At 36.6% G+C, this 72,089-nt stretch overlaps 1 protein-coding gene and 1 pseudogene across 6 annotated transcripts; one reads left to right on the forward strand and one right to left on the reverse strand.

The window, feature by feature from the left end:
* Nucleotides 1–5,482: 5,482 nt before the first annotated feature.
* On the reverse strand, nucleotides 5,483–6,123 carry LOC110211146 (small ribosomal subunit protein eS1 pseudogene; annotated as a pseudogene).
* Nucleotides 6,124–9,864: 3,741 nt separating this feature from the next.
* CPSF6 (cleavage and polyadenylation specific factor 6) lies at nucleotides 9,865–51,702 on the forward strand. Of its 6 annotated transcripts, XR_002325268.2 has the most exons (12): nucleotides 9,865–9,977; nucleotides 18,977–19,186; nucleotides 25,371–25,474; nucleotides 30,470–30,615; nucleotides 31,551–31,724; nucleotides 31,853–31,963; nucleotides 32,390–32,894; nucleotides 34,679–34,794; nucleotides 35,089–35,242; nucleotides 38,872–39,067; nucleotides 39,152–39,229; nucleotides 39,339–51,702. XR_002325268.2 is itself a non-coding variant. In XM_020990229.2 (11 exons), the coding sequence occupies exons 1-10, from the start codon at nucleotides 9,918–9,920 to the stop codon at nucleotides 39,059–39,061; spliced, it is 1,770 nt and encodes a 589-aa protein (XP_020845888.1). In that variant the 5' UTR covers nucleotides 9,865–9,917; the 3' UTR covers nucleotides 39,062–39,067; nucleotides 39,339–51,702. The 6 variants fall into 6 exon arrangements, 5 of the variants coding, with proteins under 5 accessions (XP_020845888.1, XP_020845886.1, XP_020845889.1 ...); XM_020990229.2 differs by lacking the exon at nucleotides 39,152–39,229; XM_020990227.2 differs by lacking the exon at nucleotides 39,152–39,229 and having other exon boundaries at nucleotides 46,738–51,702.
* The last annotated feature ends 20,387 nt before the right edge of the window (nucleotides 51,703–72,089 follow it).

Raw genomic sequence — 72,089 nt, forward strand, 5'->3', positions numbered from 1 at the left:
AGAAAATTAAATGGGAAAAGAAAGCAGTACATCTTTTTTTTTCTCAACTGCACTTGGCACCTTCACAGAAACTGACCGTGTATTGAGGCATAAAATCTTCACAAACTATTGCAGAAAAGCATCTTTTTTTCACCATAAAACAATAAAAATTATGTTGAATAAACAGCCTTGGAAGCATGGATTAAAAATTAATTAGGAACTAAATAATCTAGCCTAAAGAATAAGTGAATCAAAGAACAAATCATAGAAACAATCAATAATTTCATTAAAGATAATGACAACAATGTGACAACATTCCAAAATCTGTGAGATTCAATTGAAGTATTACTTAGGAGAAAATTTATATTGCTAAAAGCTTTTACCGAGTTAAAAAAAAAAGAGCAGATCAATGAATTAGGCATACAACTGAAAAAGAAACTAAAAAAAGAACGAATTTTAAAATCTCCAAGTAAACATCAAAATAAAAATCCTGAAAATCTAAAGAAGGAGTTTAAAAATTAAAAGTAAAAAACCCATTGGACTAATTAATAAAGCTAAGAGCTGGTTTTATGAAGGGGGGAACAATAAAATAAATTGACCATTGGTTAATTTCATTTAAAAAAGAAAACCCAATAACCAGTATCAAAATGAAAACGGTGAGTATACATCACCAATGAAAATGAAAGTAAAGCAATTATTAGGAGTTATTTTGCTCAATCATCTGCCAATTAAACTGACAATCTAAGTGAAAATGGGTGAATATCTACAAAAATAAAAATTGCCCAGACAGAAGAGGAGATAGAATACTTAAATAACCCTACCTTAGAAAAAGAAATTGAACAAGCCATGAATGAGCTCCCTAAGAAAAAAAACCCAGTACCAAATGGATTTACAACCAAATTCTACAAAACATTTAAAGAAGAATTAATTCAATACTATATACACTATTTGGAAAAAATAGATAAAGAAGTCCTACCAAATTCTTTCTATGACAAAATATGGTTTTGATATGTAAAGCATGGAGAGCAAAAACAGAGAGAGGAAACTATAGACCAATTTCCCTAATTGAATATTAATGCAAAATTTTTCAATAAAATATAAGCAAGATGATTACATTGATATGTCACTTTTGTGACAAAAACTGTGTTATACACTATGATTAGGTGGGACTTATACCATGAATACATGCTGGTTTAATATTTAAAAAACTATAAGCATAATTGAGCATATCAATAACAAAAGCAACAAAAATCAAAATTATATCAACAGATGCAGAAAAAACTTTTGACAAAATACAACACCCATTCCTATTAAAAACACTAGAAAGTACAGGCATAAATGGAGCTCAAAAAAAGATAAGTAGTAAATATCTAAAACCAAGAACAAGAATTATCTTTAATGGAGACAAACTAGAAACCTTCCCAATAAGATCAGGGGTGAAGCAAAGATATCCATTATCACCACTATTATTCAATAATGTTCTATACTGGACAAGAAAAAAAATTGAAGAAATAGGAATAGGCAGTGATAAAACAAAACTATTGCTCTTTGCAGATGATATGATGGCATAGTTAGAGGACCCTAGAGAATCAACTAAAAACCTAGCTGAAATAATCAACAACATCAGGAAAGTTGCAGGACATAAAATAAACCCACATGAACATTTGCATTTCTATATGTTACCAAACAACAACAACAACAACAACAACAACAAACAAAACAGCAGAAGAGATAGAAAGAGAAATTCCATTTAAAATAACTGCAGACAATTTAAAATACTTTGGAATCTACTTGCCGAGACACACATAGGAACTACATGAACACAATTCTGAAATACTCTTCACACAAATAAAGATATCTAGACAAAATGAGAAATGCTAATGGCTCATGGGACACCAAGCCAACATAATAAAAATAATAATTCTAACTAAATTAATTTACTTATTCAGTGACATTCCAATCACACTAACAAAGCATTATTTTATGAAGCTAGAAAAAAAATAACAAAATTCATCTGGAAAAACAAAAGGTCAAGAACATTAAGGAAATCATCGAAAAAAAATTGTAAAAGAAGGCAGCCAGCAGCACCATATTTCAAACTATGCTACAAAGTGGTAATCATCAAAACAATCTGGTACTGGCTAAGAAATAGAGTGGTAGACCAGTGGAATAGATTAGGTACACAATACATAGTAGTAAATGACCAAATGTAAATGACTCAAAGATCCAAGCTTTAGGGATGAGAACTCACTATTTGACAAAAATTGCTAGGAAAACTGGAAAGCATTTTGGCAGAAACTAGGCATAGACCAACATCTCACACTGTGCACCAAGTTAAGGTCAAAATGGATAAATTATTTAGACTTAAAGGGTGGTATCATAAGTAAATTAGAGGACCATGGAAAATTTTTCCTGTTAGATCTATGGATAAGGGAAGAGTTTATGATCAAACAAAGGATGGGGGGGATTGTGGGAAGTAAAATAGATAACTTTGATTACATGAAATTAAAAATCTTTTGCACAAACAAAACCAATGCAGCCCAAATGAGAAGGAAAGCAGGAAACTGGCGAAAAACATTTTACTTCAATTTTCTCAATAAAGGACTCATTTCTCAAACACATAGGTAACTGAGCCAAATTCATAAAAATAAAAGCCATTCCTCAATTTACTAATGGTCAAAGGATATAAACAGGCAATTTTCAGAAGAAGAAATCAAAGTTATCTATAGCCATATGAAAAAATGCTCTCAATCACTATTGATTAGAGAAATGCAAATTAAAGCAACTCTGAGGTATCACCTTACACCTTCACATTGGCTAATGTGACAGAAGAGAAAAATGACAAATGCTGAAATGGATACAGAAAAATTGGGAAACTAATGCACTGTGAACTGGTCTGAATATTTTGGAGAACAATTTGGAACCATGTCCAAAGGTCTATAAAACTGAGCACACCCTTTCACCTTGCAATATCCTTACTAAGTCTGTATCCCAAAGAGATCAAAGGAAAAGGAAAGGACCTATATGTACTTACAGCAGCTCTTTTTGTGGTGGCAAAGAATTGGAAGTTAAGTGAATGCCCATCAACTGGGGAATGACTGAACAAGATGAGGTATATGATTTTGATGGAATACTATTGTGCTATAAAGAAATGATGAGCAGTATGGCTTCTGAAAAACCTGGGAAGACTTATATGAACTAATGCAAAGTGAAGTGAGCAGAATCAGAACATTGTACACAGTAATAGCAATATCAGAAGGATGATCTACTGTAAAAAACTTAGCTATGCTGATCAATACAATGATCCAAGGCAATTCCAAAGGAGTCATGATGAATAAAGCTACCCTGAGAGAGAACTGATGAATTCTGAGTAAAAACTAAAGTATAATTTTTTCCATTTTCTTTATTTTTCCTGCTTCTCCTTCCCCCACAACATGGCTAATATTGAAAAGTTTTGCATGATTTCACATGTATAATTAATATCATACTGCTTGCCTTCTCAATGGGTGAGGGAAGGGCTGGAGCAAGGGAGAGAATTTGGAATGACTGTTAAAATTTTTTAAAAGCAAAAACTTACACATGTTATAGAGATTAGGCCGTAAAATAATAATAATGACAAATAACTAGTAGGAGGATTTTTTTTTTCAAATTTCAAATGCAAGCTCACATAGAGCAAGAAGAATGAGTGAAAATGGCAAAACATAGGAACAAGTGCTATAAAACTAAATGAAGTATGGCCTAGGGCAATTATAACGGCTTTCAAAACCACTTTTATTTTTAAATGAAGGGTGTGACCAATGAAAATTATAGGTCTCCCAATGCTATGCAAAAATCTTGAGTCCAAATATCTAGCTGCAATCTAGATTGGGATCTAGGTCTGGACTTTTCAATTATTCTGAAAGAGTGTAGTTTTCATTTTATATAAAAGCATTTATGTTCCTGATATGTCCTGATATATTTATTAGAATCTATGCCAGACTCTACAGATCCCAGGGCAGAGGATTTTCTCCTGTATTTAGACCTAATTGTGCCTTAAGGCAGTGGTTTCCATATTTAAACACTAGTCATTTCCCCTTTTTTACACCTTTCCCCCACCTCCTGATACTTTTAATAAAATGACCCAAGCAATAATTTTTAGTGTATATTTTACTAAAATAAAAGTAAGATTTTACTCCAACTTTATAACTAAAAAAAAAAACTTTAAACACTCAATAGAAATAATGTGACATATATACTTTTTTTTTTGGCAATTGGGGTTAAGTGACTTGCCCCGGGTCACACAGCTAGTAAGTGTCAAGTGTTTGGTTTGAGGTCGGATTTGAACTCCGGTGCTCCTGACTTCAGGGCCAGTGCTCTATCTACTGTGCCACCCAGCTGCCCCTGACATAGATACTTATTGTTAAATGCTTTACAATTTTCATGTTATATAAGACAAAAATGACAACTATTGTTAATGTGATATTTTTTCAGTGCCAAGATTCTGTAAACATGGAGCTTCTTCCATCAGTGGTGTTGTTACTTGTAATTCTTTTTCAATCAGTAATTGAGACTGATATATTGTTTTTGTAGCAGCTCTAGCAGAAAAATATTTCACACAAATAGATTAAAATGAATTTTAAAATTGTATTGTTCTGTTTGATAAACTAGAAAACTCACTATCACAAGACAAGTCTGCTAACTATTCACATTAAGATAAAATAATACCAAATGTATCATCTTTTCTCCTACGGCAAATAGATATTTAAAACCTTTCAGTTCAGCTGAAAATATTAAGAAGTAATATTTTCTCCAGCCTAAATTTTGATGAGAGCTCCCTCTTCTTCCCTCCACCTCATCTCCTATCACTCAGAAATATGCCTCCCCTAGATCTTCTTCACCCCCGATTTTCACGAAGATGTATCCCACTCCTGGCCAAAACAAGTCCCTCTATGTGCATCTCTGATCTGATTCCTTCCCTGCATTCTCCTGTAGATAGCCCCCTCAGTAAATTTCTGGTCTCTAATCTTCAGTCTCTATCTATTGAGTGCTTCTTTGCTGCCTACAAGCTTGCCCTTGTCTCCCCCATTTAAAAACAAAAACAAAAAACAAAAAACCCCAAACCCAACAATGAGCAACAAAATTGCTTGACTTCTCAAGAGGGGGGGAGAGGAGGGAGGAAGGAAGAGAATTTGAAACTCAAAGTATATCCTACTTTATCCTACCACCCCAGTTAGCTTTCATCCTATCTCCTCTATTTTTTGGCTAACAACCTTTAGAAAGCTATTTACAACTGGTGCCTCCACTTTCTCTTTTCTCCTTCTCTTGTTTTTTCTTTTTTCAATGATAAATTTTTATTTTTCAATCTTTAAAAGTTCTTAGATTCTTGAACTGGTGGTTCATAGACATCAGCCCTTTCCACTTTTGTGCCCATTTCATCTCCTGAAGGTTTTCCAGAGCCACCACCTTCACCATGCAGTTCCATTAGCTTTCCCAATTCAAATTTGGGCTTCTTGAGCATCTTGACTTTCAGACAAATACATCATGGAGAGGGTAAATGGACTGGCAAGCCTTTTCTATGTCTTTTCCAATGCTGTCTGGAATTAGTTTATTGACAGCTTCTTTCAAGTCATTTGTCTGCACCTCTTGGGTCATGATTTCCATCATTTTCTTACGAATTTGACGGACCTGTTGGTGCTGGACATAAGAGGTCTTACAGATCTGGCTGTTGCGCTTTTTGGTAAAACCAACACAAAAGAGGCGGAGCAAGTAACCATCGGGAGTTTTGACATCAACATAGGCTTCAATCATGGTCTGCCACTTTTTGACCATGGAGTATATCTTGTCCCGAGTAAGTTCTATTCCATGGAAATTAGTCAAACAATTTTTACCCTGAACATCTTCAGTAATTAACTTGAATTTACGAAAATCAACCTCATCATTCTGCAGATCGGCAAGACTCACTTCAAAGACTTGACCCTTGAGACCATCAGAGGCAATTTTTGTTCCTTGGGTCCTTGTAACCAGTGTCTTGCCAATATTTCGAATGTTGAACAGAGCTGGTGCTTTTACATCATACCAATCCTTCTTTGAAAATGGATCAATTACTTTCTTCTTGGCTCCTTTTTTGCCATCTTTGGCGAGGCGCCTGTTCTTGTCCACCACCATGATCCGGCTCTGAAAGCCAAAAGGCGGAAGATGCAGCTCGCACAGACTATAGGAAGCTGAGGCAGGGCTCGTCTTCGGCGTTTCCTCGGGCATGCCCACCACGCGTTTTTTTTTTCCTTCTCCCCGTCTAACCCTCTCTAGTCTTTTTTTTTTTCCTTCTCCCCGTCTAACCCTCTCTAGTCTAGCTTCCAACTTCATCATTCAACTGAAACGCCTCTCTCCCAAGTGATCAATGACTTCATAATTGCCAAATTTAATGGCCTTTTCTCAATAACCTCTCTGCAGCCTATGACACTACTAATCACCCTCCTGAATTTTTTCTCTTCTGAAGGTTTCTGAAGTGAAGACACCACTGTCTCTTTGTTCTTCTCCTACCTGGCAGTCAATAAACATTTATTAAACACCTATTATATGTACCAGAAACTGTGCTAGGTGCTGAAGACACAAATATAAATAAAAAGTTAGTTCCAGCCCTAAAGGAGCTTAAAATCTAATGGGAGAAGGCAACACACAAAAAGAATTTGAAAAACAGGACTTTGGGGGAAGGTACCTGACTCAAGGGCATGACGGAGAAGTCCAAAAGCAGTTTAGCTGGTGGGAAATGGAGAGAAGACTGGGCACCCTCTTTTTTTTTTTTTGGTGAGGCAATTGGGGTTAAGTGCCCAGGGTCACAAGTTAGTAAATGTCAAGTGTCTGAGGTCACATTTGAACTCAGGTCCTCCTAATTCCAAGGCCAGAGCTCTATCCACTCTGCCACCCAGCTGCCCCTAAGTACCCTCCTTAAATGGAGGTTTTGGAGCTCATGGGGTCTGCCCTACAGTCAGAGGGTCCAATCAGAGGGGCAAAGGGTATTGATGAGATGGGAGTGCCAAGGCTGATTCTGTCTTGCAAGATAATGAGAGTTCCCAACGATGAGTTTCCTGGGGCATGCATGCATGATGAAGTCCAAAAGTAGCATAGCTGGTAGGAGATGGGGTTTGGAAGTTCCTTCTCAGGCTCCTTTGCTGGTTCTTCATCCTGTTCATTAGTAAATCATGGGTGTCCCTTCCACAAGGATGTCTGGGGAACTCTTCTCCCTCCTATTTACCTGGTTGATCTCATCAGCTCCCATGTGTTCAGTAATTATCTTTATACAGATGAATTGTTGATCTATATATTTAGTTCTAGCTTTTCTCCTGACCTTCAGTCTCAAATTATCAGTTGCTTCTGACATCCCAACATTGATGTCCTAAAGGTATCTCCAAGTCAATACATCCAAAACTGAACTCATTATATTTCTCCTAAAACCCTCTTCTCTTCCCAACTTTTAAGAGCACCACCAACCTCTGCCCAGTCACCCACAGTCTCAACTTTGTGTCATCCTCAAATCCTCCCTTGTACTTACTTCACTGCTAAGTCTTGTCTTTTCTACCTTCAGGACATCTCTTTTATATGTCCCTTTCTCTTCATTCATACAACTTTTCATCAACTATACTTGGGGTCTTCTGGTTAGTCTTCCTGACTCCTCTCTCCCCACTCCATCCCATTTTCTACTCAGCAGTCAAACTGATCTTAAAGTATAGGTCTGACCATGCCACTTCCCTACCCACTATCTAATAAACTCTTAGTATCTCCCTATTGCCTCCAGGATCCAAAAAACAAAACAAAACAAAACCCTTCTGTTTAGCTGTTAAAACCTTTCACAACCTGGCCCCTTCCTACCTCTCCAGCCTTCTCATACTTTACTCCCCTCCATGTCTTCTGTGATCCAGTGACCCTGGCATTTTTGCTGTTCCTCGTACAGGTCTCCATGCCTGGAATGCTCTACTTCCATTTCATGTCCTCTTCCTCCTCACTGTCTACCTTGTTTTCCTTGCTCCCTTCAAGACTTAGCTCAAATTCCACTTTCTTTAAGAGGCCTTTTTTGGGTCCCCTGCCTAGTAGTAGTGGCTTTCCTATGGTTTCTGTATCTTGTATGTATATTGTAATGTGTCTTTTGCCTATTCCATCATAATGTGAGCTCCATGAGAATAAACAATTGTTGGTTGATTATATATGAAAATATTCTCTTTTTCTTTTTGGTGTTTGTTAAATTCTGAATAAAAAATTTTTTAAAGCATCTATTCATTTTTACATCCCAGAATTCTGTCCAGGACTGTCTCTTCTCCCTTTGCATGAGGATTCTTAGCCTGATAGCCACACATCCACAGACCCACAGACCCATAGCCCCATACACTGGCAAGGAGTTGGTTGATCAATTTCAGGGCATTTGTGATGTGGATGAGAAATAAAATTTACACCTTTATTTTCATTGACCTCTCATCCAAATTTACCATTTTCTTCTGTTATGGGTGTAAGGCAACAAACACTCTTCTGAGAAGGGGTCCATAGACTCCACCAGACAGTCTAAGGCAGGGGTGGGGAACCTGGGGCCTCAAGGCCCCACCTGGCCCTCTAGGTCCTCAAGTGCAGCCCTTTGACTGAGTCCAAACAAAAGGCAGCACTTGAGGACCCTATAATAGGTTAATCTCTAATATCCTTTCCTGGAATTCTTGTAGGATCCTACCAGTCCTTAACACACTCATACAGCTTTTTTTTTTCAATAGAGAGAATAAAATTTGGAGGAAGGCTAGATTAATTTCTTGTTTTAGGAAATGATGCATAGAATAGTATTATCATAAACATCAATCCTAAGGGTACAACTACATATTTTATTTCTTTCTCTTTCGCCACATTTCCAAGCCATATCGATTGTTTTCAAAATCTCACCCATCTTCAATTTTTCTTTCCCTTTCTTCTCTCAACCCTGGACTACCGAAATAGCAAATAATATAGGTCTTTCATAGTTTTTTTTCCAACCCAAATGAATTCCTAAACGGTTTTCCTCTCTTCCACTGTTTCCTGCAAGCTCTGCCAGATTTCACCTTCCTAGAGGAATAGTGCAGGGAAAGCAAGCCTATGAGGGAACATAATTAGAGACAGAAGAAAGAAGGTCCCTTGACACCAGGGTTTTTAGAAGATGTGGGCAGTACTCAAGGATTGGCAGACTTTTTTTTCTTTTAAACACTTTTACGTTAACATGTATTCGGGTTTTTTTTTCTTTCTTTTCTTTCCCCCTAGTGAAAATACAACATTCAATTGTTAGTGTAAATGAGGAGGAAGAATGAGGAGTAAAGGAAGGGGGTTGGGGAGGGGTCAAGCAATGAGGAAACCGTGGCAATGGTAAGACGTGGAGGATGCGAAGGCAAAAGCAGCATGCAAAACCAAATGCCGCATGCATGCAAATACTCGAACCACTTTCTTTTTCTTTAACTGCAGCGGGTGTGGGACTGGAAGGGAAATGGAGATACTTGGGTGTTAAGTAAAAGAGGCCTCAGATGCTACGAGATTCCCGAATTATAAACGTAAACATTTATCTTCTAATTGCAAATAAATAGGAAACGAAGGCGGTGCCACGTGTCGGACCTTCTTCCCTTTCACAGGCCTTCACGCAGACCCTAAGCTGTATCGCTGGCAGCAGGGCCGGAAACTCGAACCTTGGCGGAGGGGGGGAGAGATGATAACAGAGTCTCCCCTCCCCTTCCCCACACCTCCGACTCCGAGCAGCGGCAGGCCAGGCGCCCGCACAGCGCGCCTCCACAGCTGCAGCTCCCGCCGCCCACAGCGCCCACCCCTCCCGCCTCCCGCCTCGGAAGTGACGCAATGGATCCCCCCTCCCCCCTCCGCTAGATCCGCTGCTGCTAGTGCTGCTGCTGCTGCTGCGGACCGAGCTGCTGTAAGGTGGCCGCGGCGGCGGCGGCGGCAGCCGAGGGAAAATGGCGGACGGTGTGGATCACATAGATATTTACGCGGATGTGGGCGAGGAGTTCAACCAGGTACGTGCGGCCCACCCCCCCCCCCCCGGAGGCCCGCGCGGCCGAAGCGGGCTGCGCGCAGGCCGGCGGGGCCGGGGCCGGGGCCGGGCCCTCCCGCTGTGGGAGCTGCACCTTGGCCAGCTCTCGGGCCGCCCCGCTCCCGGCCTCCCTCTCCCGCTCTCTCCCCACCCTTCCCTTCCTTTCTCCCCGCGTCGCCCTCTAGGCTTGCTCGGCTCCGGCTCCTCCTTCTCCGCCTCCCCATTGTGGGTGACGCCCGGGTCCCGGGGCTTCCCGCCTCGGCGTAGGCCCCGAGCGGCGGCGGCGGCGGCGGCAGCGGGGCCGGGCCTCGTGTGCGCCGGGGGCGGGGGCAGCGGCAGGGGCAGGACGGCCGGGGCCCGCCCTCCTGCTTGGCCCGGCCCGGTTGGGCTCGGCTCGGCCCGGCCCGGCCCGGCCTTGCGGAGGGACCTTCTCGGCTCCCGCCCCGGCCCTCCCTCTTCTCCTATCCTCTCGCCTCATGGAAGCCTCCGTTTCGCGGCCCTTTGTGCCCCCTCGCGCCTCGCTCTTCCGGATCCTGCCTGCTGCTTGGGCCGCGGGTCCCTCTGCCAGCGCCGCTTCCCCGGGCGCGAGGCCCCGAAGCCTGGCCGCCGCCGTGCTGGGGCCTGGTCGGGGCGGGGGGGGAATGCCTTCTGCACACCTGAAGGACCGGGCGCGCCAATCGGACGCCGAGCGAGAACGGGCCTCAGCATCCCTTCCCAATATACAAATCCACTATCCGTGTCAATCCATACGCTGTAATTCGAAATTAAAATGTCCACCCCGACCTCCTCTGTTTGCATGCACCGCGTCCATTGACGCCGCTCGGTCCTGGAGGCTTTGTGGTCGCCAGTCCCCTCAAACCCCCCCCCCCCGCTTCGGAGCCCGGTTCTTCCAGCGTTTGAGTGGTGGGTTGGCGCCCACCCTGCAGGAGAGGGGTGCGGGAGCCCCGGGACAGGAAACATTTGTTAAAAAAATTTCATTTTCTTTTCTTTTCTTACGCATTTATTAAGCGCCTGCTCCGCTCCACAGGCTTTGTGGCTTAGCGCTTGGGGGAAATACAAAGAAAGGCCAAGGCCAAGGCGGGGGAAGGTTCCTGCCCTCGAGGAGTCTCCCAATCTCCCTGGTCCCGAGTCTCCTCTTCCGGAAGAACCTAGGTTCTGATTCTGAGGGATGGGCATTCTTTTGCAAAACGTCTGCCCTGCTGTTGGAACGGGGAGCCGGGAGGATGCCCCCGGGAAGGGAGCACCCACTTGGGAGGGCGGCCCGGGGTGGCTCGGGGTCTCTCTTCGCTTAGGCTGGGAGCTCCTGGGGGGAGGAGGGCGGTCTTTTGCTTCTAGGCCTGGCTTCATAAATGCTTATTGAAGGAAATACCCAAAAGGGGGCAAAAAAAAAAAAAGCAGCCCCTGCCCTCAAGGAGCTTCTATCTAAACGGGAGACAACTTGCAAACAAGATAAAGGATCACTGCGGGAAGGCTAGCTAGCTAGCTTGGAGGGGTCCCGGAAAACCTTGTAGGGGGGGGGCGGTGAGCGTTAGTTGAAACCTGAAATAAGCCTGGCGGTGGATATGGTATTTTACTCACTAACACATGTTTGGGATGGGGGGAAGTTTTTATTTTTTAAAAAAGGAAGGCTTCTTTTGGAAGGTGGGGTTTCAGTTGAAATTTGGAAGAAGCCAGGAGGTAGATACTGTGTTTTTGTTCATAACACATATTGGGGGAGGATTTTTGTTTTGTTTTGTTTCTTGTTTTTAAAGAAAGATTTTTTGGTGGAAGATGGGATTTTAATTGGAACTTGAAAGAAGTCGGGAGGTGGATTAATGTGTTTTGCTCATTTTGGGGGATGGTGGTGGGATTTTTTTGTTTGTTTTAACAGTTTTTTAAAGAAAGGCTTCTTTTGGAAAGTGGGATTTTAGTTGAAACTTGGAAGACAGGAGATGGTTGTGTTTTGTTCAATAGCGCATATTGGGGAAGGGGTTGTAGGGGCTTGGGTTTTTGAGGGGCAGGGGGATGGTTTTTTTTCCTTGGGTATTTTTAAAGGACTTCTTGTAGAACGTGGAGTTTAGTAGAAATTTGGAGGAAGCCAGGAGGCGGATAATTTTGCTCTGTAACATGTATTGGGGAGGGAGGTTATTGATGCTTGTTGTTTTTAATCCCAAACTCTACAGAAATTTAATACGTGATGAGTTTATTTTTCCTGTCTCTGGGAGAAAGGAACTTTACTTCCACACATCCCTGTTTGTTGATTTTTTAAAAAAATCCGGATAATTGTGTTAATTGATACAAATCAGATTTGTTTTTTCCTAAAGATTTGTTTACTTTTTGTGTACCTTGGGGTAGTGTTGTAGGAAAGACAAAATCACTACGTTTTCCTGTTCTTTTTAAACTTCAAAAAATGTTTTAAATTTTAAGCCGTAAATGGTTAAAGTGTCTTAAGATGAAAAATATTTTAGATATTTGTGGTCTGTATTTCAAGCCCATCAGGCTCAAAGTTTATATCAGTTAAGTGTCTTTAAGATATTAATAAGAATACAACTTTCTAGTATCACAAAAAATAGGATGCCAAAGCTTTTTTGGATCCTCTAATTCTTTTATATGCACACATACGTGTAATAATTTTTTAAAATACGTGTAATGTCAATATGGCAAGTTATCCTCAAAGGTAATGCCAATTAAATGTCTTTAAACTATTAATGAGAATACCATATTTGAGTAGCATAAAAAATAGGATAACCAAACTTTTTTAAAAAAATATTCTAGTTCAGGTGTTCTTAACCTTTTTGTGTCATAGACCCCAGTAATGTTTGTAGTGTTTCTATTGAAAGTTCATTGTACTTAAGGTTATGCCATATAAGTGTCTTTAAACTCTTAGTAAGCACACAACACTGAAGTACCACATAAAAATAGAATACCAAAGCTTATTTTAGGATCTTCTAGTTCTTTTTACATGCATATTTGCAGTGTTTATTACAAACCTATTCTGCTTAAACATTATGCCATTAAACTGTTAGTAAGAATACAACATCTTTGAAGTATCACACAAAAATAACACATCGAAGCTTTTTTTAGGATTTTTGATGCATAACTACAGCTAGCAGATAGTTTCTTCCAAAAGAAAGCAATGCTATGTATTTTCTGAGTCCTGGGTATGCTTTAGGACTGGAGGCCAGGATGAATATAATCTTTATTCACTTTTCCTTACAGGAGTTTCTGTCCTTGGCTTTGAGCTCCCTCCCCACAGAGGAGGCATACTTGGGGCATCATTTAGTGGCCAAGTCTTTTTTCAGTTTTCTTCACTTCTCAGAAATGCTTCAAGGCTGTTGCAGACTTGATCCTGGAGGGATGTTTCCTTTGTTTGTAATGCCATTTGGTACTGTAATTATGTTCATTATCTTCCTGCAGCCTGGGTGAGAGAAATTTTGTGGGTTTCATTTACTACTTTTACAATCAACTTTTTTTTTATTCAGAATTTTTCTTTAATGTCTACCAGGTAGCCTACATTCAAATGATTTTGCTAATGTCATTTGTAGACATTCAAATTGATGAAATCAGATAGTACTGTTTTTGTTTGTAGTTTGGTTAAATCATAGCTTTGATTTTATATTCTGGATATCACTGACCTCTGCTGTTTTTACACCCTCATCTTCGTGATCCTGTACTTTTAAAGTGTATGGTGTTTGAATGTACCGAGAGATAATTCTGTATTTACTATGTAATTATGTTCTGTTAAAATTTAAGTGAATTTTTATATGTATTTACAAAAGGAATAATCATGCATATATATGTATATATGATTTTTTTTTAAGAAGTCAAGCTAGACCATTTCTTATTAATGTAATGTGCTTTGAGGGTAGGATGAAGAGAATTCTTTCATTGACCAGATGAATTTGAGAGTGGTGAGGAAAGATGAGGGAGGGAAAAAAGCACAAGGGACTCTGCTGTTTTGTGTGGGGGTATTCTTGGTGTCTTTAGTTGGAGGTCCCTAGATTCCATCAAATTGGGAACAGTTACTCTTTTGAAGGCAGTCATTTGGGCTTTTCTTTTTGCAGTGCTACTTTCTACTTTCGTCCTCTTTCCCCCCCCCCTTCACCATACACATGCACTGTGTTTAGGTTTGGGAAGAGAACAGCATTAGAATCCTAGCTGCTAAAGCAGTTTCAGTCCATGCCAGGATTTATACTTATTTATTTTTTAATTTTATAATTAAGCGTCTTGACTCATTTCTTTTTTCTTTTTCCTCCACTACTTAAAAATCAACCCTGTTTGATGTGTCGAAAAGTAGACATCTTGATGTTAATTGTGAAGTATATAGTCACAGGTTCATAGACTGGGAAAAGACCTTGGAGACCAGAGTCCAGCACCCTCATTTTGCAGATGAGGAAACTAAAGTACAGAAAAGTAGAGACATACTAAGTGTCTGAAGTAAGATTTGAACCTGGATCTTCTGACTTTAATAGGCTCTAATGTGAAACTAGCTTTTTTTTGTTTGTTTACATGGGACTATGTGAGTTCTCTGATCTTAGGGACCCAATTTGCAGCCTTGAAAAGAAAATCATTATTTAGCTAGTAATTAGAAAAATTATCTTCCTCACTTTTATTTCATAGTGTGGGACTACTTTGCCTCTTTCATTTACCCAACAAGCGTCATGTTATTTTTTAGCTGATGGAAGTTAAGTTTTCCATCATGTATTTAACCATTATTGTTTTACAATTAAATTGCTTGTTCTTAATATTTTTATTGCATGAGATAGGTTTATTCTTGTTGGACTTATTGTTCCTAGAAGATAAAGTGAGAATTTCAGCTCAATTTGTAAGAACGACAATGTTACTTGGGCTAAGGTTTATGCATTGAAAGCTATGTAGGAGAGCTTGTGCACAAAAACTGTTACTAATTCTTTCTTGTTCATCTATTTTTTTCCCCCAAAGTACATCTGTGTTATCACTGACTTGTCTATTGTTTTGTGGTGAATTTTTAGTAACAAACTCATTACTTCTTACCTTTAAGTTGGTGTATTTGCAAGGATTGAAAGTGAATTTCAGTTTCTGTAGTCAGAGCATAGTTGGAAAGGTAAAAGTCATAATGTATTCCGAAGCTAAATACAAATCATTCTTTTACTGGATATTTTAAGTTATCCATGCTGTCATGCAAGCTTTATGGGGTAAAGGACAGTGTACTCATAATATAGTGGAAAAGCATTGTACCATGAAGAAAACCTGGGTTCAAGTTCAGCTTCACCATTTATTTAGAAGCATGTGACCTTGGGCAAGTTACTGAATCTCTTGTGAGCCTGGTTTTCCCATCTCTAACCAAACTCAGAGGATTGTTGTGATGATCAAATGACACCTGGGTAGAACTTGCTTTTAACTATGAAATGTCATATAAATGTAAGCTATTTTAAAAAAATGTATTCTCTCTAATGAGTGACTACATTAAATTCTTTTATTTTAGAATTCCCTGGTTTTTCTTTTCTTAATTAACTTAAATTTTTTTTTTTAGCTGCAGGCCAGTTGTTTCAAACAGTTTGTATGTCCTTGGGACAGTTGGTTTTATTTTGCCTTTATGGATGGTTGAATGAAAGATCAGAGGAAAATAGAAGAGTGAGCATTAACCAGAGTGGCAGGATCACCAAGAACAGTGTTGGATTATACTAGAAAGAGCCAGGAGTGACTTGAGAGCCCTTACTCCTTGGCTCTGTATGTGAATATGTAAAAATGAAATTATATTACTTTTTGCTGACTGTCAGGGATGAATTATCCTCAAAAACAATAGCTGCTAGAAACTTGTCTATGGTATTTTACATTTTGTTTTCTAAATTTCTCTAACTTTGCATTAGGTATAGATTTATCAATATAGGAACAAATCTTGTTAGATCTTGCACTGTGTACAAGTGTCTTGTCAGTGATTTGCACTGCTTTAATAAATTTTCTAGTCTTTAAACATTAGGATGATCGAGAATGGAAAAGCAATAAATAATAGCTTAAATTTATGGTTTGCTTCTGTGTCAGTTTCCATTTATACAAGGCATTTAAGATGGGCCAGCATTTTATTGTCTGAAACCTTTATTAGAGAATAGAAATGGTGATATTTGCTTGTTTTTGAATGCCACAAAATATTCTTAAAGGATAATAATTAGAAATAAGACCTTTTTGAGTAGTAGAGCTTGTCACATTTTTATTTGAAAAACTTTTGTGTGTTTTATTTTTTAAATTAAGTTTTAGGACTTATTCTGTGTCCATGAATAAGTTACAGTTTTTTGAGTGGGAATGTAAGCTTTTCTGAAACAGCATTCATCAAGATGGTAATAGAAGGTTGAATACTATAGATGTTTGGGTAGGTGGTATGGGCTGGCCTTAAGATTGACATAATTGACACTGTAGGAGGGCATGTGCTTTGAGTTCTTTTCCAGTAATGGTGATAAATTTGTTCAGATTCATCCATATTTTCTCACCGAATCCAAATGACATACATTTGTGAAATGGCTGGACATGGCTAGGAGTACAGTCTATGGCTTTGGAACAAAATGAAGCTCTAGCTACATGGAGATCAAACCCAGGACCATGGTCTCATTAGCATCATGCTTCAACCACTTGGAAGCAATACAACTACCAGACAAAATGGCTGATCCTAGTATTGGTAGAACCATATCAATATGGAAGGATGGGTTGGTGTCAACATAGAAATTCAAGAATGGACAAAAATAGTAAGTGGCTTGTAAAATACCAGATTAGTGTAGAATGTGGTTTTGTTTACAAATTGCTATTTATTCATTGTTACTATTTTCATACACAATGGTTACTTATGAAGAAGAAGTGGCTTGGCATGTTAATCTATTTTTTGTAAGTGAAAGTATTAACATAAATACCTTTATTTTTACCCCTGCTATTAACCATTGCATTCTTTTTTACTCTCCCTTAGACCCTATGTTGTGGTTATACTTTCTGCAGAGGAGGATGGGGACACAACTTCTTTTGAATAATAATAATTCTGCTTGCTGTTAAGAGCCGGATTGCAAGAGAGTTTAAAGTGCCCTCAACCCCTTATGATCTGAAAATGAAGATTCGAACTTGTGACCCCCTTTCCTGTTCCATGTGTGGAACCCTTGTGCTGCAACTACAAAATGGGAAGCTTCAGCTCATGCTGAAACTTCAAAACAAAATTCCCACAAATTTTGTTATTACTATAGATAAAATATGAGCATGTTATTTTGTTTATTTACAAATATCAGTATAGTAGAAATATAGATTTTAAGGGTTTTTTTTTTGTTATGCTACTGTACCAGCAAAATAAAATTGTGGCGTCAATCTGTGATTCAGGGTCTTAGTTTCTGCCATTTTATTCTCTGGATGCCATTGAGCTCAGAGGACCCTTATTAGGGATTTATAGGTATGCCCCACAAATATAGAAACTATACAAAATCCCCATTCCCGTCAGTTTACTGATTTGGTACGTTTTCATAAAGATTAACTTGAAATTTTGTTGTGCATATAAATATATTCTCCATTACAGATAAAATCCTGTTATAATGACGTTACAGTGACATTTCTGAATGACATTTCCATGTTTTGGGGACCCCTATTAGCAGTGTTTTGTTGATCTGGTTAACACTGTACCAGAATTTTTTCTCTGGGAGTTTTTCATGTAGCTGTGTATTCTAGAACTAGTAACTATACCTTTATGTGCTTTTCTCAGAGTAATTTTCACTGTAGGAGAATAGTGAGAAAGTTAGCTGTGTCTTCAGATTTTCACAGCTGTCTTGTTCAGCGTTTGTTTTAAATCTCCTCTAATTTCTTGTCATCTCAGATGCATCTGACTGCCACAAAAACAAAAATACATAGACTCTAGCATCTCAGAAGAAGGAAAGGGTTAGGAAAAATGGGTGTTTATGGTACTTTATTTCCCTTCAGTGAGGTAGATTACTTATAGTGAGTGCCAGTCCAGTGGTTAGCACTTTTACAGCAAGTCCCTTTCAGATACAGAATTACTGGTGGCATTTGTTCTTTATTTCCCCCCTTCATGAACATGTTCTCCCTTACACCATGATTTTCACTACTGAAAATTACTTTTTTCCTACGTTTCTTCACTTGAAAAACATGAGCAAGACTAGACTATGGTTTCTTCCAGTTCTGAATCTTTTTCCTATGTGTGGCAGATGAACCACAAGTACTCACAAAACTGGTTACATTGTGGCCTTAAACCACTACTGTAGTTTATGTTCACAACTCCTCTTTCACCACTTCAGAGAGAGAGAGAGAGATCAATTCCTTATTAACTGGGAATGAGATTTATAGCAGTACATTTATAACGTTATACTTCAGCATAACAATTTGTTCAGTCTGTGGCAGTTGTGACAGAATTTTACTTATACTTCATCTGTTGTTTTATTTTTCTCAGTTTTTTCATTAACTAGTACATTTTAAATCATTTCCTTTCCTGTTTTTCCACACCTCTTCCCTTTGGCCCAGATAGGTATGTTCATTTGTAAAAGCGAGCAACTTTCATAAAGAGTTAAGAGATTGAATTTGAGCAGCTAAAGGAATTATTTAGAACATTTGGGAGGGTTTGGAAAAAGCGGTGATTTCTGGATCTTAGTGATGTATGAGGTTGTAATTGTTGTATTGTTTCAAATGTTAAAATAGCTTATCTGCTTTGTATTCATGTGTTGCGACTTTTTAGACTATGATTGTACCAGAATTTTATTTTGTATTTTATTGTCTTCATGTTAAATTTTTCCAGAAGAACTTATCTCCAATTTTATACTAGAAGTCAATGGGAAAATAAGATTCAGTGTACAGAACTTTGCTTTACAGGCATCTTTCATGAATGCATCTATTCCATAACGTTGAGGTAACATTTGTATTGAGAAGTTTGGATCCTTGATTATCTTCTGTGAGATTAAAAAAAAAAGTACAATGTTCTTGTATTTCAACTTTCTTGAATAGTATTCTGAGTATTACTGTGTAATCTAGAGTGTTGTTTCTATATCTCAGGAAGCTGAATATGGTGGGCATGATCAAATAGATTTGTATGATGATGTCATCTCTCCATCTGCAAATAATGGAGATGCCCCAGAGGATCGCGATTACATGGATGCTCTCCCACCATCTGTTGGCGATGATGTAGGTAAAGGATCAGCACCAAATGTTGTCTATACCTATACTGGAAAAAGAATTGCATTGTACATTGGAAATCTTACATGGGTAAGTGCTTGCTACACCAGCTGTTTATTGCTTCTGTATTCATGTCATTCACATTTTCTTGCAATTTCTTAATTGTTTAAAAATACAAATGTGAGATTAGTTAAATTTTTTCCCCTGCTTTTTATTCGTGAATAGATTGGTGGGGGGGGGGAAGGAGTGGAGAGGTATTATTGCTGTACATGATAAAACCTTATAAATACAGACTCAGACTCCACTAATTTGTAATAAGTAAACCTGAGCCAGAGGAGACTTCAGCTAAGTGCAGGTCATTTATCATCAATGCAGGAGTTTTGAGTATGTGTGTTGGGTTTTGTTTTGTTTTGTTTTCCAATTAAAAGATTAAGCAATTACCTTTTTACTCCCCTCATATCTCCTTAATTTACCTCAAACACTGCATTCCTACTCTGAAAAATCCACCTCATTTCTTAAACTGCGATTTTGAGCTTTAGAGGAATGATAAGGGTATGATACTTATTTTGCTTTCTGATTTTGAAATATTTTTTGAAATCAGGCTGAGAGGCTTTCATTTCTAGTTCTTATTGACTGGAATATCGTCATTGTACGCTAGTGATAGAAGTTTTGCTGCCAGATTTGAATGTTTTCTGAGATTCTGATAAACACGTTTAAAGGGAGATGTGTTTAAATAATAAAACTACAGTTTATTTTCTTAAGTGCAGCTGGATGTCGTAGAAGAGGCTTAACTAAAGGCAGTCTTTTAGGATGTTTTAATTAGAAATATTTTATTGGAGTGTGTTTCTATAAAACTGCATTTCTTTTAAAAAATATTCCACGTAATTTTTATTAATTCAGATTCACCTTATTGTACTTTAAAGATAAAAAAGTTTCATAAAACATTTTCATTGATAAACCGAATTGTTTGGTGTGCCTTTTAAATAAGCTTTATATTTGCCAGGTCTGAAAATGTGTAATCATGAAACTTTATAACTGAAAGGGACTTAGGAGATAAAGTAGTCTAATCATCTCATTTAATTGATGAGGAAACAGGTCCAGACACTTTGAGTGTTTTGCCCAATATTAGTTAGTGGAAGTATCAGGATTAGAATACTGTTCTCTTCCCTCCTCCTTCCCCATATCTGATAACTATCATTTTAGAAATTCCATCTAGGTCCAAATAAGCTTTATAGCTGTAAATTTTTTTTTCCTTTTTAAAAGAAAAAATATAGATATGTATACTTCTGGTGAATAGCTTTATCTCATTGATGTGATTACTCCCTCCCTTGGTACAAATTGCAGCTCACCCTTGCTTTTTCATTTTGGGTGACTTCTGTCTGTGTCCTGTAAATCTACCATAGTGGTCCATCCAGTGCTCTGGAGATCTTCCCCTAGATGCTTTCTATTATGTGGGTACCATTGCCCCTACTGAGATTATCAGTCTGTATTTGTCTTTTATTATATGACTGGCCCAACTTTTTTGTCAGTTATAATTCTCTAATAACTTTATTCTACTTTGTGCACCTTATTTGTCATTGGTAATTTGCTCTTACCTATCTGTACCTGCTATAAATCTTTCAGTTGTCCTTTGGGTGACCTGCAGTTTTGCTTTGTCTGAGGTTGTAGCATTTATTCCATGATTCTTAACATTGCTGTAAAAATATTGGTGTTAAAAATTGTGAGATTAATATTTTGAGGAGAGATATAGGGTAATTGAAAGTGTTATTCAGTTTGGAGTTCGTTCCAGCCTGTGTTTTTCCTGTTCAGTTCTGGGCCCAGTTAATTGTCCATCTATGTTGCCTACCCAGAATATATGTTCATGGACCAATTCTGTGGCTGTCTGGAAAACAGGCATTCTTTATCCACCTTTCTTCCTATGTGGGTAGTTAGGACTATGGATCTCATTTAGGAGTCTCTGAAATGTCCTGGAGCTTCATGTAGTCTGTATGATGTCCTCTAACAGCACTTTGAGGATTCTCACTATCCAGAGGGAATCCTTCCAAATGGTTTCTTTGGTAGATAGGTTCCATGACACTGGTAAATGTCTCCATTTGATCCTGTGCTTTATATTTAGAATTAGATGATCATAACTCTGTTAGATCTTTTAAAAAAAATCTTATAAACTAAATGCTTTTTTAAAAAAGCAAACAGGAATCTTAGATTTTCTGTTCCCTTTTTCTCCTTTGAGTGATGGTAAAGATGCGGTCTGCTACAGAACATAATTTGCAAAAGCTTGCCTGTTCCTATCCAGTTATTCACACCTTTGATGTATGTTTGGATTCTCATAAAAAATATTTAAGATATGAATAAGGAATTATTGATATATCCTCAAGGTTACCTTTTTGTAGTGGTAGTAGTAATGTCTGATTTTTTTTCCCCCCAGCTATTCAGTCTTCCAATATTGGAGGTATATTCAGATTATACCTTTTTGTGATCATAATTGTGCCACTTTAGTTTATGCTTCCTCTGTGCATACTTCATCTGGTCCAGCTTCTTTTCCCATTTTACCCCCTTGAGTTCCATCTCTTTTTCCTTGAGGATTATAATGGAATCCAAATATATTTCCATTGTTATTGATGGAATAAAAATTTTCTTGTAGAAATTGTGAGAGATCTTTTTTTATTTTTACCATTTTGTGCCAATTTTATCCTTAACTGCTTTTGGAATGATTGATTTGGCTTATTTGGGTCTCAAATCAAACTTTCTGTAAAATTCTTTTTCTTTTGAGCACTTAGTGTTTTATGAAATGTTATTCCATTATCTTCCTTCAAAAGATTTTTACAAATGACTTTGTTCTAAATTGATGTTATCCTTGATGGCCATTCTCTTCTTGTCAAGGAGGTTATGTGTTAAACTTTCATTTATGCCTTTTTTGCTTTTGTGTTATATTCATTCCTGAATATAACCCCAAGCCATTGAGTCTTCCCTTGTAACAAAGATAAATGACTGAAAAAAACCCCAATTCAATAAAACTAATGGATACTTCTGCTACATATGACAATATATGCAGTGTTTTACACTCATTGTTCTTGGCCTTTCCGAAAAGAGGGGGGAAATATATTTAAGGAGATCAACTGGTAGTGGGCTGAATTACTTTCTAGGCTTTTGGTCTCCTTGTTGTTGGGGTTTGTTTACACATTGATTACTCTTCAGTAGGAATAGTGACGTGACAATCTGGGTCAGTGTCTGTTCCTTTCCCCATTTTCACTTTTTCAGCCTCAGCAGCTTATTTAAATACATTAACTTGAAATTTTTTTATTATTACATGCTGTGTCTTCTCATCTTTATTCTAAATTTTAATCATTAGCCTAATGTGTTAATAGTCTGGATGTACAGATAGCTGGGCCAGCTAGGTGGCACTCATCTTCCTGAGTTCAAGTCTGGCCTCAGATGCTTTCTAGCTGTGTGACTCTGGCCAAGTCACTTGACCCTGTTTGCCTCAGTTTCCTCTTCTGTGAAATGAGCTGGAGAAGGAAATAGCAAACCACTCTAGTATCTTTGTCAAGAAAACTCCAAATGAAGTCACAAAGAGCTAGACAGGACTGAAACACTGAACAACAACAAAATACAGATAGCCAATTTGGAATGAGCCTCAGGTTGTTAATCATTTATTTCCTGTCTATTAAGATAGAATCACTTTTTTTTTGTGCTATTTAATGCTCACCATGTCTATTACCTCCTGACTCTTAAAAAAGAGGCATGAGGTTTTGGTATAACCTAACAGGTACTATCTCCTTGGTCCTATCTTCTACCATTTTTACCTTCTTTCCTTGTGTCTGCCTTTGTATCAAAGTCACCAGATATCAAACTATGTGTTGATGTAATTTTTGAAAATAATATTTTTCCATGATTACATGTAAAAATAATAAAAAAATTTTTTTAAAGTTTTGAGTTCCAAATTTTATCCCTCCATTCCTTCCCCCCTTTTCCCCATGGTAATCTGATATAGGTTATTCATGTGCAGTCATGTAAAACATTTCCATATTAGTCATTTTGTGAAAGAAAATTCAAAAAGAAAGTAAGAAAGAAGGAAAGAGAAAATTGGTATGCTTTGGTTTGTATTCAGATGCTATCAGTTCTTTCTCTGGAGATGGATAGCATTTTCCATCATGAGTCTTTTTGGATTGTCTTGAATTATTGGATTGCTGAAAATACCTAAGTCATTTCCAGTTGTTCATTGTACAATATTGTTTTGCCCACTTCACTCTGCATCAGTTCATGTAAGTATTTCCAGGTTTTTCTAAGAGCATGTAGCTCATTTCTTTTTTTTTTTTTCCCAGCCAGAGGAAAAGTTTATTAGTAATAAAACACATAGGCCAGGTAACGCCCGTGAGGACGAGCGGGCATAAGAAAGTCTCAGCCTTTTGGGTGTGAAATTCTTAGCGTCTGAATGGGGGCCAGGGTAGATCTTATATACTAAAGTGATTTTGGGTAGCCAGAGGAGGGGTCTCGGAAAATGCTCTAGCTCATTTTTTATCGCGCAATAGTATTCCATCACAGCTATATACCACAACTTGTTCAGCCATTCCCTAATTGATTAGCATCCCCTCAATTTCCAGTTCTTAGCCAGCACAAAAAAAACTGGTATGAATATGTTTGTGCAAATAGGTCCTTTTCCTTTTTTTAAAAATCTCTTTGGGATACAAACCTAGTAGTGGTATTGCTAGTTCAAAGGATATGCAGAGTTTTTATAGCCCTTGTAGGCATAGTTTCAAATTGTTCTCCAGAATGGTTGATTAAGTTAACAACTTCACCAGAAGTGCATCAGTGTCCCAATTTTCCCACATCCTCTGGAACATTTGTCATTTTCCTTTTCTGTCATGTTAGCCAATCTGATAGGTGTGAGGTGGTACCTCAGAGTGGTTTTAATTTGCATTTCTCAATAGTGGTTACATCGTTTTTTCATGATTATAGATAGCTTTGATTTTTTTTGGTCTGAAAACTGCCTGTTCATGAATCCTTTGACCATTTATCATTTGGAGAATGACTTGTATTATGAACTGGACTTAGTTCTCTATATATTTGAGAAAGGAGGCCTTTATCAGATAGGCTTGCTTTTCCAATTTTGGTTGCATTGGGGTTTTTGGTGCAAACTTTTAAATTTAATGTAATCAAAATTATCCATTTTATATTTCATAATGGTCTTGTTTGGTCCTAAATTCCTCCCTTATCCATAGATCTGACAGGTAAACTATTCCATGCTCCCTTAATTTACTTACGGTAACACCCTTTATGTCTAAATTGTGTACCTGTGTCAATGTTATTTTGAGTATCTTTTTTGAGTTTTTCATGGAAATTTTTTATTCCTTTCTTGATGGTTCATAAGCTACAATTAACTTCATAGTGGGCTTTTTGCTTAACCCTGCAGCATGAGATGATCTAGCGTCTCATGAAATGATATTTCTTGTCTTTGGCTACATAATAAAGCCACAACCTTTAGTTGCCTCTCCAAATTGAACTTGTGAGCAATCTTTTTATTTTATCTTTTGACTATATTGTTAAGCAAGAAGGTCAAGATTGATGTTCAGTTCTTCCAGTTTTGTAGACATTTTTAATATTTGTACTTCATGTTTAGAGTCTCTTACTGTTGATAGGCTATCTGAAAACTGATTCTTAGCATCCACTGCCCTCTTTCTCTGCCATTGTTACTGCACAGGAATAGGGGGCATCTTGTACGTTTATGTTTCATAGGTTGCTATGGACAAAGAATCTTTTACTTAATTGCTTATTGGTGCAGAACCTCTCAGCTTAGCTGGGATAGTCTGTAGAAAACAGGGATGGTATGTCTCTAGGATTGTACTCAAAGGCTATGCTTTGGGGACAAGGGGAAACTTGTGTAATCTGTATTTTAACCAGTGAGGAAAGAGGATGTTTAAAAATTATACTGCTCCCAAACATTTCCTTTATTGCTTGTACCACATAACTAATGCATATAAAACAATATTTTTGACTGTAGTATCATTTTTATCAGTCCATTTACCATGTAATTTAGAGTTTATGCTGTTTCACAAAATTGAGTTTATTTATAATTTCTAATTCTTGTCCTTTAGTCACTAATTTTGTTGTATTTGTGGAATATATGAAGAGAAACACTTTCATTTAATAAAAGAATACTGTCAGTGTAAATGTTTAGATTTTATTTTTACATAAAGTTTTAAAATACTAGTTACAACAAGCAGTGAAACTTTGAATATATTTTTGTTACTGAATTTTAAACTTAAATGTCTTGCAGTGGACAACTGATGAAGATTTAACTGAAGCAGTTCATTCTTTGGGAGTAAATGATATTTTGGAGATTAAGTTTTTTGAAAACCGTGCTAATGGCCAGTCAAAGGGGTAAGAATTTTTTTTGGCCTAACTTTTTCCTTCTATAGTATTAGTGCCATTTCATTGAGCTATTGATGTTAATACTGATTCATATTGATGGAGAAGTGATGTATTGTAAATAAGCAAAAAGCATTTATTAAGCACTACAAATACAATGAGGAAAATGAAATAGGACCTGATTTCAAGGATCCTGTGTTTTTTTCTGTATCTTTCTTACTTGTGAAATGGTAAAGACACCTGTTGAATATCATTTTAAAAATACCATAGAAACCTTCTCTACTAATGCATTTATCACAGTAGGAGAGTAGACATGGGTTTGTAGTTATTCTCTGAATAAGGTCTGTTCTCCTTGAGTTACCTTGTATTTTAGCCTTTCAACACCTTCACAATTGTCATCTCTATCAAGGATTTTCTATACCTTATTTGGTCTAATACAGCTACTTTTTTTTTGTTCTTTTCAGTGTCATTCTTACTTTCTCTAAGCTATCTTAAGGGCTATAATGTTAACTAGTGTGGTTCCATTATCCTTGAAGGAGAAAACAGCTGGTTGAAATGTGTTTTTGTAAATCTTTCCCTTTTTTTTTTTCTTTCTGGTTTTAGTCTTTTGTTTTTATCCTTGAAGGTCCTTGGAATTACTTTACTTAATTGAATATCTTGGCAAGTTTGCTTTAAATTTGTTTTACCCTTTCATCCTTGTCTGCTACATGAGTTAATACAGCTCATAATTGCCCATCTTTCTTTGCAAGATTTTACAGATTAATTATAAGTCAATTATTTGTTGACTAATATGCTTTCTGAGCCCTTTTGGTCTGTCTCCTTGTGACAGTTAAGTTACATGGGTTAAATCTGTCTGTGAAATCATTATAAAAGTAGAACATTTTTGTGTAAACACATATACTTTCATTTTTATATGGGTGTAATCACAGTATGACTCATGAAAAGAATTACAAATGGTAGGTCCATGATATGCTATATGGTCCTTTAATTATAGCATACATGGGCCATTCATTGATGGTTGGTATCCTCCCCTTCAGGTATCTTTGGTATTGGTGTTCCCTCACCCCCAATTTTATTTGTTTATTTATTTTTCTGTGTTGGTTGCATTTTTGATGCAAAGATGATTTTTTCCCCAAAAAAATGCCCTTTAGATTATGAGAGGGTCAGTTAGTTTTTGACAGACATATATGAAATGCTGTGTACCAGGTAGTCTGTGAGAAGTTGGGATATAAAGCCAAAAAATATAGCAGTCCCTGCTCTCAAAAAGCTTACATTCTATTATTTGTTCCCCTGAAAAACTATGTAGTTAGTGTTTTCCAAACAAGATGCTCTTGAATATTTTTTCTTTTATTTGTTGTATTCTAACAGATGGCTTTTGAGTTCAGAGCTAAGTTTTTGGGGAGTTGTATGAATTTGATTTAACAAACTGCCTTTGAGTAGAAACTAGTGATTGTGAAGCGTCCCAGTTTTTTAAATGGGATTCATTTAATTACAAATGAGAATAAAAACATAGTTGAAACAAATTTACATTTCCTTTTCATATTGAAAAATACCATTTTTTGATTTTCTTCTTTAGCAACTTTGATAATTTATCATCTCGTGCAGGGGTCTCAAAGATAATAGAGGACTGGCATTGATAATGTTCTGCTTTCTTCATTTTGAGTGTGGAAGTATCAAATTAAAATGTTTCTTTACTTCATCTAACAACCCTACCTGTACCCAGCTTTACTTCACACTCTTAACTTTGTACTATATGTTCTGGCTAAACTGGGCTGCTTCTTGTCATCCATTTCCACAGCCATTTAACAACTGGCTTTTGGGGGAGAGGTGTAGTATGCTGGCATACTTTTAAAAGTTTAATCCTGGGGCAGCTAAGTGGCACAGTGAATAGAGCTCTGGCCTTAGAGTCAGGAGGAACTGAGTTTAGATTCAGCCTCAGACATTTAACACTTACTAGCTGTGTGACCCTGGGCTAGTCACTTAACCCTGATCCCCTCACCCCCCCCAAAGTTTAATCTGTGTTATTATCATTTATGTCTAGACAATAAAAACAACAAATCAAGCCCTGACTTAAAGTGTTGGCCAGTTTCAAAGATGCAGATACTTACACTGAAAGTTTAACAATTGGCTCCAGTTCTAACTGGTTTCCAAAACACTACTGCCTGTATATCCCTTTACATAGCTGGGGTTTGCTCTATTTGACTCTTTTTTGTTTGTTTGTTTGTTAGGCAGTGGGGTTAAGTGACTTGCCCAGGGTCTCATAGCTTTTAAGAGTCAAGTGTCTGAGGTCTCATTTGAACTCAGGTCCTCCTGACTCCAGGGCCCATACACCACCTAGCTGTCCCTCTACTTAATTCTTGAGGATAGAAATAAGACCAGTGGGTGAAAGTTGCCTAGACAAAGACTGTTTACCTGTTTCATGTGTAACAAAAATATAAAATAGAGCATAGGTCTATAAGAGAAGACTTCCTTTTATTCTTCTAGCCCAGACAGCTATGTTCTTGTCTTTCCCTAACCCTTTTATGGCTTTCTACTGCATCACTGTCTACTCTTTAACAAATCCTCGTAGTTTGACTTCTAGCCACTATAATAAAACTAGTTATCGATGACTTAACTGTCAAACTCTCTATGGTCTTTTTTAGTCCTTATCCTTCTTGGCCTCTCTGTACCTTTTGACACTGTTGACCATCTTGTCCCATTAGGTGTCCTTTCTTTCTGTGGCTTCAGAGATAATATACTCCTGTTCCTCTTACATTCTTTAATCAGATGTTTTGTTTCCATTGCTCATTCATCTTAACATTCTGTCCTTGGCTGTCTTGTCCCTCTCCATAGTTTTTGGCACTCTGGTCACCTGATTCTTCCTCTTCACCTTTCTTTATGCAGTGAATCACCAACTGTTTCAGATCTGTGTCATATCCATCCTCTCTTCTAATTGCTACTCTGGTATAGATCCTCATTGTCACCTGTCTTCTAACATCGAGCCACTATGATTCCTTCCCTTTGCCAATTCTTCAGACTAAACCACGTGAACTTTTATTGAACATCTTCCACGTGCCAGTCACTGTGATGGATGCTGAGGATACAAATATAAAAGCCAGAGTGTTAGTGCCTACCTACCTCCAGGAACTTATCCTCTCTACTATATTTGCTTTGCTTTTCGTGTGATAGATTACCATGCTTTTTGATATTTCATGTAAAAATAACATAAGAAAAATGTGAGAAAAATAATTCATTTTAAATACAAAATATGCTGAAAGGTAATACAATTTTATTTTTTAAGGTCTTTTCTATAAAGGAACATAAAACCATGAGAAAACAGGATTAATACATAAACTTATACTTTATGAGCAGCTTTTTAAAAGTGAAAATACACCTTGGTGTAGTAGAGAGATGACTTTGACACTGGGAAGACCTAGGCTCAAGTTCCTTCTCTTGACTTACTGGTTGTGTGTTAGTGTGCTAGGCAACTCTAATACTATAAATAGCAGAGGAGGTAACTCAGTGAGGTATTGTGATCCATATCACAAAGTGCTAGAATTTTTCTTTCTTACCAGTAGTAGAAAGAGAACAATCTTAAGTCTGTGTTGTTAGCAACAGATTTTGAAGTCATTTACAGTGAGCTATGGCTATTCTACTTGGGAGCCAGAGTACTCTAGTAGTGGAAGGAACATTTGACTTGGAGCCAGAAAATTTGGATTTGAGTTCCAGGCTCTGCCACTTACGATGGGTTAATTATTTAAACGGAGATACTATCTGGTAGAGTTTTATGGAAGGTGCTTTGTAAACTTAGAAAACACTATATAAATGGATTCTGTTTTGCTAATGCATGAACAAGAAGTCTATTCAAATGCATTATTGTGGTAGGGAGGTGATGTTAGTAGAGAATCAGTTCCAGTAGGTTAAACAGTATTAGCCTTTAGCAATATTTAGCTGCTTAAGTAACACTGTGTTAGGGCAGGCAGGGTGGTATGGAAATAAGTACTATTGAAATTAAATAAAGTGTCTGTGGAATCAAGATGACCTAATATTAAATGCTTAAACTCACCTCTTTTACCTGAAAAGCAGAATCCTGCTAGCATCTTTTTAGTTTTTGTTTCTGCTGGACAAATGTAGCTAAAAACTGTTCAAATAATGCTTAGGAAAATTGATACTTGGTGATTAAAAATTAATGTCCAAGCACTTCCATTTTTAATTAAAGAAGATTGATCTGTCTGACTTGCAAGTGAATGGCTACACCACCTTTGAAAAGTAGCTACATATTCAAATAATTTCTTAATAATGACAATGGAAAAGTCTGGAAGTTGATCAAGGATCTTTTTGGAATTCTTTACTGTGTGGTAAATTGATATTTAAAAAAGAGCAAAGATTTAATAGCTTTTGGCCTTGATGCTGTTTTGCTTTTCTGATTTCCTTGTTTGTGACTGGAGCCCTCAAGTATACTATAATAGCCATCAGCTTATTGTTAGAAATGTGTTTTAGATATTTAATACTTGAAATTGCAAGTGAAGAGAGGCCCTTTTGAAGGGATTTGAAAGGAGCCAGAAGGGCTCATCTGGGCCATCGCCTTCACTTCAGGCGCTTGCCCAAGGTAGTCAATACTACAGGCAAAGTAATGATGAAGGAAGTGATTTCTCTGTCAGAGCTGGTTTTCGGGACCCAGATTTCTTTACTGTTTCTGTCGTGGTGTGCTGGGAAGGAGTCCCAGAGTCAGAGGACCTGGGTTGGAATCCTAACTTTGCCATTTGCCAGCTTTATGATTTTGGGTAACCTTTGCTTTTCTGGGCCTCAGGTTTCTCATCTTGTAAAAGGAGCATGTTGGACTATACAGTCTTCAAGATCCCTTCTCGCTGTAACTATGAACTTGTCTAACAACATAAGGAATATTTACAAGTAATCATTAGAGAATTAAGAATATTCAGAAGAATTCCATATTATTGCATTCAAGGCTACTTTCTAATCCCTTTTTCTTTTCCCTCTCCTTCTTGCTCCTCTTTTTTTTTTTTTAAGATTTGCCCTTGTTGGTGTAGGATCTGAAGCATCCTCAAAAAAGTTAATGGATCTGTTGCCTAAAAGAGAACTACATGGTCAGAATCCTGTTGTGACTCCTTGTAATAAGCAGTTCCTGAGTCAATTTGAAATGCAATCCAGGAAAAGTAAGCACAACTCTCCCTCCTCATCTCCCCCCACCCCCTCCAAATCCTTCTTTGAAAAAGTGTCGTGTATGTTGTAGGGCCTTAAGGTGATGTGAAAATCATCTTAATGCTTAGGTTATCATCTGAAAGCAAAGTTTATGTATTCTTCAGGATGGTTTTAGCAATTAATGATCCCTTATTACTGATAATTAACATGGTCCTTTCTTCTTGAAGTCTTGATATTAGCCCTTATCATGGAGGTGGCATTACCACACCTTTAGATAGACATGCAATTGCAGAATCCTGTCATGCCCGATGTTTTTTAAACAGTATAAAAAAGGGTGTTTTTGTGTGCTTTACATGTAGAAAGAATTGATTTTGGAATAATCTTGAGTATTTGAAGCATTAGCAACTGCAGTATAAGTAGTTTAGTATGTGAAAGGATTTGAGTTAATCTTTTTAGTCAATATTGATCTGTCACTACTACTGTTACACATGGTAAAATGAAGATTTGGCATGTTCTGCACTTTCAACGAACCTGATCTAATTGGGGAGACAACAGCTAAATGTATAGCCAACATAAATAGAAAAAATTTAAATGTCTTATCACTTTTCTGAGAAGCTCTTATGTTGTAGAACTTTTTATAAAATTGAGTGGTTTGTACAACTGAAATTCTTGGCTGCTGCAGAATACTTGGTATTTTGAAAGTAGGTTTTGCATTTCCTCATTGGATGTACCTTAAAACCTGGATTCTGAGACTTTAAGAAATCACATGGATATGAACACCTACTAAACCAACACTTCCACGCAATTTGCACAGGCCCAAGGCATCTACAAGTTTAAGTATATTATGAATGAAGATGGGGAGGGGGAGAATTTACCCCCTGACAACAGTGGTTACATTTCAATGAACTGATTTAATAAATGCTATTTATGAGTATTTGGATATTTGCAGCTACACAATCAGGACAAATGTCTGGGGAAGGTAAAGCTGGCCCTCCAGGAGGCAGTTCACGTGCAGCATTTCCACAAGGTGGTAGAGGACGGGGCCGTTTTCCAGGGGCTGTTCCAGGTGGGGACAGATTTCCTGGACCAGCTGGACCAGGAGGGCCACCCCCACCTTTCCCAGGTAAAAATCTTCTCAAATTACCATGGATAAACTTGACTTCCCAATACCTCTTTTCCTTTTCTCTCTTTTTCAAGTTATGCATTATTAATGTGACTTACTCTCCTTGTTATGCTATTTTTGGAATCCAGGAAATTTGATCAAGCATCTTGTTAAAGGAACTCGGCCTTTGTTCCTGGAAACTAGGATTCCATGGCATATGGGGCACAGCATAGAGGAAATACCCATTTTTGGCCTAAAAGGTCTTTATTTTTCTCCAAACTTGCTTGACTTTATATATAGAATATTTACATCCGTCTTATTTTCTTACCTCTTTAAAAAAAATCCTTTCAAGACCATTTTTCCTCGTTTCACTTTCTAGCTTGGCATCAGAATAGAATTTAAGGTGGGTGATTTCACTGTAAGAAGTGTATATACACTGAAAGGTAGACATTTTAAAAAAGCACTCTTGAGTATTGTAATCCTTTTTACTAAAGTTTTCATTTATTTGAATAACATCTCTTAAGAACTTAAATGTTTTAAAAAATTAAGTTTATGCAAATATGCTTTGCCTTCATAGTTAATATAGGATTTAAGTTGTGGGTTATATGTTAAGAGGGATGATCTTGGCATGGTAGTGAGAAGTATCTTATTATTGAATTTTTTTCTCTCTCTCCTTTATCCTGTAGCTGGACAAACTCCACCACGTCCACCCCTAGGTCCTCCAGGCCCTCCTGGCCCACCAGGCCCTCCACCTCCTGGTCAGGTTCTTCCTCCTCCATTAGCTGGGCCTCCTAATCGAGGTGATCGCCCTCCACCACCAGTTCTTTTTCCAGGACAGCCTTTTGGGCAGCCTCCACTGGGTCCACTTCCTCCTGGTCCTCCACCTCCAGTGCCAGGCTATGGCCCCCCTCCTGGTCCTCCACCTCCACAGCAGGGACCACCTCCGCCTCCAGGCCCTTTTCCACCTCGCCCACCTGGCCCTCTGGGGCCACCCCTCACACTTGCTCCTCCTCCACATCTTCCTGGACCACCTCCAGGTGCCCCCCCACCGGCTCCACACGTGAATCCAGCTTTCTTTCCCCCACCAACCAACAGTGGCATGCCAACATCAGACAGCCGGGGTCCACCACCCACCGACCCCTATGGCCGACCACCACCATATGATAGAGGTGACTATGGGCCCCCTGGAAGGTAAGTCAGGATGTAAGCATGTCAAAGAGCAACGTGTTTTCTTCCATGGGGGGAAAGAGGTGTTAATGGCCATTTGTACGTTTTCATCTAGTTTTAAATAGAACCTGCTTCATAAGCCTTTTTTGTAAAAATATCTTTGACTACAACCTTTTGCCTCATGTATTTCACTTCTGTCCATTTTTGTATTTCTGCCATCCCTGGCTGTGAGGAGGTAGTGAGGCATGAGGAGGGGAGAGCACCTTGACAAGGATGCTGGGGTTGGACTTAGCTGTCATTGACTGGCTGGGCTGAGCCTTAGTGCAGTGCCAGCCAACTGTGGTCTTCACATCTTTGGATGTTACAGTGAAGACATTAGACTGGATGATCTTAAATGAGGCCCCTATCTATCACATCAAAGAGCATGCATTTATTCCATTCACAGTTTTGACATGTCTACATGTACATTCATTTACTTCTCTACTTATTCACACATTGATTTGCTTTTGTTAAGTCAACTGATACTAAATTATGTCAAGTCCATTGAATTTTTTTCCTTGTTTCATAAATAAGCAAAACATTCTGTATAATTTGTATGCTAATTAAGCAAATATTCTTCATTTCAAATTAGCTTCTAAGTTTGGAATATTTCAGTGTGTCTGACGGCATGATAAGTGTCTTGGTTAGATAAACTACCTTAGACTTATTTATCTGCTTGTCAGTTCTCTTGTACTTCTATAACATTAGACAGTTTAGGAAATGTACAGATCACTTTGCTGGTGAGATTGTCATTATATAAAAGTGTGACTGTATAATCAGATTACTGGAAAACTTTTATCTGTTTATTTGTATGTGAAAAGCATTAAGGAAAAGCATGAAGCTAGCCTCAGAAATCAGTAGGACTTTGGTTCAAGGTCTGCCTTTGACTTAACGTGCTCTGTGTAACCCCGAGCAAGTTGTTGAAACTCTCAGCCAAGGGATCTGTTATGGAGTAGGGAACAGCCAGCCTGTGTTAGTGGCCTTTCCTTGCCAGCCACCTCCTCCTCCTCCTCACATTTGTTCACCTGGTTAGACTAGGCTTTTGTAGTGTGTTATGGAATGCTGGCAGTTCAATACTGTGATACTTAACAAATTGACCTAACACTCATTTCATCTTTTTTCCCATTACATTTAATGACAGAACTGGAATGAATTGTTTGTACTCCTTTCTGCTTCCCTTCTGCTTCTCCTCTCATTCACGTCTGAGTGTATGCTACTTTCAGAACGCCATGCATGGCCACTATGAAAGGGCCAGATAACCTGGCTTCTTTCTGTCAGATTCCCTGGGCAGTTTTTTTTAACCACTCTAAAGTTTTCCTAATCTGTTTAATAATGTGGTTAGACTAGCCAACTGTGGAGGTCCCTTCCATATTTAAAGCTTTATAAAGTTGTCAGGTTATTCTGGTCCTTTTATTATGTGTTGGCCTGTTTCTGGTTTTGTGATTTTTTTTTTTGTCATAAAGAACATTTAAATGTCTATTTGAACATAGTGATCATCATGCTGTCTCAAATACAAATTTAAGATAGCTAAGGTTTTCCTGGAATTCAAAGTAGTTTTTCAACTGAAGGAGGTAAAATCTAGTGAAATTAATTTGGACTTTATTTTTTTGAGGAAAATTTGAACTTTATATTGCCACCCTTCCTGGAGTAAATAAGCCACCATCCCTGAAAAAGAGTAGCTAAATGTTTTTTGTTTGGATTGTTTAAAATGGAAAGGATTTCCCCAATTGAAAGACATAATTTTAGGTTACTTATTTTAATTGTTGCAGAGAAATGGATGCTGCAAGAACGCCATTAAGTGAAGCAGAGTTTGAAGAAATCATGAATAGAAACAGGGCGATTTCGAGCAGTGCCATTTCAAGAGCTGTGTCTGATGCCAGTGCTGGTTAGTTATTTCTTGGGCTTTGAAAATCTCTTCATTCTTAACGTGTAGAAGATCCTGAAAATCAGGAAAATTAGCTGTAGTGAGCAGATTACTTACCCAGAATGGTTTTTGCCATCTCAGGAATTTTTTTTAAAATGCGTAATTGAAATCCTTGGTCATTTTATATTGCTTGCTTTTGGAAAATAATATGCCATTTGTAGTGCTGCTATAGGGGTAGATGGCATTTTAAAACAAATAATAGAAAAATAAGTTTTACTGGAATTTTGTTGACTTTCAATGTTTTGTGTGTTTTAGGTGATTATGGGAGTGCTATTGAGACATTGGTAACTGCTATTTCCTTAATTAAACAATCCAAAGTATCTGCTGATGATCGTTGCAAAGTGCTTATTAGTTCCTTGCAGGATTGCCTTCATGGAATTGAGTCCAAATCTTATGGTTCTGGATCAAGGTAAAACTTTCCTTTTTTAGTTCCATTTAGAACTATTAGTTTATAAATAGAAAATTACGGCAGTCATTTTTAGGATTTTAAATAAAGCTTTTGATTTTACTTTAGATAAAGGATGCATTATCTCTTTCTGGAGTACTGTGTCCTAAAAGATAGACTCTCGCTGGACCTTTGGTGTGGCAGTGGAAAGAGCCCTAGCTTTGGTTTTCCTTGGGTTCTAACCCCCACTGCTCTTCATTCACTGAGTTTGAGCAAAGACATTATATTTACCTTTTTCAGCCACTGCTTCTTCATCTATAGAAGGGTCTGATCAACTGTCCCAATTAAGAGCCTGACCTATGCCAGGTGCCGGGCCATGCCTATAAACTTGTTTGTGTGCACTTGAGAGCAAGGGCTGGGCTGTTTTTGGGCCTTTCTTTGCATCCCCAGGGCTTAGCGCGATGTTTAAGCAAATGCATTTTGACTGATTGTTACATTTAAAGCCCACAGTAGAATTGTAGTTTTGAGGAAAGTGAATTTTGATGTTAAAATGATGTTAAATAATTTTCCAAAGTTTTTTAATGTGTGCCATAGCCACTGACCACGTGTGAGGAAAGAACTTTTAACAATTCACATGACTCTGTTCTCCTTAGTTTTTCACTTTCCAAGGAAGTTTCTGTCTTGGTGGTTCAAGTTCTTAATGGCTAAAAGTTTGCTTGCTGAGAAGTTTTGGTATCTTGGTGTAGAAATGTTAATGTTTTAGATACACCTCTGGCATATAATGGTCCTTATTTTAAGTCAACAGTTTAACCACAATAAATATTTAGTTGGGGGATTGGACACCTAAAAAGGAGCAGGAGAATGTGTACTGCTAATTTGCTGTTCTCACTCCCTCGGATCATCAGCCTGTTCTTGGTCACCAACTGTGACATTTATATCAAAAGTAAATTCTGCCAAAAATAATTTTAATGTTATTTACAAATTGCCAAGTAGAAGTACAGTACCTAGGTTTGATTGTCAGATTAGTGGAAATTCTAGTCCTCAGCTACCTTACCTGTGGCTATCTTTGGCAATGTAGTAGAAAAGCTCTAACATTTTTTAATTCTTTAAATAAGTATCTCACTATTAAGTTTGATTAATATCCTAAATCAGCATCCTTCAGAAGCTTTAAAGGGAACAAATCATGTCAGTTGGAGTAATGTCAACATGTGCCTAAAGGGAATAATAGGAGGCAATTTGACCTAATAGCCCAAGCTTGCTAGTTAACTTGTAGTCTGGAACAACTGAGCTTTAGTCCTTCCACTGTTATTTATTATGTGACCTTGGGCTAATTACCTAAAGCTTCAGATTCTTTATCTGTAAAGTGAGATGAATACTTTTACCAAAGGAGATGAATGAGGGTTAAATGAGGTAACAAATGTAAAGTGTTACATGAATATAAAGTATTTTGTGTAGCTAGGTAGCTAGTGACCCAGCAGATAGAGTTTTAGGCCTGGAGTCAGGAAGACCCGAGTTTAAATCCAGTCTCAAACGCTCAATAGTTGCAGGGTCCTGTGCCAGCTTAGCCCATTATCTGCCTCAGTTCCCTTAGCTCTGAAATAAGGATCATAATAATTGTCGCAAGGATCTTAGTAATTATAAATCTAGTAATTGTAAAGTGCTTAACACAGTTCCTGGGATGTAGTAAGTGCTGTATAATGTTAGCTATTATTTTTTGTTTTCTCAGGCCTAAAATACCTGGTTTCAAGTCTTCCACTTCCTTTTTTTTTTTTACTACTTTTTGGTAAAGGGAGGTAAAAAACTAATATTCACAGTAATGCGTGGAGAAGGGGGGAAAAAAAACTTCATACAAGCCCCTGAAATTGAGCCTTTACAAAATCATTGTAACCCTTTAAAGCTTTGAAGAATACTTAATGGTCTCATTCGTGACTTGCAACAACCTTTGGAAAGTGGGCCTAACAAGTTCTAGCCGTTTTACAGGGGAGGAAATTGAAGTGGGTGTAGGGCAGGTGCCTTATCTACGGTCATATCCAAGTGTTAAACGTGGATGTTTTCTAAATCATTCTGACTCCAGGTCTACCATTTTATCTGTGATAAGCATGTGGCATCTGCTGAAAATGGAAGAGATACTAAATGGGAAAGAATAATCACAGAAGAAGGAAGGGGGAGATTAGAAACAACAAAGTATTTCCGAAGATGTTTTCCTTTTGTCTTTGAACATAATTAATCCTATAGCTCTGTGACTAGAACCATGGAACTTGAGTGATAAAAAGAATGAGGAATGGTTACCTAGTTCAACCCTTTGCTTTATAGGGGAGGAAACTAAAACCTCAAGAAATTAAGTGGTCTCTCTGCCCAAAATCACATCTGGAGAACATGTTTAGAACCTAGCAATTTTTACATCACCTAATGTAGATAATTTCTAACATCCCTTCCTGCTCTAAGATTTTGTGCTTCCTTTTCCAACTCTTGTAAGGGGCACCTAGCTTGGACAGTGGATAGAGCACTGGACTTGAAATCAGAAAGCCTCATCTTCCTGAGTTCAAATGTGGCCTTGGACATATACTTGTCGTGTGACCCTGGGCAAGTCACTTAACCTTATTTGCCTCAGTTTCCTCATCTGTAAAATGAGCTGGACAAGGAAATGGCAAACCACGTCAATATCTTTGTCAAGAAAACCCCAAATGGGGTCACAAAGAGTCAGACACAGCTGAAACAACAGCAGCCAGCAAAATCTAACTTTTATAAATATACACTCACCTAAAGATTATGATGCTATCTACCTGGGTTAGATTCATACTCCTTAGAACATAGAGAAAAGAAAAAATATCCCTTGAGATCTCTTCCCTGGATTAATCTCAAACTCTAAGACTACATGCTGTTTCCCCTAGGACTGAGCAGCTATTCCTAAAATCCACCACCTTTGCAAACAGTGCAAAAGAAACATTTTGTGTGTGTGTGTGTGTGTGTGTGTGTGTGTGTGTGTGTTTTCTCTCTCATGGACTGCTTTTGATTTCTTTTCATATATTTCCGATTCATTCTTTACTTTAAAAAAATTAACCAAAATACCAAAAGTCTCTTTTCCTCCCTATTATTAAAATGCAAATGGAATTTTGTCTCGAAATAATAGTTAATTTTAGAATCTTTGGTTGGTTGTTTGCTATGTCAGAAAAACCTGGTTAAAGAAGGTTCAAATGGGATAAACCTAATTAAGAGGGAGAACCCAAATCACTCAGGCTTTCATTATAAGGAATTTTTATTTATTTATTGGAAGAGTAGTGGTCTAGGTTTCTATTGAGCTGCTGGCTGATAACCCAAGTTATCTGTCTCTATAATAGAATCTGTACTTTATTTGAGCCGGGTATAGTTCTTAATATTTGCTGAGTTGATTTGTTTGTTAGTTTGTATTAGAGGTTGTATAGTGTGCTGCCTTACTGTTTATATAACTCAGTCCAGTACTTCATGGTGTGAGATTAATAAAATATATAATCTTACATTGCTCTTGGTGACCCAAGATAAGTAATACAGGGAAGGGACAGACAAGGTGGAAGATCTAAACTGTGTTTGGAAAGGTTTTTTTTTGTCTTTCTGGAAGAAATGTTCATTTTTAGGGAACCAGTTAAGAAGAGTATTAACCTAGTAATTTCTTTTAGAAGACGTGAACGATCGAGAGAGAGGGACCACAGTAGATCCAGAGAAAAGAGCAGACGTCACAAATCCCGTAGTAGAGATCGTCATGATGATTATTATAGAGAGAGGAGCAGAGAACGAGAAAGACATCGGGATCGTGACCGAGACCGTGATAGAGAACGTGATAGAGAGCGAGAGTATCGCCACCGTTAAGAGAAGGTGGGTATTGCCGGTTCCTTCTGTATGTCAGTGTCTGTAGTAGTATTAACATTAAATATAACTCCAAGGCTGTTGTTTATACAGTAAATGCCTACATATTAAATGGTCCCGCTACATGTGCAGGATTTGTTCTTCAGGAAACACACAAGACAGTAATGCCAGGTAAGCAAGTCCAGGTAAAAAAAAAATCCACATTTCTTCTCCCTCCTTTTAGATATTCTTACTGCATGAATATGTTAATTTGTATGATATGTGATTGATTCTTTTTTAGGGAAAAGAGGAAGATATCTTACTACCTTAATCAAGAGGGCTCATTCTCCACTACTAAAATCTGAAAATTTGTTATCTCCCAAATCATTTTCATAGTTTTCATTTTTAATAAATTAAAATAAATTGTTTGAAATTTCCTATAAGATATAAATACCTATATACTAGATTTTCTTTAAAAAGGTTTAAAATTTCTTTGAGTTTTACCCCCATAATTGTTATTGTCTGTCATGGGTAAGCATGTACTTTGGTATCATTATTAGTTTGAGGATCAGCAAATGGTTACAACACAATTAAATGCCTTTTGATAGGAAGCATATAATTTCACAATCACAAAATTTGTTTGAATCATAAAAAGCTATTTTATTATGCAAAATAAATATGAAAATGACAATTATGATTTGTTTAGGATACTAGTAGATAATAAAATTTTTAAAAACTGAAGGTCCTCATTTAGTAGTTTGAGATAAAACCTTTGGCCAGAAATCAATTTGCTTCAATGTGTCATTCATAAGCCATAACCATTGCTTGTCTTATCTTTTTTTCTGTATTTTAAAACAATTTCTTCTGTATGTATTAAGGATATTAATAGAAGAAATGTCTCTGTATAATTCATTTTCATGTATAATTTGATTTTATATTTGTAAATAGCATTTATTCATAACATGAGAAGTGGGGAAAGGTATTACATGGCTTATGCATGTGACATATAAAGGTTACTTTTTTGTTATCAGTAGTATATTTGCCCTTATGTTGATGGTTGATCCATATTTAACCTAAGCCCTTTCATGTCTAGGGCTATTCTCTAATAGCTTACTTTTAGTAGTAATTTGGTGCATCTAGGAAATTTAATCATCGTTGTCTTGATGCAGGTATCATAATTTTTAATGCTCAAGTTTCAAATTTTATCTAGTATAGACAGTTAGAATGGATTTTTTTTTCTAGCACCTCAGATATGTTTTCACATTTTGAAATCAGTAATTCATGAATTAATACTGCTCTGCAGAAAGTAACCCATTTAAGTTGAATAGTGGTTACATATTTTTATCCACATACATTAGTGGTTCTATATTTTGCCTAGTTTTAATGATTTTCCTTGGCCTTTTAGTTTCATAATTACTGAAAATTCAGTTTTTTGTGAATTCAGTTATGTATGTATGTATAAATAATGGTCAAAACAACCCCTTTAAGGGGAGGTAAAAACAAAGTCCCAAGGGTTTAAAAAAAATTCCAAACCTCATATATACATAAATATAAAGAGATTTTTAAAATAAGTTTACTTTTGATGTGGGTAGTAATTGAATGTTATAGCATCTTGTGAATCTGTATCTTAAGAAATAAGACTCTTTTTTGCCCCAAGTTTGAGAACTTGCCAAATTAACCAGGAAAAATTCTGCTATTTACTGTATCAATTAATTATTGAAGTAAATTGTGACCATCATATGGCTTGTTATCCTTAATGATTTGAGTTTTGTCAATCTCATTTCAAGAATCATATTAGTAACCACATATTTCATTTACGCTCAGGTACAGGTTCTGTGTTTTGATTTCTTATTTAGACTTTGTCAGTTAACATCAGCAAGCTTCTAGTTAATGAAAGCATACTGATAATAAAACTTGAATACTGTTAGGATTTAATTCTTAAATTTATTGATCCTCATATTAAAGGCCTTGTGCCTGGTTATTTCTCTTTGTTCTTAAATATGTTTAATGACATTCTGAAAATATACATTTGTTTGGGCAAAAATTCCTGACATGTAAAGTCCATTGTAAATTTCAAATACTCTGATACTACATTCCAACGTTAATCACCTAGGTATTTCATAAGTTAAATTATATTTAGCAATTAACTATGAACTGGCAAAATGTTATTGAAATCTTTTTCTTAAAATTCTGATGTATAATACCAAAATTCCCTCATTTTATTTTTGTACTTTAATCTAAACTGAGTTGTAATATGTACCTTCATCTAAAGAAAAAAATTGCTTATGGATTTCTGAAATATATTGTGCTTTTTGCTGTACCACCATTATTGATTACGGATGTAAGTCAATTAAAAGGTTGTGGAGCAGAGTAAAATATTTCAGCCAAAGAATCTTAAAAAGCAAAATTAAAAAACCCCAAACCTTAATGATAGAAGTTATTGCTAACCCACTAAAATGAGGTCTGCTGTTGACCCACTTTGAAGCTTTTAAATTCGTGAGTCCTCTTGATCTTTCTTGTAAAGTTTTAGATGTACTTAATGGATCGATAGCATCCTGAAAGCCAAATGAATGTCAGTGGAAATTATGTATGCAAATAAAAAAGCAATGGAATTTTTATAAAAGTGACACATTGATACAAAAACAGGCACACGTTCTTAATTGTTAATTTGATGGATGTCAACAAGTTGTTATTTGTCTGTCCCATCTTAATTTTTTGTGTGTTCAAACTGTTGATAACATGTTAAGTACATTCACTCATTTCTTAAAATTGTGTAACTATTTTTATAAAACTATTAGTAGTTTGAGGGCAAGACCTCAAATATTGTAAATTTTGGTATGTAACTGCATTGTGCTTCATTTTTTGTAATTTCTTCATCAATATTCTCAAACCACTCTATGCAAAATATAAGTAGTATAACGCTTGCTTTATATAGTTTTAAAAGAAATGAGTTATTAATAATCTAAGCTTCCCTTTCTTTTCTGGATGTGAATTTGAATTTCCTTTATGTTCATAAAGGAAAGTATGGTGGGTCGTTTAATTTTTTTCTTTTGTCCCTATTCATTTCCCTGGAAATCTCAGAAGTGATTACCTTTATCAGGATGAGAGAGGTTGAACTATTGACATGTTTTCCTTTTGAAAGGTAATTAAAAATAAATTTGATCTGAAATTCTTGTTTAAAAAAAAGTAATAAAACCTGAATGTTTGGTTTGAGTAATTCTCAGCCTTATTATATAGTGTAGTAATTCAGTTAATTTATGCTATATTAATTGGAAATATGGAGTCATTTATTCTAAGCTGGACTGAAGTTTCTATGTTTTATTTGCACTACTTGTGAAAAGCAAGCATGTTATAAATAAGATCATGGGATGTAGCTTATTTTAGACACAAACATGATTTAGCAGTGCTTTTGCTTTCCAACAGTAAAAGTGCTGATAGCAAATCGCACTCTGGCAGGATCTCTTTCTGGTGACATCCTTACCTTATAGAACATCAGATGTTAATTTGGGCTTTATGTACTTTGGAGTAATAAAGTACAACTCTTTATTGACCTGGCAAATTCTGACTGATCTTTGCCTTTCTCATTGCTCCGAATCAGTCTGGTTTTATCTCTAATCATTTCTGTAAATGTAAATGTTAACCTTATAAGCATGTTGTAGGGGACACAGCATTGGACTTTGAGCCACGAAAGGACCTACTACTGCTATGACCTTGAGCAAGGCACTTTAAATCTTGTGGGAGTCTCAGTTTCCTCATGTGTAAAATGAGAGGATTATATTCACTGACCTCTGCGGTGCCTTCTAGTTCTAAATTTATGATCCTAGATTTTTTTGGTTTCCTTATATTTAATTGATCTTTAAAGTTGCTCCTATTCTAGTATTCTGTACATAGCCATCCATGGTTGTGCAAAATTGTGAAGAACATAGCAGTATAATAGAAAACCTAACACCGAGAAAATAGCTATAGAACAAATTTGAATTTTTTTTTTTAAAACCAGGCTTATTGGGTGAGGGGAGACAAGTAAATATTTTCATATCCCTCATAAATGTTAATATTTGGTACTCAACTATTTAAAATTTTATTCAACAAACATTTTTAAACTAATTGCTATATACAAAGCACTCTACTAAACCAGTTTTTCAGCTCTTAAAGGCATTATTAAAAACTGCATAATCTAGGCCTGTGTTTTTTTGTTCTTCCAGTGTTTTACCTTTTATTGCATACTCTTTTGGTTCCCCAGATATTATAAAAGTTCTGAACAATAATAGTAAGAAGTAATAATAACAAAAGTATGTTTATTTGTAATATTTCCTTAAATGTAAGAATTTCTAGATGTCTGTACATTTGTAAAATCATGGTTTGTATGAAGTTGTAAATATTTTGCTTATGGTGGTTTGAGAATAAGTATAATTTTATTTAAAAACTCATTGAATTTCCTGTTTTTATACTATTTATCAGTGACTGTGGGTTGCTGCATCTCCTCACCTTCATTTCAATGTGAAACTTACTTTCACTGTTTAGTTTGTAAAGTAGACTGTAGTTTTGTTTGAATGAATGTTTCAAATTAATATTGAATGATTAGTTAATACTATTCAGAAAACCTAATATTCAGAATAAAAGTTTATGTTTTCATAATCTGAAAGCTTGCCTGAAGGGTTGCACATTTTAAATTTACACAGAGATTCTTAGCTGATTGGGTGGGGAGAGGTTACATGTTATAAGCCTTATTTGGATATTAAAACTGACTTTGAATATAGCTAGACTGCTAAATAATTAGCCTGCTGCCATTGTGAGGCAATTTAGAATATCACCCAGTAACTTCTTTAAAAAAAGACTTTAGTTTAAAGGAGAGGTAAGTACTATTCAAGGGCCCAAAGGGAATAATTTTAAAATTTTTGTGTTTTAATAGTGGGATTTTTTTTCCTTTTGTATACATCTACAATAAACAGAGAATTGTTTGTAATATATATTAGTGCATCAACATGTAGGAATTTAGACCTACATTCCTTTTTTATTTAGGGTGTTAATAACAAAATATAAGTACCCATTGTTTGGTGCCCTCATTCTTTTCTCATAATCCAGGACACTTTTAAGTTAGAGGGAAAAAGAAAAGTTTAGTCATAAAAAGAGAGTTTTGGTTCCACTGAGTTGAACAAAGTCCACCACTAAAGTGCTTTTTGTCTTACCAAAATCTTATTAGCCACGTGAAATTGCCTTATTAGTTTAAATATATCTGATGGATTTGTTGAAATTTTTTTTTTAAATAGAAATTTGCAATTTTTAAAATGAAATTGTTAAATTGTTAAGATTTTGCATTACCAAAAAATGTTATTGAATATTGTTTCTTTGTGCATGGACTTTAATACACTCATTTCCATTTACAAACTTCTCTTATTGATTAATGAATTCCATATTTTCCCCATACCTTTTGTATTATAACTGCTGTCATAATCCTAGCTTTTGTAGGAAAATGACACAGTTATGATGCATAGCATCGTCATTACCGATAAGACAAGATGACATTCCTAGAAGCACGGACATAGAAAATCTTTGGAATTTCTGTGCTCTTTTCTAATTCTTTGTTCATGTAGATGTCTACTTAAGTATTTCTGAAAAGTTGTTGAATGGGTTAATGGAAACATTTGTAATTTACTTTTAAATTTGCTTTCTTCTGAGATACTGTGAAATTTGTATTTCTACGTGACTAATAAATGTATGAAGTGTTTAGAAACAAGGATTAAAAAATATTGGAATGTTCTTCTAATTTATTATGTTCTGTATGATTTTTTTTTAAAGGGTTCAGGTTGGGTTTAAACTTTTTTTTTTACAAGATGATGAATCCACCTTGTTTTATATATAGAAATTTGAACTATGCATTTAAAGATCTTCCCAGAAAAGTTAGGAAATAATGTCATGTTTAAATATTGAACAATATAAAATGCCAATGTATGTGGTAAAGTGTTGTGTGTGTGGAGGGGTACTAAATACATTTCCTCTTCCATGTTATTTTCCCACTCCCCCCCCCAATTGATTCTTGTTATCTAACATGTTGTCAGATCTAAACATTTACCTCTATGCTTTGCATTGCATTTATTTAATACTTTCTCTACCCAAGAATATGCAATGTGAAGGATGAAAAAATACGAGATAAAACTCAAACTACAATTTTGTATTTAATTCATAATTGGTAGCTTATAGGTCTCTCAAAAGTTCTATAATTAGAAATGCAGTAAAACACTAGAAATTCTTTAGTATCTTTTTGCAGAGTGAATATAAAATCTTCAGAAATAGCTCTGAGGACTTGGGAACTGTTTTAGAGAAGAAAATATAGACTTTATCAAGTTCCAACCCCTCTACACACAAACACACATACACTTCTAAAATCAGACTCATCATCATCGTCATCATCATTATCATCAAGTGTTTATTCAGTGCTAGCTCTACGGAACGCACTGGGGAGCCAAAGATGAGATGACAGTCCTTAACTGTAAGATCTTTCAAATTAGTTGGGGAGACATAAAGTAATTAAAAACCCATTTATGAAACTTCTCAATAATTGGCAGGAATTCTTAATCCATTTTGTTTATTAATAGTAGTGAATTTAAATTTTGACTTAAGGAAATCCACACAGTAGAGTATTCAAAAAACAAAGAGTACCTTTATATCATCAAATATACAGTTCCTGTGATTAAAATCCTTAAACTCCCTCATTATTGAAGGAGTCCTTGCAAGAACTTTTGAATGGTCTTTTATGAAATTATCTCTCAAATATCTGGTGTTAAAGCTAAACATTCCTTTGTCACTGGAAAAAATTGCTTTCAGTACTTATGAAGTTGTTGAATGTTTAAACTGTGACCTGAAATATGAAAATTTATGTAATGGATTATTATTATTGACTTTTAAATTTATCAAATTTATGCCATTTACTTGTGAGCTTTTAAAGTCAGTAATTTAAAGTGAACGTTGTAGATTTAAAAGAAATTAAATTTTGTCTTATGCTTAGCCAATAATGCTGGTTTAGCAATTTGTCTGGGTGGAATGGGGTGGAAATTTAAGTAAATGTTTTCCATTTGTATTATGTCTAAAAATTTGTATTTAGATGTCATCATATTTAGTTATATTGCCCATATTGATCTCTACTTATTTACACTTTTTGTAACATGGAGCAGCATATGATTTATAACAATTACAGATATTCCTGTATGTTATTAAATAAATATAACTAATATGTAAAGAATCATTTCATTTTCAGTTCAGCTTTCTAATTGTTAAATGAATTAATTTAGAATTGATATGTAGGTGGATGAAAATATATAGTCAAATCATCCAAGCACGCATTCATTTACTTTTGTAGTATACCTTCTTTAGGAAAAGGTCTAAATGTTTCCATCATCACAGTGAGACAGTAGCTGCTTTGTTATTGGTCCATATATGGTTTTTTTAAGCAACTACCATTTCATTTTGGGGGGAAAGAGAAAGAGTGTGTTGTGGGTGAAAAATGTGAGTGGTGACAAGATTTGTTGATTTGAGTTTCTCTGCCAGTAGACAGAACAGCTACTGTTTCCATAATGCTTATTTTGTGTTAGATTACATGATGGTGAAGTAGATGCACGACTTGTGTCTGTATAGTTAAGCCAACATTTTTTCTGTGTATTATGGGGAATAGCAAAATCTACATCACAAATTTTGACACATTACAGCTGAAGGAAGAGGAACACCTTGCAAGACAAGAAACATTCTTCATGGGGGAAAGTGACGCTTGTCCAGCAGTTTGCTTCTTGTGATTGAACTGAACCTGTAAGGATTCATGGATAAAATGAACAGGAATAGATCTGAATAAAGCAAATCTGCATAAATGGTAACCAGTAGCTCTACTTTTACTTTTTATGTTGCTTAACTGTTTTATTTGAAGGAAACCTGTGTGATTTAAAAGTTATAGCTTTTGCAACTTTATTACTGGTTATATACATTTGGCCATTATAATGTGCAAGCAATTGGAAAAAAAGTCAAGTAAATGCTTGTTTTTATAGTAGTTTGTTCTTGTTAAAATGTTCATATGATAATGTCTGTAAACAGCACCACTTTGATTACAATAGATGTAGTGTTGTAATAAACTGTTTAATGGGGCTGATGTGTAAAGCTGTTCAAGTTATTTGATGTTTACACCTCAGGGAAAGTCTTGTGTTCAGCAATATTTGAAGATAATGTTACTATGACAACATTTATACTGTCCTTTAAAAAAAGCATCGCAATAGTTTTTGGATATGCATCAACCTAATCTTGCGTTCAGTGGATTAAACATACTAATTAAGTGTCTCTTTGCACTTGATTTTGATATTAGAATAGGTGATTACAAGGAGTATTTAATATTTCTATATTCTGCTTTTCTAGCTATTTTTACTTAGATGGCTTGTGAATTTACTAAATGGTATGTAAAATTGTAAAAACTGCAGTTTGACTAACATTGTGATCCACGTAATCCAGTCAACGTTAGGGGTCAAAAATCTATGGGTTCAACATCTTAGTAAAATCTGTATTATCTGCCATGGTATGCCACTTAATTATAACACGAATGTATAAAGGAACATTTAATTGTAAACCATTAGCATTGAAGAAACATCTTGGCAATTGAGGTGCTGCCATTTTGCAGATTTATATTTGAAAAGGTGCTCTTGGTGTATTTTGAAGCCATAGAGAGAATATATACAGCTGTGCACCAGATAAATGTGAGTAAAGAGAGCCTTAGTTTTGATTTTTCAAATAATGTGGATTTTTTTTCATGAGCATAATTTTTTTTAAGGTACTAGATTTTATTCTCATTTATTTCGGTTAATAAGTACATCCTCCCACTGTAAGCAAATATATACGTATGCTTTTTACATTCATGCAGCCTGTTGGTTCATACTGCAAAATTCATCATCTGAAATTTTTGCAGGCCTACCTTAAAAATTTTTTATATGACTCAACAAAGGTATATTTCTAAAACAACTGGCTCTCGTGACCTATCAGATTTGGAAAAAATGGCAAAAAAAAAAGATCTTTGTTCTGCATCAGCTGAATGTCACCTTAATTAGACTTTTGTTTATGGAAGTCAATATAGTATAAATCACTAATGATTCGTCCAGAAATGTGTCTTGTCCTTAAAACTGCCTAAGAGTGTTTGGCTTTTGTTTTTAGCATAAGTTTTTAAGGCCTCAGGGGCTTAATTTAAAAGAGGGACTGTCTCCAATGGCACAGATTTGAGTTAGTTTTTACTAAGAACTTGTGTAATGTGCAGGTGCAAACCACTGGCTTTGATCCTTTAACAAGATCAGATCATTTCCTCCCAAATCGCCTTTTATTTTGGGAATTGTCCATATATTCTTTCCCAGTTTTATTTTAAAATTTTTTTGTGACTGGAATGTTCATGCATGGGATCATTGATGTTTGTCAAAACTTTGCTATCAGAAGTAATTTTTATGTTTCTTTAATTTTGTTTAAAGTGATGCTTCCTTTTAAAAAAATGTTAACTTGGAAGTTGTATTAAGGTTATGTGATTTTTATTTTCCTAGTTTGTGCATAGGGGTTTCAAATAGTTTTGGTGTTGTTTCTTATCTTTGTTAAACTATCATTCAAAATACACAATGGGAATTAATATTGAATATATACCTATTGCAAGAGAGTAGTTGATACTAAAAGGACAACTCACAGGTAAGTTAAAGTGTTCATAAGAATAGAATTTTGTTTTAATGTTAAAATGGAATCATAAAGATCAAAACATTTTAAAGGTATTTACATGGAAACTTACACATATTTTAGTCTTTATCACATATTTGGCAAGAGATCTTTGCTAATGCACTATCAGTTTTCACCCCTACTTTCTCAATACGGCTTTTGTGCTGTGGGCAGAGTGTACCAAATGTTGTTTCAGAATTGCTAATTCATTATCTTAAGTAGTTGTTGCTGGAAAGAAGTCCATTTTGGTTTACAGTTGAACTGTGTCAGTTGACCCTCATTTACTACCTAGTTTGTCATGAATGTATAGGATGAATGAGCTCTCTTTAATGTTCCCTCCGTCTCCCCCTCAATTCTATTTATGGGCTGGTCAAATTATTTCATTAGCTCTAATGTTATTAAAAACTGTTTTCTTGTTTTTGCATATAAAAAGAATCCAAAGAGGGGTCAGCCCTTTTGTAGACACCAAAAAGAAAAATATTCCAGAGCCTTTCATTATTTCTTGATTTATAAGTGTAAAAGAATGTGGTTTCAAGCTTTAGTTTAATTTGAAAATAATAGTGCTTGTTAATCTTAAATAGAATGCTATTGGCCAGTTTCATTACTGTTGTAGCACCTAGGTGGTACCTTATTTGGTATCTGAGCATTATTTGATTAAGTGTGATTTGATTTTCACATTTTTCCCCCCAGTGTCATCAAATTGCAAATGCTTGTTGGCTTGTGGAATTTGGTTAGGTAAAATGTGTCAAAGGGTAACATTCATTTATACTTATATTTTATTGTGTCCCTTTACAAAGGTGGTTCTTAATTAAAATTCTTAGAACCACTCAAAAAAAGATATGTAAAATAGCTAAGATTATTATTTTTAACTAGTCTCCTGTGGAGAATGTTTCTTGTCATTAAAGATCAGTTATTTCTGAATAAATGTGGAGGCTTTAATAGAAAGCTGCACAATCTTTTATCACGAAGGGGTGTTCAAAGGGGAAAGCTTCTCCCCTGTATCCCCTTAAATGTGCCAATAACCTAAAAATACAAATCATTTTACGAGAAGAGATGCTGCTGATGGGCCTTTCTGTTGAGAGTACTCCCAACATTTTGGCTGTCGTACCTGAACTATCATTACATTTTCTGTACTTTGTAAGATAAGAAATCTTTTTTTCTGTTTAAGCTTCAGCTTAAGTTATTTAAAGAGGACGTTTATGTTGTGATTTCATTTTTGAGAGTACATTGTTGATGTTCTCACAGTTTTAAGAAGACTGTATTTTAAAAATTGGTTATAATGACTAGTTGCATCCCTACATCCTCTGTAAATGTTTTTCCCAGTTGTATGTGGATAACTACAGACATATGTTGTATATATTTGCCATTTATGGTGAAAGTATATATGTAGTGATTTTCAGAAAGAATTTCTGATTTCCTGTTCCTACAATTATTAATGTATTTCCTTGTCACCTTTTCAAAAATAATGCCTTTAAAATTTTTTTTATACAAATTGACTCTTGGAAGCCTTAGACTAGTTTCTTATAAAATGAACAGCATACAAAAGAATCGAGTAAATTGAGATGTGGCCTTAAGTGTAGCATTTATGTTTCTGATGTAAAATATCTGACATAGACCAACTGAAATATTTGTTGTTAAAAGTTTAAAATATCTTAAAGTGGTAGAAAATATGAAGAAAAAAACTTTGTCTAGGCTTCTGGGAGGAAATTCTTATACTTGTCTTTCCTAGCATTGGGAAGAAGCAACGTGGATTTTTATGAATATTCAAAATATTCAGGTAATTGTATTATACTTATCCTACTTGGATTGATTTAGTGTTTGTCTTAACCATTGTTTCTTATTTAGAACTTTGGGTGGTTGATGTTTGCTATTTAAATGTGCAACAATTAAAACTGCTTATTTTTTCTATGTGGGAAATATACACTTGGTATAGATAGAGATATAAAAGTCTATTGATTTGATAATACTAGAGGACTTCCTACTCCACTGGGCATTTGTGAATGGAAATCTTTAAAAATCTGACTTCAGATAGAACGAACCAATTTGAATGAAGTCACAAAAGTTCTGAAAGGGCAATTTAATTGTATTAAAGACAACCAAGTTTTCCACATGGATATATCATATAACTTCCTTTGGAATTAATGTCTTATTGTTAAGTATTTTATAAATAGGTAGATGCCTGCAGTTAGTGTAAAGGATGTCTTTGAACACTGGTTCTTACTGTCACACTGTTGCTGCATAATACTCCTTGGCATTCCATGTTACATGATTTGAAAATATAATGGTAAATTCATTTTGATTGGTGGTGTGTTTTGAGGAAAAACCTATAGTACTCAGGTGGTAAATAAAGGGAGAGGATCCTTTGTAGTAAATGATCATTTTAAGGGATACATCTGATGTTGATGGTTAGCCTTAAAAGTTACCTGTTTATTATTATATTGTCACCTTGGTCCAGGTTGTATAACCAGCTGTTTGTGGTACTGTACAACCATATCAAATTTTTGTGTGATTTCTGTTAGAAAGCTCCTAACAAAAAATTGTACCCTGTGTAACCAGTGTCTATTTGAATTCCTAAATAAGAGTTTGTAAATAATAAGTTAATACCAGCAGGCCAAAGAAAGTCATACATCTTTAGCTATTGAATATATGGTGACTTCATAAGATATCTGTGCAAAGGTAAGGTGGTATTTGATCAAATGGACATCATTTTAACGTCCTGTCCAGGTGAACTAGACTTTCAGGTTAGCTTCTTTTAAATCTCATTCCATTTTTTAAAAGTGTTTGTAGTTGGAATTTTGTGTTAATGTCCACTTTCCATCTTTACTTTTCTTTTGCATTTAGGTGACTGTTCAGCAGTTTGCTATATGGCCTTTGTTGGCTTTAAAACTGCAGTAGTAATAAGCATGGTATTTATCTTGTATTGAAAAAATAAAATACAGTTTTGATAAATACTTTGCAGTCTGTCCTTTTTAGTTTTTCTTGTAACATTATTTTGTAAAGTCATGAATAATTCATACACTGCTGGCATTGCATAGTAAAACTAAGAAGTAAAATTATATGCTGTATCAGAAATAAGATTGTTTCGTACTAAGATTGCTAGTATTGGAAGTATAGGAATGCTAGTATTGGAAAGGTGTGTGGTCTAGTAGAGAGCTCACTGGACTAGGAATTAGGATACTTAAGTTTTAGTATTATGTCAGTGCTAAAACCTATCTGTGGGCAACTTAGTTCATATTGCTGTTTCCTTACCTGTAAAGTAAGAGGAGTAACTAAATTGACCAGTAAGATTCCTCCTAGCTCTCAAAGTCTGTTATCCCACTTTAGGTTTACTTCACAAGAGTCACCTTAAAAGATAATATGCAGAAAGGAATAAAGAAGAAGAACCTCCAAAATGCTATGTAACATTAATTTGATCAAATTTTAGGTACTTGAATTTTTGCAGTAATAGCATTAGTGAACAGTGCAAAATACTATTTGTTACATGCTATGACTAACGTAGTTGTGGTTACTGGGTAAGAACATGGGTAGTTAACATTTATGGAAGTTTTAAACCATTGTTGGAGTTAAAGACACTTGAAGTAGCAGTATGGGAGTCCTGATCTTTATGCCCTAGCTACCTCTCTACATGCCTTTTTTTTTTTAAGGTAGTGAAAATTATTTTTAATATTAGGTAATTTAGGGGCAGGTAGAGCACCTGCCCTGGAGCCAGGAGGACCCGAGTTCAAATTCAGCCCCAGACGCTTACTAGCTAGCTGTATGACCCTGGGCAAGTCACTTAATCCCCATTGCTTCCAAAATTAAAAAAAAATTTAATAAGAAAATTAGGTAATTTAATGTAATAGTACTACTGAATCATCACTTACTTTTTTCTGTTTTAAAATTAGTATAATAGTGAATTTGAAGACTATGATATTCTGTGCCATCCATGGCTCCTGGTAACTTTTTGATTAAAGTAATTATTTCAGGAGAATTGTAAACTCTGTTTTATTCTGCTTTAAGTAAACACAGTGTACTTTTATAGATGATGTGTGTGGAAATCTTTAAAAGAGTCAAATTATGGATGTGGTTTCAGTGAGTTTTTTCCATGTCAATTTGCAACAAAAATTGGAATTAGGCTCATAAGGCTAAACCCCTGATAGCCCAGATTTATTTTTTAATTGATCCTTTGTATATAAGAACTAAGTACTTAATGAATCCAGATGAATTTTTGTAAAGGCTGTTGGACCAGGGGATCAAAAATAATCTTAAGAACAGATAGCCATGTGCAAGACTTTTTGGCAGAGCTTCCAGGAGTAGTATGCAAATACCTTTACTCTTCCCATTCACTCAGTCTGCTATTGATTCATTACCTTATTCTTTGCACAGGTTCAAAGCCAGTTAAGGAATTTGTTTTACAGTTACCTCATAAATTACTAAAAAATGAAAAATCTAATAAATTAGCTTAAGCTCCCACTCTAGGAATACTGAGGAAATCTCTCATAAGTTTTTTGTCCCCCTTAGTCTCAAACCCCAGTCACATAGACATAGACAAATACTATTGTTGCTGGCCGTATAACATACTAACACTAACAAACATAATGACTGTGAGTAAAAGCACAGCCAGGATCACTTGTATGACCTTCAAAAGTAACGAAAAGGATGTTGTCTGCTGTAATTCTTTCACCAAAAGATGCAACTTCTGACTTCTGCAAAACATCAGAATCCCAAATCCGACAATTCTTTTCTCATGATGTTGACTGGTCTTTCAGTTCACCTCAGAAATTCTCCACAGACTTAAGTCCTCATTAGGAATAAATATAGGTGAGCTTGTTCTGTTTCTCCCTAAAAGGACAATTTAAGCTTGGTTCTCTTGAACTATATCTCCAGAGATGGCACTTAACTCTTTCTTCCTTACTCATTCTCCTGGAGGCAGGTAACTTGTCTTTAATAGCCCTTTTATTCATGACAGCTAATTCTTACACCTTCAACGCAGTTAATTGCCATTTCGCAAGATTACTTCCTCTTAAAAATACAGTAACTATTCAGAGTTATTATGAGAGGATATTTAAACTGTATTTACATAGTACTTTTTGCAAACCTTAAAGTATTTACACAATATAATGTCAGCTGTTGTTTTTCTCTCTTTATACTGGACTCATCAGAATAACTGGAGCCCAGATAACTGGTTGCATGAATGTAAGTCAGTAAGTGCACCGTTGAGATTTTTTTGTTCAAGTGAGAAATTCAGTGGTTATGCATTGCAACAGATATTATTACCTGATGGGCCACTAGCTGGTTGGTTGTAAGTTAATGAAAGGAAGCAATAAAATTTCTTGCTACTTTAAGTAAATACTGCAAAGATGGGAGAACATTTGAAGATGAAAGCTAAATGTATAGACTGTAGTCCATAATGTAATGGATTGTAGAACCACTTTACCAGTATGTTTTGAAATACTTGAAAATAGCGTCAAGTTGTTAAGTGGCAAAAGCTCTAGGTTAGCCAGATGACCTTTAATTTTTCAGTCCTTATTCTGAAAACATTAGATATTTATTATATGGTTCTCTAGTAAGTATAGCCGAACATCTTAGAAGACAGTCATTTTGAAGATCAGTTATCTGCAGGTAGGATGTCAGACTGAATTTGTACAGAAACTCATGTAGAAGTAGTCTTTTTTAAAAACATCAATCTCTAATAGTTTGTTTTCTTTTATTTAAGGTTGAACATGGGAGAAGAAAATTGACAATTAAGGATTCTAATCGGGTTCTCATTAAGGTTTTGTGTCATTTCAAATGATTAAAGTATTCTTTTTAGAGTATTAGGAGGCAGTGTAGTACAGTAAGGGGAAAACCATGGATTTGGGAGTACAAGAATCCCTAGGTGAAAACCTGGCTTTGCTTTTACTGCTTGTGTAACCTTGGCCAATCAAAAGTGTGGAAAAGGTTATTTATGGTAGTAAAAAAGGAGGCCTCCCTCTGGGCCTCCCTTTCCCTACCTGTAAAATGGGTTATAGACTCAATGAGTTATGATACCTTTCACCTCTATATGTGTAAGTATAGTACTTGTTTTTAGGATCAGTTCGACTTTTGTTACTTGAGGAAATTTGGCGTTTTTAAAACTTGTGGAGTGGTGGTTGGTGGTATCTTCTGTGTTTTTTTTTACTATGGTAGCTTCTGCCCTAGGTAGTGAGACCAGGGAATTATTGTTTAAGCTATTATTACAAAAGCATTTCTTTAAAACCTAAGTTCCAAAATAACTAAAACTAGTTTTAAAAAATGAAATTGATTTTAAACATTGGAAATGGTTTTGAAATAATTTTAAGAAATAGTATAATAAAACAAGTTAGGAGGTACAGTGGATAGAGCCCTGGCCTTGGAGTCAGGAAGACCTGAGTTCAAATAAGGTCCCAGACCAGACACTTGACACTTACTAGCTATGTGACCCTTGTAAAGTCACTTCACCCCAGTTGCCCGGGGAGGCAATTAAATGCTTATATTTCTTTCTTCCCGGGGGGGGGGAGAAAAGAAATAATATAAGCATTTAAATTTTTTGCTGCATTGTATTTTTTCCCTCTACTGGGTAGTTCCTTCTGATACTTTGTACATAATTGCCTACTTTGTACATATGGGCAATAATGCTTGTTTTTATATCCCAATATGGTCTTTTTACAATTGGATTTTTTTCTCTTGCTATGGCTAAGCATCCTTGAATGAACTTAAATTCATTCAGGTGGTTATACCTCAATTTTCAAAAATGAATCTATCTTACTAAAACATGAGTACAATTTTTTTTTAACGACATTAGGGTCTGTAGACCACATCTGTCTCCAATATATAGTGGTCAGCACTTTATTAATGTAAGCAAAAATGCTTCTGCATCTTGTTGCATTAATTCCTGGCCCTCTGCTCTCTTAGTTGTCAGTTACAGAGGTGCTTCTCAAAAGGAGATTTTATCTACACTATAGTTAGGGTTGAGAGAAACTAGTAAATTAAAAAACTGTGACCGCTTATACCATAATTCTTCACAATATTGTACAGGTAGCTAATTTATGATCGTTTTTAATGGGAGTTAATTTTTAAAATGGGTCTTTTTGGTCCAGGGGACATTTAACACAAAATCTTTGTTCTCCCACAAAAATAAGACCGCAAATTAAGTTCACATGGCATGAAATTGATTTTATATGACTTATTTAGACTGGAATTTCTTTCTGGAGCATCTAAATAGACATCGTCACTTTTTTGGCTTGTACTGCCAAGTCATCAACCTTTAAGCTGACTCTCCCCGTCTTACCCAGGCTGGAAGTACAAGGGCCGCTCATGGGCCTGATCCCAAGTAATGATTTTCTTGGGAGCTTTGACCTGTTCTGTTTCTGACCAGGGCCAGTTTGCTACTCCCTAGGGGACAGTTAAGACCTGCCTCCCTACAGCTCGCCATATTGATGCTGAACTTCATGTGGATCCCTGATAGGTATATTTTCCTTCAACACAGAACTCCCAAGGTTTTGAGAATTCTGCCAGCCTCAGCCTCCCTCAGAGTTGGGATCACAAGTATTCAATATGTACTTTATAGGTTTAATTCAGTTCAGCATGTATTAAGTATTGAGCATGATAACAGATTGCAGTTTAGTCTTAATTAATGATCAGCAAAAGAAGTAATACATAATTACAAATAATAAACAGTTGTGAATACTAAGATGGAAAGCTAATACTTTGGGTATGGGAAAAGTCAAAGAAGGCTGTAAAAAAGATGCAGAGGATGGGTAGAGAGAGAAATATTCAAGGACCAGTAATACAGTGAGTATACATATTGTGAGGAATAATGTGAGAATGAGCCTGGTTTTAGATTATTAAGTGTCAAGGGAGTTTAAACTTAACTCAGGAGACAACTGAGAGCTTTTGAATACTTTTGAGTAAAGTTGTGGTATGATGAAATATATGTGTTTTTCTTCTTCTGGAAGTGGTTAAAAAATTGATTTGGAAGAAAGAGAAGTGGAGGTAGACCTGTTAGGCTAGTGGTGGGATTACACAGAAAAGGATTTTAGTGAGATGTAGAACAGACAGGATTTGCTATTTGACTGTAAGAAGGATCAAAGGTGAGATTGCCAAAAAAATGATGAATAATGAGTGGTACCACAGACAATTGAGGTAAGAAAGAGGATCAGGTTTAGGATGAAAGATCTTTGCTATTAGATGTGCTGCGTGAACAGAATCTATTAAAAGTAAACTATTATCAAATTGATTTTCCTCCGGGAATGTTTTAATTATTAGGAAATTTATAAATGTAAGGGAAAAAAGTCAAGATATACATAGACATGGTAAAATTTTGAAACAATGTAACACTCCTGAATAAAGTAACCTTTATGTAATAAACTATCTAAAAGATAAGAGATTAGGTTAGTATCTGCTAAAATTGCGTAGGTGATCCAAAAAAGATAAGCGCTGTTAATTTAATATAGTTGTAAAAGTGTTGGAAGGTATTGAACCACAAAGAACTTGAGAGAATAAGTGGTAGGCAAAGGAAAAAAATAGATATTTTGCAGTTTAAGAAAAAGTGAACCAAAAGGTTATTCAGAAAATTAAATTTAGTAAAATAGAATATAAAATAACTCCCCCCCCCCAAAGTCAGTCAGCAGGAAAAGACAGGAAAAAGAATTATTCAAAATGTATAAAATACCTAGTTATCAAGCTACCAAGATGGGAATTATAAAAAATTTTTTAAAGTAACAAAAATAAAGGCAAGTGGAGAATTGTTGATGGTTGACTTGCGATAATGTAAGGAACAACAATACTGTCTTAAATGGCTTTTAAAATTTATTAATGTACCAGCTAGACTTCTAAGGGTTAATTTATAGAACTAGACAAGGTAATAACAAAGTTCACCATAGTGGGAAGGAAGAACTTACCAGTAGCAGGAATTCGTCAAAACCATTTGGTACTGGTTAATACAGGAAAATATCAGTGAAACACAATTTAGTTAAACAAGCTCCGGAAGGAATTGAATGTAGCATAGTGTTTAATAAGCTCAAGTATACATAAGAACTAGGCAAAAACTGTTGAGAAAAATGGAAAACTGACAAAGTAGATTGACCAGCATCTTACACCACGTATCAAAATAGGTTTGAAATAGGTATGTAACCTAGGTATAAAAGGTGATATAATCAAAGTAAAGAGATGACTTTTCACAACCATAGGTCTTGACTTATATGTAGAGATGATCATAAAAAAAGGAAAGTGGACATTTTGATTATAGAAAAGTAGGAAAATAAATATTAGCTAAAATTATAAGGATAGTTAACCTGAGGGAAAGAACCTTTGCATCAAGCTCAGATAGAATCTGATGTCCAGGCCGCAGAGGAAAATTATGTATATATCGAAGAACAAGAGCCATTTCTTAATGGATTACTTGGCCAAAGGACGTAAAAACAGTTCTCTGGGCAGCCCCCCCCCAAAAAAAAAGCAGCATGCTTTCAACCATTTTTTAAAAATGCCCCAAATCACATAGAACTGCAAATTAAAGCAATGCTGAGATTCCACTTCACATCCATCAAATTGGCAGAGATGACAAAAAAGGGAGGTGACAATTGTTGGACCTGTGTGAAAAAAAGTAGTCAATAAATACTGAGCACTTATTTTGCACGGGATATGAAGAAAGATCAGACAGTCCCTGCCCTCTGAGAGCTCACAGTCTAATGAGCAAAGATGATTATGAACATGACCATGTGAATTATATACTGGATAAATTGGAGGTACTTAAGAAAAGCACAAGAATTGAGAAGTTTGGAAAGTATATAATTTTAGAGGTGGAGCTTTAGCTGAAAGCTTGTAGGTTGCTGGTTGACAGATGAGGGAGGCATGGAGAATAGCCAGTGAAAATACTGGTCCAGGGGATGGATAGTGTCTAGTGCAAGGAAGAAGAGAGGCTAGTATAACCAGATTATAGAATATGTGGAGGTGAGTAAGGGGAGGGAAGACTGGAAAGGTAATAGTGGACCAGGTCATGAGGGGCCTGGATAGCCAAGTAAGGTTTTATATTTGGCTGAAGCGATAGGGGGCCATTGGAGTTGATGGAATGGGGGCAGGGAGGGAGAGATAAGGGTGCAGTGTGTGTGTCTCATAGTTAGACTTATGTGTATTAATAGGAAGATTAATTTGAAAACTATACTGATGGACCGGAGTGGGGAGAGACATTAAATAAGGTGAGAAACCAAAATAGTCCAGGTGTGAGGTGATCAGGACTTACACCAGGGTAGTGGTGGTGGTGTCACAGGAGAGAATTTGATGAACATGAGAAATGTTAAAAGGGAAAAATCACCAAGCCTTTGGAATAGATTAGATGTGGGAAATGAGAATGAAGAGTCAAGGATGGTCCCTGAGTTACAAGCCTGGGTAGCTAGAAGGATTTTGGTGCTGTTGAATAGGTAGGTTTGGAGGTAGGTAGGTAGTTTGGAAAGTAATGAGTTAAGTTTCAGACATGTTGAATTTAAGATACCTACAGGACATCTAGTTTGAAAATTCTAATAGTTGGAGATGTAAGACTGAAAGACAGTGGAGAGATTGGGGCTAGATAAGTAGATATAAGACTCATCAGCATTCAGACAAATCCATGGGAACTGATGAGAACATCAAGTGATAGTATAGAAGTGAATAGGACTCAAGATGGAGCCCAGAATAGCAGGCAAGACCTAGATGTGAGCACAGAAAGAATGGTCAGAGAGGCAGGAGGACCAGGAGAAAATAGTGTCAAGAAAACCTAGAGGGAAAAGTATCAAGGAGAGGAAGGTGATAGTGTCAGAGACTGCGGAGTGGTCATGCAGTCTAAGGATTGAGGAAAGGCCATTAGATTTGGCTATTAAGGGATTATTAGTAACATGGAGAGAACTGAGTTAAGTGAGGTCAGAAGCCATACTATGGAGAGTTAGCATTGCTGTACACAAGCATTGTCAAAGAGCTTAGCCATGAAGGAGGAGAATTGTAGGACAATAGTGGGGATGGATGGATCAAGTGAGGACTTTATGATGATGGAGACAGGCATGTTTGTAGGCAGTAGGAAATCGGCTAGCAGGGAGAGTTGGAAGATAAATGGAGGGTAATTTGCTGGAGAAGACAGGATAGAATTGAGATCATTTGGCAAGGAGAGAAGGATCTTCTGAGATGGGTGAAGGGGAGAGTGGCTGAAGGTATCTGGGTGATTTGAGGTCAAGAAGGGTGAGGATACTGTGCTCAGTGGATGGAAGGAACTATGAGGCATGGTTCTTAGTTCAGAGACTGAGGAATTAAAAGGCATAGGAAGTTTAAAAAATGAAAAGATGTGGAAGAGCTACTGTGGTGAATGTGATAGAAGACGATTTACTTGCAGCAGTAATGGCCAAGTTTTGATCATGTAACAAATTTATGGTAGACCCATTTAGCATGCAGGATTTTCTCCAGCATGTTGGGTAGGAATGAAAGCAGAAGATAATAAGAGTGCCAGGTTGAGCCCTAGCAGGGCAAGATCAGTAATACAGTCTTGGGCAAGGAACTTAAAGGACAATGTGGAGTTGAACTGGTTCACCAAGGGGTTAAGATAGGGTGAGTGTAGTTAGTGTGGAAGTGATGGCTTAGAAGAGTTGGGGGAGGGGGTTGAAGGCTTGAAGGTCATAATTTGGGGTGTTGGAAGGCAGAGGGAGCTGTGGAATGGCAGTAGATTGTGGTCAGATAAGGGGATTTCAGAGTTCATGAACAAAGAAGTGGTGCCTTTGTGGATGATGGCAAGATCATGGATTATGCCAATGTTCTGTTGGTGGAAACGTTGATTCAACCATTCTGGAAAACAAATTGGAACTATACACTAAACTTTACTATCCTGTATGTCTATTTTAGACTGAGAGATGCCTCTGATATAGATAAACCCCAAAGAGCTCATAGATAGGAAAAGGCTCTGTGTGTAGCAGTATTTTTTTTTTTAAGCTAGTGAGGCATCCAGGAAGAGAGAAACTGTTAGGTCTTGGGAGCTGTAAGTTTCTCGTTCAATAGATTAGTCAAAATGAACCAGTTGGAGTGAAGGTGGCAATCAGATCCCTGAATGTGAATGAGGTTTCCTAGAGAGAACCAATCTTGAAGAATGCCCCCAATTAAAGGATCAAAAAGAAGATAAGCAGAGGAGCCATTGAAAAGGTAAGAGAATTTAGAAAAATGTGATATTTCTGAAGCCAGGGGAGGACAGAGTATGGTGAAGCAGTGCTACAGAGAGATTAAGGGAGAATGAGGGCAGAAAGGCTTCTTGATTTGGCAATTAGGTTATTGGTAACATTATAGATCCTGTTTTAGTAGTGATGAGGCAGAAGCCAGATTGTAGAAAACCGTGGTAGCACAGGATGTGGATCGCTCAATAAGAGTAGAGTGGTGGGTATGAGAAAAAAAGGATAGATTACTAGGTGATTACAGAGATATGAACATTTTCCTAGTCAAATGGGAAAGATCCTGTGGTCGAGAAATGAAAGATGCATGAAATGGGGATCACTGAAGGAGACAGGGGAAATGAGAACAAGGTTACAGGATTAGTCTCATAGATACCTGTTCCATAACCAGTGAGGAAAATGGCTAATTATGCTGAGAAGTTTTAATGGAGACAGGTGTCTTTTTAATGAGATTGATCCAATCATTTTCAGTAAGGGTGAGACATAGAAGAGAAGAGTTAGAACTGAAGCTAGGGGTAATGAGAGGAAATTGATCAGCATAGAGGAGAATTAAAAGAAAAAAATCAGTATGGGCCTTGTGATTATAGGGATCTCCATCCAGCTATTTAGGGCAAGAGACTGTTTAGCACAAACTCTTGAAGAAGAAACAGGCAGGGAGGTTGTTACTTGTCCAAATTCCCACGTGCAGCCAACACTAGAGGTTGGACTTTGGACTCGGGTCCAATAACTGGGAGCCAGTGTACTTTATAGTGTACCATGCTTCCTTCTGTGGGTCTAGGTACTCTGAAGTGAGAAATAGCTAAGCATCTGCAGATTAGGTAGGCAAGGAATTTTAGGTTTGAATATTGTATAGCAATCAAAGATAACCTAAATGTTACTTATATCATGGTGATCTTCATTTTAACCTATCTTTTCCTCCCCATCCTGTGAGCCATTCCTTGTAACAAAAGATAAAAATACAAAAGCAGTTTAAAATAAACTAACAGAGGCTAGTCTGACAGTGCAATATTTAGTGCCTGAAAACCCTTCCCTTTCCCAATCTCTTAAGTAGGAAGGGAAGTACATTTTTTCAGGTCTTCTCCAGGACCAAGATTCCTGGTTACTATAATTAAAGTAAGATTTGAGTCTTTAGATGGTGATGTATCATTAAATCATAATAGTTGCGTATGCCTTTCAGTTGACAATACAGTTCATGTCATTGAAAAATTCTGTATGATCATTGAGGTGGAAGTGCTTTTCTAGGAAAGTGATCAATTGCAGTACCAGGATTAGAGCTTTGGAAGGGACCTTAAAGGTCATCTAAAGACTCCCTTGAGTACAAATTAAGAAACAGGCAAAGTGACTTCCCCAAAATAACACAAGTAGCAAGGAGAGCCAGAATTTTTATTCTTGAGAATCCTGATTTGGAATATCTGAAATGCTCAGAAACTTGCCATAACTTTTTTTTTAAGTGTTTGAGAAGAGAGGTAACTGGAGAGATAAGTGATAGGTGATAGGAGAACAAGTTGGTAGATAACATTCTATAGCCATCGTTCTCCTATGATGCCCTGGTAATTCACTTTCGGGAATATACGGAGTCACTCTACCACGATGCCAAAAGACTGCCTTCCAAAAGCCTGAGGTACTGACTCTTTCACCTTAACCTATATATAACCAAATTCAGCAAGCTATCATTAAATGCCTATGGCTTCCCTTAAAGAGCTTAATATTTTAATAGGAGACATAACAAAAAGGAACTGGAATGTACATAGGAAAGGACTAAGCAAAGTTAGGAGTGATTTGAGGAAGGAAGAAAATCACTTCCAGCTGAGGAGTTGAAAAAATGGAACGACCAACATCTGAACTCGCCTTAATGGAAGGGAAGGTTTTAGCAAGTGAAGTAATAAGAGCTGGTGTGATATCCACTCAAGGCATGAGGTGCAGGGTGCAGAATGAACAGAAGCACAGATGTTGAAGAGGTTAAGATAAAATTGAGGACCAGTGATTAGTGTGGAAAGATGAATGTGAGAAAGCTGGAAGGGCTGGCTTGCTTTGAATTATAGAACTTGAATTAAAAGCAATGGGAACATAAAGTTTCTGAACAGGGGGTAATGTGATCTGAACAGTATTTGGGCAGTGGTGTGAAGGATGGATTGGAGTGAGGCAACATTAGGTGATGCAAGCATATTCAGATGAAAATTATCATGGGAGTTGATAAGAAGCAAGCAAAATGGCATGTGACCCAAGCAAGGGCAAGTGATGCCCTTAAATATTAGAGTAGAGGAAAATAGAAAGATAATAGAGAAAATAAGGAAGTAGACTTTAATTCAAGTCACTTGGCAGAAGTATCAAGGGGAGATAGACAAGTTAAAGACAAGTGAAGCTTTCAGCCAGGTAATGGTAACCAATAGGAAAATCAGGAGAGACTGGTTTTGCAGAAGATGGATAAGTACAGTTTTGGAGTTTAAAGCAAAAGTCTAGAAATAAAGAGGTGGGTGTCCTCTTGAAAAGCCCATTGGATAAGTCACAGATTAACTCCAAAGAAAGTTTCAGAAATGTGAGGTTAAAAGCCCCAGTGCAAGGGATTGAGTATGATTTGATAATGATGGGGGAAAAAAGAGGAAGGTAACTTGAGAAACTAGCACTGGGGGAATGGGAGGGATGGAATTGGGGGGTTAGGGGTGAATGTGAGCATGTTAGTAAAGGGGGAATAAGCCAGTTGAGAGAAATTAAAGGTGATTGAACAAGGTCCCAGAGGCAGGGGAAGAAGGTGTCCAAGGGCACAGTTGGAAGGGTTAGGTTAGCTTTGCCAATGAGTAAGAAAACCTCTTCCTTTGAAGCCAGAGGGAAGGAAGAAGAAAGCAGGTTTTATGGGGGTGGGTTAGGTAGTTTCAATCTTGCAAATGAACAGGTTGCTTACTTGTGTGAAAAATGTTTTAAACAGCGAGTGTGTGTGTGTGTGTGTGTGTGTGTGTGTGTGTGTGTGTGTGTGTGTGTGGTGGGGCACAAAAGGATAAGGAGCCAACAGAAAAGTAATTTCCTTGCAGCAGTGAGATACTTATCTCCTTTCTACCTCCCTCTGCCTCTATATTAATATTAAGGACGTCATTTCCCCTTGCTTTGGCTACATTTAGCTTGTTCTTATCAGTTCCCGTGGACTCAATTATCGTCTGAATACTAATGGTTCTCAAATCTATTTATCTAGCCCTAACCTCTCTACTAACTTCCATGCGTCTTTCACATTACTGCCTGAATACTATTCTTCTGATCCCATCACTCCCCAGGTGAGGTCTCATAACATAAATTTGTTTTCTGCAGCAGCATTTAATGACTCAGGAATAAAATTTGAGGAAAAAGGTGATGAGGGTTACCTTAGATGTTGAAGATTAGGAAAACAAAGTGAAAATTGAGGAGATGAGAAATTCCAGAGTGGGGAACATATTCTTGAGATGGCTGATCAACACAGTCCTGGTTCTTAAATGTGGCTGAATTAAACCACGTCTGCTTTCCAATGCACTTAAAACTTAAAACCAGGACAAAAGATAATTTTAGTCCATAGGCCTTTCACATCCCCTATTTTCTCAACCACTGACCACTAACCCCTCAAGCAAAGGAATTTCCTTGAGTTCCCAAAGATCCTCTAGCCCTAATTACCTGTCTCCATTATTCTGCCACCCCCATAGTATCTTGGTGCAAACTTCCATTGCTGCCTTCCTTTCCATTCCATCCCACCTCCATCCTACTTACCTCATCTTAGACCACAAGAATGAATTTACACAGAAAAAGGAATAGGGAATAGGCCTATAATTTCTTTGATATACGGAACTCGTGGATAAGGAAATTCCTCATGGTGCAAGTGGACACCTTTTCTACAACTTGTCATTTAAAAAAAATTTTTAGAGCAAAGAGTGGGTAAGTGACTTGCCCTCAGTCACACAACTAGGACATGTCAGAGAGGGGACTGACACCTAGGTGAACTCATTATGCCGAGATTACATATATGTGTGTGTGTGTGTGTGTGTGTGTGTATTGATATATATATATATATATATATATATGGAAAAAGAAGATGTACTACAGAAAAAAAGTATGTACAAATTAAATAATTTAGGCTAAGTAAACAAGTGTGAACAAAAGAAATAATACATTTCATGAGTGGGATATATATACTTTTTAAAAAAATTATTAAGAATTTGACAAATGTTAACAAACATGAGCCTTTCTATATATAAAGAACATTCCATACAGCTTAGAGTTTATTAAAGAATATGCTAAATGCAATTTCAGCACTACCCTACTTGTCTGTGTCCCCTTCTAAACCAAGGCTGTTCTATATATTAAATTTTTTTTTCATTAATGCTTCTTTTTGGTCATCACCATTTGCCTCAGTTTGGCAAACCACTTCACTGTCTTTGTCAAAAAAAACCCAAATGGGGTCACAAAGGGTTGCACTGAAAACAACTGAAGAACAACTAAAATCGCCACACTCTCTCCCCAGTATGCACATAGAACTCTCACAACAAAAATATTTAAGCAAAATTGACTGATGTTATCAACCATGTTTTACTATTATGTAGTATTCCTTGCTCATTAATTCATCTCTGTTCTTGGAAGAGGGAGATATGCTCTATCAACTATTCTCTGGGACCAACATCAATCATATTTAATATTAACTAAGCTACCTTTTAGTAGTATTTTCATTTCCATTATTTTCATGACACATCTCTTCTCCTGGTTTTACTTCCCTCACTACATCAGTTTCTCTGAATTCCTCATTTGTGATTTCTTATGGTTTGCTGATATTCCATTATAGTCATATATTCCCCAGTATTTTCAGCCTTTCCTAATAGATGCCCACCTAGTTTTTTGTTAGTATAAAAAATGTGCTACAACTATTTTGGAAACTACAAAATGTATAATGTTTGAGAGGACCTATCGAGATATGTTCAGTCCTTACATAAATATGCCTTAAAAATGTTTACAGAAATAAAGGAAGAGCTAAATTATTTGAGGAGACATTCATTTTTCATGGTTGGGCCATGCCAATATAATAATGAAAATGCTGTTGCCTGAGTTAATTTCATTATCATGTCTCTTAGAAAGCAATAATCATTAAAGCTGGAACTGATTAAAAAGAAAAGTCTTTCAGTGGAACTGGTTAGATAAGCAAGGCCCAAAAGCAAACCAAAAAACAAAAATGACACATGCACACACACCAAAAAAACCCCTCAGTGTATGATAAACCCCAGAACAGAAACTATGGGGAAAGAACTTGCTCGGCAAGTCCAGGTGGGAAAACTACAAAGCAAATCAACAGGAAGTGAGTTTATATGAGCAAACTAAACAAACAATTGCATCATTTAGAAATTAGATTAGGGAAAGGGGTGTCATTCAGATCTGTGTTTTGAAAGAAAAATTTGTAAGGGGTACAGGAGGTCACTAATATATACAACAATTTGATAATATAAAATGGATTGCCTTTGCATGAAGAAATTTAATGCAGCTAAAATAAGAGAACAATTTGGGGGGAAGGGAGGATGATCTTTCCACTTAATGTCTCTGATTAATATATGATATCCAAGGTAGCCATTCTCCAATAGATAGCCAAATGATGTAAGCAGTTTTTTAGTGAAGAAAATGAACTGTGAAATTATGCTCCAGTCAGTTCCTTTCTAGGAAAGGAAAAGAGGGCTAATATACTTGGAGAACAGGGAAGGGTTGAAGAAAAGCAGGTCATAGTGAAGGTCAGCAGAAAAGTAGAGAGAAGATTGTGATCAGTGAAAGGAACTTGAGAGGAAAAAGTATTGGAGGAGAAGCATTTTCAAATAACCTACTACCTGTGCATGCTGATTGACATGAAGAAAACCTAGAAGACATTGCTGAGGATTATGAAGAAACCTGGAAAGCATTGCTAAAGATTCCTTAGCAAGAAACTGAAAACTTTAAAAATGGTAACTTATGCCCTAACCTAAAGATGGCTCTGCTGGTAGTTGTAGGTAAAGGATTTCAGAAGACCAAGACAGACAAATTTGAGAAGTGAATAGCTGCTTTAAAAGATGATATCTGAGAATGAGTTTTGGTGTTCAGGATCATTACTTAAAATACAGGAATGATGAGCTATTGACCTGACATGGAGTATACCTAGACTGATGATAGACCCCAGTTAGAGGCTGTCCTCCCTTCTTCTAGACCAGGGGTGGGGGACCTGTGGCCTCAAGGCCGCATGTGGCTCCTAACTGCCTGTAATGAGAGGATAGAGCCTGATGGAGGGGTAGCACTGCATTTAATAAGCATAGGGGGGTGATCCTGGTGGTTGTCCTTTGTTCTCAAAGAGGACTCAAATGACATTACTGTGTCAAAGTCAAGGTACAGTGTGCTTGACTGTGGCTGATAAGACCAAGACAAGCTCAGAAGGCTCTACCACAGGTCAGGCACAAATAGTCCATATGAATATTTGGAGTAAATTTGTGCATCACATGTTTCTTTTGAGCTGCTGCAATTCTTAGATGCAGGCATATCTTATTAGAGTACTTAAGGGTTGATTGGGCATGTGGGAAGCAGGAAGTTGAATGTTAAGCTGGAGAGCCATGCTAACCATAAGATAGAGATTCTGCTGGGATGCCAGTTAAGTTCATGGAAATGTTTATAGAATTAATCAGTCCCAAAGTTCCAATTATAATAGTAGCTAACATTTATATAGGGCTTCCTGTGTGCTAAGGAATTGAATGGCAATGGTTTGTAGCTGGGGATCTATGAATTTGTTTTTTTAATATTTTGATAACTTTCAATATAATTTGTTTCCTTTGTAATCATATATGTTTTGTTTTACATATTTAAAAACATTGTTTTTTAGAGGAGTCCATAAGGCTTCACTAAACTGCCAAAGAGATCCATGACAAAGTTAAGAATCACTGGTGTATCAGTAGCTAGAGGTCTGGCTTTGGAGTTAGAAGGTTGGGTTCCAGTTGAATCTCTGACATACTAGCTGTGCGACTAGAGATAAGTTACTTAACTTCTCCCTAGACAATTATAAGACTCTTAGGGTACAGATGAGTTACCTGATCTGCAGTTGGTAGAGGGAATTTCCTAATTGGAATGTAGTATTATATGGAGGTAGGCAGGTGGCTCCATAATGGATGGAGTGCCAGCCCTGGAGTCAAGAAGACTCTTCCTGATTTCAAATCCAGCCTCAGACACTTCCTAGCAGTGTGACCTTGGGCAAGTCACTTAACCCTGTTTACCTCAGTTTCCTCATCTGTAAAATGACCTGGAAAAGAAAATGGCAAACCACTCCAGGATCTTTGCCAGAAAAACTCCAAATGGGGTCACAAAGAATTGGACATGACTGAAATGACTGAACAACTCAGTGTTTTCATGGGCTGAAATTTCTCTGTCTTATGTGGACCCACTCAGTACATCTTGAGCAAACTGATTCATCAGACTGATGTTGATTCAGTCAATTTTTAAGATCCTGAAAAGATCATATAAACAAATTGTTTCTCCTGCCTGTTCGGGCAAGGCTGTTTTGGACCATCAGGGGGGAGAAAGAAAGCCTATGTGATATTGGTAATGCAAAACTACCTAATTTGTCATCACATGTGGATTCATTTCACTTCTTAAGTCCCAGATCAAGCAACTTGGAAGTCTGAGCCCCATATTTTTACTTTTCTATTCCATTTAAATTAGTTAGAAATAAAACTAATAGGGAAAGTCAGTCAATAAAGTGCTTCTATGACTGTTTTGTGACATACACACACACACACACACACACACACATATACACACACATACATATGTATATATGTGTGTGTATATACATATATACACACACATACATGTGTATATATGTGTGTATACACACACACACACACACACACACACACACACACACATATAGACACCATCGCCCCTCCTTTCTGTCTTTGCCTTCCTTGGGGTATATGTCCAGAAATGGGATTTCTGGGTCAAAGAGTAGGACAGTTTCATAATTTTTCTCCCATATTTCAAATTATTTCCCAGAATGGTTGGACAGATTCATGGTACAAATGGTGTGCTTTAGCATACCTGCATTTTTGTAGTCCTTCCAAAGTAGACTTTTTAAGTCTTTTGTCATTTTGACCAATTTGCAGTGTGTGAGGTGAAATTTTAGGGTTGTTTTAATCTGAATTTTTATTAGTGACTTGGAGCAATATTTTGTGTGATTGTTGATAGTTGTCAGTTCATTTTTTTTTCAAAATTGTTCATATCCTTTGACCACTTATGTGTTGAGGAATGGTTCACGGTCTTATATATTTATGTCCTCTGTATTAACCTTGCATGTTAGACTTTTATCAGAGATATTTTATGCAAAGGCTCCTCCTTCCCCAGTTGAGTTTTCCTTCTTATCCTTGTTTCATTCATTTTATTTCTATGAGTTTTTTTGTTTTTGTTTTTGAACTTTTGGAGATAGGAACAGTGATTTAATTGGCTTAGGCCAGGGAACTTCCTCTATCAGTACAGATTATTGTCTCTGCAATTCATAGGTGTAGACAGTTTCCTGGGAGACCTAGAAGTTAAGTGATTTGCCCAGCGTCACACAGCCAGGACGTGATAAAAGTAGAATTTGAACCTAGGTCTTCCTGTCTTTGGGGCCAGCTCTCTATCCATTACCTAGGCTACCTCTCTTTTTAATTTTATGTACTTGAAATAAGGGCAGCTAGGTGGTATAGTGGATAGAATGCTAGGCCTAGAGTCGGAAGAGTAATCTTCCTGAGTTCAAATCTGGACTTAGATATTTCCTAGCTGTGTGACCCTGGGCAAGTCACTTAACTCTGCCTCATTTTCCTCATCTATAAAATGAGCTGGAGTAGGAAATGGCAAACCCATCTAGTTATCTTTGCCAAGAAAACCCTAGATTGAGTCAGAAGAGTTGGACACAACTGAAAAATGACTAAATAACAATAAAAATGACCAAAATGACTAAATTGGTAACAAAGTTGAAATAGACTAGAATAGTCTTTATCTAAATAAGCAAAAGTGATTTGGTGACAAGTCAAGCTGAATAATATAATTTGGGGTCCAAAATGAGGTGCAACTTATATCATGGGTTGGTCAGGATAAAAGGAATCTTAGTAGTTATCCAGGCCACCTCTTGCTTTTAAGACAGTTTTCTTACCCAACAAGAAAAGAGAGGAGCAGCTCAACAAAATAGAGCATTGAATTTGGAGTCAGAGGAGTGGGATTTGAACCTCACCTTTCTAAAAAGTACTCCTGTGATCTGGGACAAGTCACTACTCTGGGCCTTAGTTTTCTCTTTTTTAAAACAAAATGGCTGGGATGAGGTAATCTCTTAATTCCCTTCTATCTCTGCATGCTATCTTTTGGATCTCAAATTGACTGTAAATGTAATTCCTCCAAAATGGCAACTCACCCACAAAAAAGGGTTCTAAAATTTTGAGAGTAAGTGTGTAACTATCCTAGGTGAACTACATTCAGGGACAACCCTATGTGGATTTCAAACTGGAAGGAAGGGACCTTAGAAGTCATCTGGTCCAATTTTATAGAGAAAGAAATTGAGATCCAGTAGGTGCTTAAATTCTTATTGATTGATTAATTGTGACTCACCAAAGGTCATACTGGTAATGAATAGCAAGGGCAGAGTTTTGAACCCATTTCCTCATGCTCCAAAACTAGTACTCTTTCTTACTGGTCTACCCTGATCACTACTTCATTTGTTCCTCAAAGTTCTTTTATTTTAAGCCTTTCCCATAGCTTAGTAGTCAGCTCATATATATATGAAGCTCCCATCCCAAAATACAAACTCTGCACTAGGTATTGTGGGAGTTGCAAAGATAACATAGTTCACCTCTGCCTTTAGGGAGTTTACTGTTTAGTAGGGATGATTAGGTATACCAATAACTTAAAAAAAAAACCAACTGATAAAAAACTATGTTAGGTGCCATAAGAAAGGCATAACATTTTATTGAGTTCAGTAGTGGGAGAGATTGCATTTGCTTAACAGGATCAAGGAAAGTCTGATAGGGGTTGACAGCATTTGAGCTGGGCCTGAATTAGTAAAGTTTTGGTAGGAAAAGGTGAGTAAGCCAAGGTATTCAATAGGAGGAAACAGCATGAACAAGGGCTTAAAGGTAGGGGAAGTAGAAAGTAAGGTCAGGAGCATGCCTGCCAAAATGGGAGGCAGATCATCCAGCTTCCATATATCTATTCCAGCAAAACCCTGAAGTTTGCACAAGGCTGTGTAATGATCAAGAAATGCAGTGAGAAGCTACAGCGACTTCTACCCCAGAATTCTACAAAAAGTCAGTCAGAAGTCCATGGGCAAAAAAAGAATGAGGCAAAGGAAGCACCACTGGGACTAGAGATGGGACACAGGTAGCTTGCAAGGCTCTATGTTTAGAGGCAGCAGTAGTAGAAACTCTTAATGAGGCTTTCTCCACTAAGAAAGCCTTAATGTGGGGACTTTAGAAGTCTGGGGGTTAGCAGGAGGTTTCCACGAGTACAGCACAAACCAGAAGAGTACCACAGTGCTCAGACTGCTTAGACCTGGATAACTCAGGTCCAGAGTCTCTTAAGGACCCTAGCACTGAGACATCAGAGAAGGCCCTGAAGATCTAATGCTTTGAATCTCAAAGATCAAGGAGGAACAATACGCCAGGGGGTGGATGTCCATACAAGGACCCCAAGAAAAAATCAAGTCAGGCTATCCCACCCAAAATTGCAGCAGGGAGCAGAGTCTGGCCCTTCTACAAAGCCCCAATTGAGGTACTAAAGCTGGACATCTGATTGAATCAAAGAAAACACTATCATCATTTTCTTTTCTCTCCAAATCTAAAGATCCCTCCAAAAGAAAAAGAAAGTGTGATGGCAAGCAGAGACTCAAAAAAAAAAATGTCTTTTCCACAAGGACGACATAATACCTAGAAGATTTTTAAAAAGAAAAGAAAAGCCCTGGAGTATAGAATTAGAAGGGGGAGTAAATACTTAGAAGAGAAAGCAGGAAATCTTAATCAAGAAATGGATTTCCTCAATACTAGAATAGACCAAAGAGAAAGCAATGACTCCATGAGATAGCAAGGAATATTTAAATAAAATTGAAAGATTGAAAAAAATGAGAAAATGTAAGCTGATTTAAAAAATTGACCTGGAAAACAGGTTGAGAGGTAATTTCAGACTTACTGGAAAACCGTGACATGAAAAGAACAGAAAGA

This window comes from Phascolarctos cinereus, unplaced genomic scaffold, assembly GCF_003287225.1.
Source record: "Phascolarctos cinereus isolate Bilbo 61053 unplaced genomic scaffold, phaCin_HiC Scaffold_1;HRSCAF=81, whole genome shotgun sequence".
Taxonomy (NCBI): domain Eukaryota; kingdom Metazoa; phylum Chordata; class Mammalia; order Diprotodontia; family Phascolarctidae; genus Phascolarctos; species Phascolarctos cinereus.

What these genes read in the sequence shown, in the direction of transcription:
- CPSF6 (XM_020990229.2), top strand. Translation starts at nt 9,918, where the DNA reads ATGGCGGACGGTGTGGATCACATAGATATTTACGCGGATGTGGGCGAG. An exon ending in GACTATGGGCCCCCTGGAAG is followed by an intron (nt 32,895 to 34,678) that starts GTAAGTCAGGAT and finishes TAATTGTTGCAG; the next exon opens with AGAAATGGATGCTGCAAGAA. An exon ending in TGTGTCTGATGCCAGTGCTG is followed by an intron (nt 34,795 to 35,088) that starts GTTAGTTATTTC and finishes TGTGTGTTTTAG; the next exon opens with GTGATTATGGGAGTGCTATT.